Source organism: Trachypithecus francoisi, unplaced genomic scaffold (genome assembly GCF_009764315.1).
Source record: "Trachypithecus francoisi isolate TF-2019V2 unplaced genomic scaffold, Tfra_2.0 Lachesis_group18, whole genome shotgun sequence".
Taxonomy (NCBI): Eukaryota; Metazoa; Chordata; class Mammalia; order Primates; family Cercopithecidae; genus Trachypithecus; species Trachypithecus francoisi.
This window is the reverse complement of record NW_022681463.1, coordinates 68,702,588-68,763,535: the sequence shown is the minus strand read 5'-3', so window position 1 is coordinate 68,763,535 and position 60,948 is coordinate 68,702,588. Positions and strand designations below refer to the sequence as shown.

General features: G+C 40.5%; 1 protein-coding gene and 1 pseudogene across 17 annotated transcripts; both read right to left on the bottom strand.

Annotated features, from left to right (window-relative positions):
- Window positions 1–1,326: 1,326 nt before the first annotated feature.
- RCBTB2 (RCC1 and BTB domain containing protein 2) lies at window positions 1,327–46,474 on the bottom strand. Of its 16 annotated transcripts, none has more exons than XM_033176896.1 (15): window positions 46,246–46,474; window positions 37,673–37,771; window positions 35,345–35,440; window positions 34,935–34,999; window positions 28,305–28,460; window positions 27,924–28,074; window positions 25,484–25,650; window positions 24,775–24,933; window positions 24,529–24,636; window positions 23,379–23,521; window positions 15,206–15,396; window positions 14,227–14,353; window positions 12,108–12,247; window positions 8,767–8,897; window positions 1,327–2,603 (listed from the first exon to the last, which is right to left on the bottom strand). In XM_033176896.1, the coding sequence occupies exons 4-15, from the start codon at window positions 34,974–34,976 to the stop codon at window positions 2,463–2,465; spliced, it is 1,656 nt and encodes a 551-aa protein (XP_033032787.1). In that variant the 5' UTR covers window positions 34,977–34,999; window positions 35,345–35,440; window positions 37,673–37,771; window positions 46,246–46,474; the 3' UTR covers window positions 1,327–2,462. The 16 variants fall into 16 exon arrangements, 15 of the variants coding, with proteins under 15 accessions (XP_033032787.1, XP_033032796.1, XP_033032784.1 ...); XM_033176897.1 differs by lacking the exon at window positions 46,246–46,474 and adding an exon at window positions 45,878–45,970 and having other exon boundaries at window positions 2,163–2,603; XM_033176905.1 differs by lacking the exon at window positions 23,379–23,521.
- LOC117063256 lies at window positions 16,983–20,904 on the bottom strand (annotated as a pseudogene). Its single transcript, XR_004428838.1, has one exon. The product of XR_004428838.1 is annotated as an uncharacterized LOC117063256 (transcript).
- Window positions 46,475–60,948: the final 14,474 nt, after the last annotated feature.

Genomic DNA, 60,948 nt, shown 5'->3' with positions numbered 1-60,948 from the left:
AAAGACAAGCCACAAACTGGGAGAAAACATTTGCAAAAGACATATCTGATAAAGGACTGTTACCCAAAATATACAATGAATTCAAAACAATTTTTAAAAAGATTTAAAAATTGGCTACCGATCTGAACAGACGCCTCATCAAAGAAGATATGCAGATAGCAAATAAGCACATGAAAACATACTCCACATCATATGTTATCAGGGAAATGCAAATTAAAACAAGAATGAGAATACTCTGTTAGAATAGAACACTTACAACACCTAATGCTGGTGAGGATGTGGAACAACAAGAACTTTCATTCACTGCTCACGGACAGGAAAAATGGTACAGCCATTTTGACAGTTTCTAGAAAAAAAAAAACCCAAACAACAAAACATATTCTTAACATATAATCCAGTAATCATGCTCCTTGGTATTTACCCAAAGTAGCTGAAAACTTATGTCCACACAAAAACCTGTACACAGATGTTTACAGTAGCTTTATTCATAATTGCCAAAACTTGGAAGCAACCAAGATGTCCTTCAGGAGGTGAATGGATAAACTGTGGTACATCCAGGCAATGGAGTATTATTCAGCACTAAAAAGAAATGAGCTATCAAGCCACGAAAAGACTTGTAGAAACTTAATTGCATATTATTAAGTGAAAGAAGCCAATCCAAAAAGGCTATCTATATACTGTATGATTCCAATGATACAACATTCTGGAAAAGGCAAAACTATGGATAGAGTAAAAAGATCCATGGCTGCCAGGAGTTAGGGGCAAAGGAGGAAGGGATAAATAAGCAGAGCTTGGAGGATTTTTAGGGCAATGAAACTACTCTGTATGATATAATAATGATGGACACAAGTCATCATACATTTGTCCAAATCCACAGAATGTGTACCACCAACAATGGACCCTAATGTAAACTATGGACTGTGGGTGATAAGGATGTGTCCAAGCAGGTTCATGAGGTATAACAAATGTACCACTCTGGTGGGGGGTGTTGACAGCAGGGAAGGCTGTGCATGTGTAGGGACATGAGGCATAAGGGAAAACTGTGTTTTCTTCACAATTTTGCTGTGAACCTAAAACCGCTCTACAAAATAGTCTTCAAAAAAGTCACCTTGCCAATAAAGAGCAAAGGCAATAATAGGAATAATAATTAGGTTGTTTATAAGCTATTTGTGCTCCAGGGTGGTTTTTACTATGAGACTTTATCTGAGTAACTGCTTTATGAGAGTATAATATATCCAACTGATTTATGTACATCTAAGATACATGAGGTTGACATTTTATAATTTTGCTGCTGTTTGGGGATAAAAAAAAAACCCAACATATTTGTTCTGTTATCTGCAAATAAGCACTTTATTATCAAATAGTTCAGCATCAGAACAAGAATTCTAATTCCAAAAGGGTTTTCTGTACATTACATGATATTGTGAGATACACGTTAGAAGAATCTGAGACTATGTTCCATTCCAGTTTCTCTTTTGCAATTAATTTGTTTTGATCTAAAAAGTATAAATTTATCTCATTCTTGTTCATGCTGTCCATGAAATGTAAGTATCAGTTCCTTCTCAGCTTCTCAGTGAGTGCTTTACAGTTACACTAGTGCCAGGTTAAGAGACCTATTTTATACTGACATGAAAGTCAACTACAAGAAAAGCACATTGTCATTTTCATTTACAGAGGCAAATCCCACTTAACACAAAGAAAAGCAAAGGACCTTACATGATTATGTAAGGCAGATCAGCCCAGGAATTTCATTCAAAGATATTACTTCATACTCCATAATCCCATGTGAGAAATTAATGAACGACACCAAGTAAAAAGAAAATTAAAATTAGCCCTTGGGCCTCTGACAATTTAATTGCCAAGGCCTTTTGTGAATTCTAAACAATGTTTTAAATTAGCCACAATTTCTCAGAATGATATACCAGAATAATATGAACCTCAATAATTACAGGCTGTTTTAAGTTTATTTTGTGAACATTATTCCTTCCCCCAGTATTCCACAACTAAAGTTGTTCTCAGATTTATAATACATTGAGTGCCTACTATACGCAAGGCACTGTGCTGAGTGCTGAAAATGTGGTAAGGACAGCACTCCTTGTCAAGCTATCTATGTGGTATCAGCTAGCTGAATAATGGAACATTTGGGCCAGAATAGCATATACTGAGACCAGGGTACCAAAGGCGTCCAACTTAAGTGACTCAAAAGAGTAAATGGTAAATAAGATATTTCCATTTTTTTTTCTTTGACCTTAGTCACATCTGATCAGAACATTCAATGCTTTCTACATAAACTCTGGATTTAGGCAGACAAAGGCCACTCACCACCATCCTTCTTTTGAAAGATACAAGTACTCAGCCAAATGTAGCTCATCATACATACTATTAATTAAAGAGAAGTGATTCATCTCTGGCTTTTGCAGGGGAAATGGAAAGCCTCAAAAACTCCTTTCCTGCAGATGGGATCAATTTTTAAAGGCTCCAACTCTGCTTGCTTTGCTGATAAAGTTCTTCAGGAGATCATGATCCATTTCTGCAAAACCTGAAGTTTGTGTTACTACAGTCAGATGGTTTATGCAAAACCTGAAGCAGAATTCTTCTAAATCCTAGGAACAACAACAACAAAGATCATTTAATACATTTATATTTCCTAATTCAATGCAGCGTAGCATGAAAATTGCTAAAACACGTTAGGCAAGGAAAAAGAATTTGACAGCCAAGTGGAGGAAATGATGGTATGGGAATACCTAAAGAATAGTCATAAAAAGTGTAACAAATATGAATCATCTATGCTTGTAAAAATTTAAATAGCACAGAGTAACATTCAAGTTCCTCTGCACTAACCTAGGTAAAGAATCTCACTTTTTCTTTCCAGAGACAGGCAAGTGAGTGTGTGAATTCTTTGGTACCTTTGTCTAGTGACAGTATTTGTTACTGTTGATTTCACTTTCAATAATTGTTAAAAGCCCTATAGTCCTGTTTTATATTTATATCAGGGTCTTTAAGTATGTCTGTCTGTAAAGAGTTGGTGGAACAAAAAGGTAAGCCATAAAAAGCAGTAATGCCAGGAAATTGCTGCTCTGAAGTCATTAACAGGTCACTGCGTTTTGCCTTTATGAGACGACACAGGATGGGATGAATGGATTTGATCACACTACATTATGCCTTCAATAATCTCAACTGGGAAAATGCTTTAAAGAAATCATGACTTCTAAGGCTCTGGTAAAAGAGACCCAACAGATTGGTTTTTTCTGGCTTACTGTAATGCACTCTGGGCCAAAGGATAATGTTGTAATAATTTGCTTGATTAGAACTATAACTTGAAAATCAGAATCAGGCTGACCAGATGCTTTTTGGCCCTGGAGAAGTGAGGGCAGGCTGCTGAGACCTCCGATATGCCTCAAACCCTTGGCCTACTTGGCCCAGGACAAGATGCTGCTAGGTGGTGGTCAATTTTTAACTTTCCTCTCCAAGCTACTGTAGGTAATTTATAAAAAATAAAAAACAAAATTTTAAAAAGCCCCAAATACCTTCTAAGCAATTACATATGCACATTACACACGATAGCCTTTTCTTCTTCTTTTTTTTTTTTGAGACGGAGTCTCGCTCTGTCTCCCAGGCTGGAGTGCAGTGACCGGATCTTGGCTCACTGCAAGCTCCGCCTCCCGGGTTTACGCCATTCTCCTGCCTCAGCCTCCCGAGTAGCTGGGACTACAGGCGCCCGCCACCTCGCCCGGCTAGTTTTTTTGTATTTTTTAGTAGAGACGAGGTTTCACCGGGTTAGCCAGGATGGTCTCGATCTCCTGACCTCGTGATCCGCCCGTCCCGGCCTCCCAAAGTGCTGGGATTACAGGCTTGAGCCACCGCGCCCGGCCGCCTTTTCTTCTTTAGACATATAAATTATAGCAAATGCTGAAGATGGAAAAATAGTAAATCCTGAAGATGGAAAAAATAGAAAAAATGTAAACCGACGAGTACATTTTCTTTTAAGAAAAGAAAGAAACTATACTAGGAAAATGCTTATTTCACGCCTGAACATAACCAAGCAGGCTGTTGGTACCACACAAGCAATATGATGTGTCTCTGTTCCAGGTAAGCCCTCAGTGACAAACAGGGAAAATTCACGCACCCACTTGTCATCACAGCATACTATACATAAAAATGTGCTTCACTGACACATGCTGAATAGCCAAGGATCCATTAAAAATTATGTGCTGTTGCTTAAGTGTTTAGAAATGGCATTTTTGCCTACAGCACATCAAAGTGAAACCAGATAGAGATGCATCATCTCTTTGGCTGAACTCTACAGAGAGGAATGGAGAAATTCATACCTACACCACACACATTGGAGTGTGTCTGAGTTTGGGGGAGGCGCAGTTTGACGCCTCACAGATCTGGACAGCAGCGGGAAAATTGCTAATTAATGGGAGAATGAAAAAGCCCTAAAAAGTTATCACTTGGATCCATGCTCCTTTACTTTATTCTAGAGTGGGATTTTCCCCTAAATATTAAATTAAGGACAGGACTTGGAAAGAGTGCCTGTGATTCTAAGAATTCAATAAATTGGCATGGGGGGTACTGGTTTTGAGGGAATTCTGTTCATATAAAACAAGGCCCCCATTATTTTTCAGTTAAAGAATTGTAGTCTATTTTGAATGCTACCACTCCATGTGGCTTCATGTTCAAAGTGGGGCCCTCTGTTCTGTCCTGAAGTCCTACCACACTCTCCTAGTTTGCTCATTTTCCTATAGGACTTCCATACTTCTCCCCATAAGCCTGACATCTCCCCTCTCATCCTCATCCTCAGCTGACATGACTTCCTGTTTCACTGAGAACCAGAGTCACTTGAAAAGAACCTCCACAAGCTCTCCTCACCACGTCTCGTTGCCTATTACAGAGAGGCCTGTGGATGCAATCTTCTCTGGATCAACAGTCCAAGACCCTATAGAAAGCAGAGCCCTTGCTCTGTCACTAGATCCCACTGCTCCACCTACTCAGGGGCCCTGCTCTAGCAACTGTCCCCTGCATCACTGGCTTGTTCCCCTTCACTGAGTCATTTGCATCATTAGACAAGCTTCCGTTTCCTACATCTTAAAAAAGTAAAGATGTTTTACCTCAAATGCCCCCAAACCTCTTCCTTTTTATCTTTATCACAAAATTACCATGAAAACCTGCCTCTATTCCCCATCTTCGGTTCCTCTACATCTACAAACCGATCAGACTCCCCGCTTCACTGCGCTAAAACTGCTTGCCAAGGCCCCTGAGACGTTCCCATCGGCAAACCCACTGGTCAGTTCTCAGCTCTCCCCGCAGACCCGCCAGCAGCATCTGGTGTGGTTCGGACTTCTTCCTTCCTGTTTCGCTTTCTTTCCCAGCCTCAAGGAAATGGTCTGCTGGTTTCTCTCTTCCGTTACTGCTCACTCCTCTTCAGTCTCCTTTGCTGGTGTCTCCTTATCTCCTGTAAGCATGGAGTGCTCAGGACTTAATCCTCAAACCTGTCTCACGTCACTGCCTCATAGCTTTGACTTCAGTACATTTCTCTCTGACTTCCAGGCTTGCTTATCCAATTTGCTTATTAGACATTTCCATTTGGATGTCTAACAGACATCACATACTTCTCATATTCAAAACCAAATTCCTGATATTTCCCCCAAAATGTTGCTCCTATCTTCTCTAGCTCAATAAATGCCACTTTCATCCTTACAGCTGCTGAGGCCCAGAACCTCCTCAGTCATCTTTTTTCTTTCCTCACATCGAATCCATCTGTACATCCTGTTGGCTCTACTTTCAAAATGCATTCAAAATCTTAACCACTTTTTACCATCCCCACAGGTGATAACTTGGACCAATCCACCATCATCACTTACTGGATTATACAGCCTCCTAAGTACTCTCCTTCCCCTAAGCTCGCTCGCTCGCTCTCGCGCGCGCTCGCTCTCTCTCTCTCTCTCTCTCTCTCCCCTCCCCCAACACAGCAGCCAGGAGGATTACTTTCAAATGCCCATCAGATCATATCTGCTCCTCTCCAAACCCTCTGATAGCCACTCACCTTGGAACTCTGATTCCTGAAACCTGCCTATGGGCTCTGCGGGCCCTGCCTCCTCCCACACACGCCACTGTGCACCTCCAATGCACCATCTCCCTACCTCATCTGCTACTTCCCTCTCCACTGTGCTCCATCCACACTGGGCTTGCTTTTCCCCGAACACACCACCCACACCTCCTTCAGGTCTCTGATTGAGTCACCTGCTCAGTGATGTCTTGCCTCCCTGACCACTGTATTTAAAATTTCAACTTTCATCTCAGGATGGCATTCCCTAGGCTGTCTTCCCTGGCTTACTTCTTTCCATATCACTTGTCACCATCTGACATACTATATATATCCTAGTCATTTATGGATCACCCATCTCCCCTCACCAGAAATTCCCACAAGGGCAGAGATTTTGGTTTGTTTTGTTCATTTGCAGTACCCCAGTGCCTAGGGCAGTGCCGGGCATGTAACAGGCACTCAGTGAATATCTGTTGAATCTATGCATAAATACTCCTGATTTCAAAATACTGAGTACAATGGAGAATTGTAGTTAAACATGTGGTTTTAAAATTTGCCCAATCTTGGACTGTATTCCAGTTTTGCAGTTTACTAGTTTACTCAGATTACTTAATCTCCCCAAGCTTCAGTTTTCTCATTTATAAACTGGATCTAATATAATAATGCCTATGTGTTACAAGGTTGTTTTGAGGAGTAAATGAAATATGAACTGTGCTTAGAATAATCCCTGGCTCATATGAATTATATACTAAGTGACAGTCCATCATGAGGGATAATAATTTGCGGAAAGAGCCCATTTCTTGCTTATTTGAGCTAGGCAAATCAAATACGGCACTGTTCTTTATTTACAAAAGCTTGTATTTTACATTAAGTATATATACAGTCTATTTTACTTGTAGTCTATTATACTAATTTAGGGTACAACAATTAGCTGGACAGGCTGTAGTAAAACAGTGCATCTCTATAGGCAAAACTGAACATCCATGAAAGGAGTATTTAATAAGTACCTGCTATGTGTCAGACACCATCCTAGGCACTGGGGATATGGTTGTGAGCAAAACAAAGTCCCTGCCATGCCTCAAAGAGGTTACTTTCTAGAAAACAGAGAGCTGGAAGCCAGACAAATAATTCACATAAATAGAGACTATTAAAAAGTATTAAAAATGAAGCCTGATTCAGATGCAAACACCACAAGGCACCGTCTTGACATCTGAGATGGCCCTCCATCACCATGGTTCATCACCGTGACGCTAAAGAACAGACTAGGAAAAGTGCATGGATTTTGTTTGCCCATGAAACATTCTGTGCTGTAAGTCCCCAATATGTTATTGCCTTGATATAAAACATTCACTGTGCTTTTAAATGTCAATGTTTTGAGGTAGTATTCTTTTTTAAATGTTAAGTGAAAAAAAATTTAGGTTTCAAGTATTTACAAATACATAATGTGACATAAAACAAAAACTCAGAAGCTGCTATATGAAAGTGCTACTGTTCTCTAGTTGATGAGTCATTACCTTCCTCACGCTTTTTGTCTTTTACAAATTTTCTTTAATAAGCATAGTATTATTTACATAAACAGAAAAAAAGTTATAACCTTTCATCTACTAAAATGTCTCTGTTTTTTTGACCAAAGAAGAGGATATCCTTATACCAAAAGGAAATTGACTTGAAGATGTTATGGCCTGTTTCCTAAAGATTTGCTTCTAAGATTGGTTTTCTTTCCTTTCTTTATTATCATAACAATACATGGTCACTGTAAAAGTTCAAAAAAAATAAGCAAAGAGAAGAAAATAAAAATCATCCACAATTCCACCCTTCAATGATAACCACTAAGCATAGTTTTCAGTCTTTTTTTCTACGTAGATAATGAACTTTAGTTTTTTATTCAGCTAGTTATACCCTTTTAAAAAATAAAAATAGGATAATAGTTTTTCACTTAGTGATATATCTTGAATAGCTGCATAATTTCTTGATATTAACATTTTATAAACAAGCCTCCACTATTCACACTAACCTTTTTCTAATTTTTCAAAATTATAAACTGCCGCAGTAAACACCTTTGAAGCTAAGTCTTTGTCCAAATCCATGATTACTTCCTCAGGATAAATACTTATGAGTGAATTCCTTGAAGAATTGTGTCTTTAATTTAAGGCGCTTAACACATATTATACCAAATTGTTCTCCATATCAATTTGTACTCTCATCAGTAGTTTAGGAGAACACCATTATTCTGATCTTATACATTGTCTCCAAAACAATGTATTCCTGCTTTGACAGGTGAAAAGCCATACCTTGTTTTCATTTATGTTTTTTGTCTGTTTATAGAGCCATTTGTTCTTTGGTCCATTTCTTTCAACCAAACTGTTCCTATTCTCTTTTTGTTTTTCACTCTGGTAAACAGACTTCATTATATGTTGCAAATATTTTTCCCAGTGTCTCACTACTTTCTAATTTTCTCTATGGTATTTTTACGTGGATAAAAGTTTCTTATCTTTTTAAATCAGAGCTATAAATCCCTTCCTTTATGGCTTCTGCCTTTGATGTCCACCCCAACGTTATATAAATACTCACTTATATGTTGTCTAGTACTCTTGTTATTTCTTTTTTAAAAAAATATTCGATCTTTCCTCTACCCAGACTTTATTTTAGTTTAAGGTATGAGGCAGGCACCTCGGTTCCGTTTCTCCAGGAGGCCAGCTGCTGGAAGCAGGCTTCCTTACCTGGGCGTCATACTTCACTGCAGCCGAGAGCAGAGCGATGGCGTTCTCCTCGCAGATGCCTTGCTTGATAGTTTGTTGGCAGAGCTTTTTCAGACGATTTTCTCTATAAAATGTAGCCAAGTCTAGCAGTCCTGTTGGAAAGAAGTGTTTATTAGGGGGAGTGATTTCAAGCAGCCTGATTTACACTCACTCACTCAGCCACTCAGAGATGATTTTGACAGTATTTTGGATATAATCCTCAGTGAAGCGCTGCATAGACTGATGCTGACTGACACTTACACTTCAGTGTGGGGCTCTACCCAGGATGGCAGCCAAGCTGAGCAAATACGATACACAAATCATTAGCTGTTGAAAAACAGGAGCACAGGGAGAATAGCTTTAACAACTTTTTCCTAGGAAAAAAAGAAAAAGCATGTTGCACTTGAATGACCCCTTCCCCTGCAATCTCAATGTCAGCTTCTCCTGGGCCATTCCCAGGAGCACACACACATGCTGTAAGAGTGCCGGCCAAGAAAAGAAAGAAAACAAAAGAGAAGAAAAGAAGAGGGAGGGGAGGGGAGGGGATGTGAAGAGAGGGGAGGGGAGGGGAGGGAAGAGGAGGGGAGGGGAGGGGAGGGGAGGGGAGGGGAGACCCTTTCATGGATATGTGTCTGCCTCCTGTTACCCTATCCCACTGCTCCTCCCTACAGCAAAACTCCTAGACAGAGCTGTCTGTATCTGCTGTCTCCATTTTCCCACCTCCCATTCTGACCTCAAGCCATTACAAGCAGAATCCCATCCCCACCTCTACTGCAATCACACCTGCGGTTTCCTCTTACTTGACATTTACACAGCATTTGCTATGATAATGCTCTCCTTAGGGCACTTTGTCCCCGCTTGCATTTTTCTTCTCTTTAATTAGTTGCTCCTCAGTTCTCTAGGCTGAATCATTTTTCCTGACTTCCAAATGTTTGAGTGCCCCAGGGTTACATTTTCAGATATTTTTCTCACTTACTTCCCAGAACTCCAGCCCCAGGGTTTTAAATATCATCTATATATGCAGGTGAGTCCTGTTATATTACCTGTCACCTATTTTCAAGTAATTCAATGTAGACTGGGTGAGGTGATATATGTAAATTAATTTTATTCTACCCCAAGGAATGATAGGAAGTACTCTAATTGAAGCAGTCAATTAGCATCTGAAAGACCCTATTTGTTTTTCTGAATCTTCATTAGAGGATTTGTAATTAGCATAAAGAATGTCAGAATTAGTTTGTCGTTGGTGAAATGAGTGGTAGCCAGGATCAAAAGGTTAGCTGAATCCGGCTACTAGAATACTGTCATGGCCACCTCAAGCTAACTTTTCATGCAAGGTACTTAATAGAGTGTATGAAGTATAGAGAGCTGAGATTTCATCTATTTTACGATATTAATTGTTTTTGTGTCTATCTGCTAATAAATCTTGTACATGTGGTAGACTTTGGTTGGAAACTTGCTTTTTTAATTAAAGCAGAGGAAAGTTACAGAGGAAAGACGATAGCCCACTGGAGGACACTGAAATCTTGAGAGTTGTGAATGGCTTCATTGTTTTTGGCCCCAAGCTTCAGATTCGCACCTGCAAGCAGCACTGCCCTAGGAGAGGACTCTGCCCCAAGCCCCGGCTCTGCACCTCCTCCACGCACACCCTCAGCACAGGGTGGCCAAGGAGCCACATGCCCACTTCTAGACCACACTTTGAGTACCTAGGAACCTGGGACTGCCTGCATAATTGGCCCTGAGGCCACATGTGTGGGTATTTCCGCCCTTAGACCCCACCACCAATGTGCAGACCCCCTGGCCCAAAAGGGTAACCTGGGTTGGGGGTGGATAGAGCTTGGAATGCAAGCTAGGGTGCCCACACACCCTTCTGCCAGAGGAGGGGTCTGTGCTGCCTGTGCCACTGGGTTCTGGCACAGAACTCCAAGGGTCCAGCAACTCTAAATGCCAACTAAAACTGAAATCTGTCCTTTCAGTTCTTAATGAAATTACATTTTTCAAAGAGGGAGGATTGGACATATTTTATCTGAAGTTCATTAGCTTGACATATAACTTTAAATTTTTAGACATATGGAACATAGGTCTCCATTTAGAGTCTTGGCCAGAGCCCTGCAAATGTTAGGGGTGGGCCTATAAAAAATTGCCATTTGGGGCCAGGGGCAGTGGCTCACGCCTGTAATCCCAGCACTTTGGGAGGCCAAGGCGGGTGGATCACCTGAGGTCGGGAGTTCGAGATCAGCCTGGCCAACATGGAGAAACCCTTTCTCTACTAAAAATACAAAATTAGCCAGGCATGGTGGTGCATGCCTGTAATCCCAGCTACTCAGGAGGCTGAGGCAGGAGAATCACTTGAACCCGGGAGGCGGAGGTTGCAGTGAGCTGAGATTGTGCCATTGTACTCCTGCCAGGGCAACAAGAGTGAAACTCCGTCTCAAAAAAAAATTACCACTTGGGTATCTAACGGGAAGCTCAAACTCCTTTGACTTTCAAAGTCCAGAGCAAGCCTGTTGTTCTCCATCTTCCTCACCTTAGTGAATAGGACTTCCATTAAGGCAGCTACCCAGGCCAAGTACCTCAGTGCAGCCATCCTTCTCTCTCAACTCACACCTCTCATCCCATCTATCAACAAATCCCATCAGCAACCTCTTAAAAATATTATCTAGAATCTGATCTCTTTCAACACTTCCACTGCTATACAGCCCCAGCAAAGGAGACCATCATCTCTCACCTGAACCAATATAATAACTGATGTTTTAAACACAGATCACATCTCTCCTGTGGCAGAAGCTGCTAGCTGCCTCTCTCCCAACCCCTACCCCAACACACACACACACACCACACACACACACACACACACACACACACACACGCACATACACTCTCTCTCTCACATCCATTCTTCCTTTCTACTGAAACCACAGAATTTTTAGCTGAGCTACGGCCATCTGGAAATGCCCACTTTCCCAGCCTCCTAAGCCGCTCGGCACAGACTTGATTGACTCGGGCCCACAGTCTGAAATAAGTGGAATTCCCGGGCCCTGCTAATGGAGACACTGGGATCTGCTGCGTGGCCCTCGGTCTCTGTCCCTTCCTCCATGCTGCTGCCTGCAATGCTCCACAGTGGTGATGATTTGATCCTTCTCTCTCTTATCTGTCCAGTCAACCTTTGCATAAAGTAGTAACAAGGGAAATGTGTTTGGATTCAACACACACAAAAAGAAATACTTCTATAATGACCCTCACAGCAACTTTCTTTTAGGTTCTATAGAACCACCTTGTCAGTTCCTCAACATTTTGCCAAGTTTTCAGAAGTCTTTGGCAATTACCTACTGCCTCCTCAGGAGAAAGGCTGATGCTGTCTGTGTACAGGTATTCCAGGAAGGCCCGGTAAACAGGATATGAAAATTCACTCATTTCTACAGTATCATCCTCGTTATCTTCCAACGACGAACGAAAATGCTCACATCTGAAGGAAGAAAGCAGCATGTCAGGTCCTAGCTTCCCGGCCAGGACAGACGGCCTCTGTGAGGAGCACGTCCTTCTCTCGAAGGTGCACACTGGCACGTGCCTGCTGTGGCTCCTCACTTTCTTTGCTGGCCTGGGTTTTCAAACAATCATTTATTCGGCAAGGCCGTACATGCAAACCTGCTGCCAAGGGTGGCCCGGGAAGCAGCCCCAATGGCCGTGCTAATGGGGACAGAGCCGGACTCCCTGGCATCTCTCTCACACCACAACCACTGTCAGCATTTAGAGAAAGCAGTGGGTTTATTTTTATAAAATCTAAGTAATTCTGTTTCCTCACTCCATCATGGGTTGAATGATGTCCTCTAAAAATTCCTATGTTGAAGTCCTAATGGCCAATACCTCAAAATGCGACCTCACTGGGAGAGAGAGCCTTTAAAGAGGTAACCAAGTTGTAAGAAGGTCACCAGGGTGGCCCTAATCCAATGTGACTGGCATCCTTATAAAAAGGGGAAATCTGGGCTGGGTGCGGTGGCTCACGCCTGTAATACCAGCACTTTGGAAGGCCAGTGGGTAGATCACGAGGTCAGGAGTTTGAGACCAGCCTGACCAATATGGTGAAACCCCATCTCTACCAAAAATACAAACATTAGCCAGGCATGGTGGCGCGCGCCTGTAATCCCAGCTACTCAGGAGGCTGAGGCAGGAGAATCACTTGAACCTGGGAGGCAGAGGTTGCAGTGAGCCGAGATCACGCCATTGCACTCCAGCCTGGGCAACAGAGCAAGACTCTGCCATCTAACAAAAAAAAAAGGTGGGGGAAAATTTGGACACACATGCACAAAGGGAGAATGCCACATGCTGACTGGAGTTAAGCAGCGACATGCCAAGGAAGGCCAAAGAATGTCAGCAAATCCCCAGCAGGCAGGAAAGAGGCAGGAACAGATTCTCGCTCACAGCCTCAGAAGAAACCCATCTGGCTGACACTTTTGATCTGGAACTTCCAGCCTCCAGAACTTTATGTTGCTTAAACCATCCAGCCTATAGTACTTTGTTACAGCAAACTAATCCACCCCCCTTCCTTCATGCAGGTTGATGTGATGCAGAGAGAGTGAACAAACGCTGCATAGCTTGATCTTACTAAAGAGGAACTTGAGACTAAAATGCTGTGTTGAGTTTGTGAGTCACTGCGGTAGGATTTAAATATCTGTTACACAACAACGTAAAGAATTTCAAAATCATCATGTAAGAGAAAGAAGCCAGGCACAAACGCATGTATCCTGTATCATCCAATCTAAATACACTCCAGAAAATGCTAACTCATCTACGGCGACAGAAGGAGCCACGGTCACCCAGGGCTAGGACATGAGGGGTCTCTGAAGAGTGGTGGGAATGTTCTCTATCTGGATGTGGGGCCGCGGTTTCACAGGCGTGGACATGTGCCAGCACCCATCAAACTGCATACTTGAAAGGCACACAGCTCATTGCTCACAAACATTCACAAATGTGATTTTTAAAATCTCTGTGCTAGCCTCACTACAGACCTTTTTGGTCTGGAAAGGCCTCGATCTTCTCTTTTTTAAACCATCTAAAAGTACCCCACAAGTGATTAAAGAAAGTGATTATTATGAGCCGAGTTTGATTCCCAGGCAGAGAGGGTAACTGATGGACGTCCAAGTATCAATACGGTGTTCAGAGCACAGGACACATTTGCAGCGTGCACTGGCTGCTCCCTTATACCAAGGTGACCACCCCACTTTTTAGGCCTAAGGAGCGCCTATGGTCCTGATTCCCTGAACCACACACAACCTGTGTTATTTCTTGTTTCACGTATATTTCCCCCCATTCCAGTGTATGCTTGTAAGAGCAAAAACAGCCTTACATTTTTTCTTTATTACTGAGGTGCCTAATAGAGTTGGACACTCAGAATACAATTGTTGAATGAATTATTTTTCTCAATTCTGAAAATAAATGATTCCTTACCGAATCTTGAGAAGGACTTTATGTGCATAAATGTACTTTCCATCAACCAGAAACTTCAGGTCTGCGGTGTCCGGGTTGTCAAATTCCCTCTTCAGTGACTCAGCCACTGTGAGGTGGTCATCGGGTTCTAGGAGAATAATGCAAATGCTTCCAGAGTTAGCTACAGACATAATGAACATGCAGGCCAGGGTATGGCACTGCTCTACTGATGCTCATGAAAATACGAATTCCTCAAAATAACTGAGCAACTGAGCAATGGGGTTTCTCCCCTGAAGAGAGATATGCATCTCTGTAATCATTAAGGATAAGAATCTCACACACATCAACTTATAAATCTGGCAAAATAATAAGAAAAGGTCCCAAGCCACATCACTAATTTTGAATGAAATTTTAAACATTTGAGTAAATATGCTAGCTAAAAGTAAAAGACAGTTTCTCGGTAAAATTAAAAAGCAGTCAAATAAGGGCAGGGCATAATGGCTCACACCTGTGATCCCAACACTTTGGTGGCGGTGGAGACAGAAAGATGGCTTGAGGCTCACGGTTTAAGACCAGCCTGGGTGACACAGCGAGACCCCACCTCCACAGAAAGTTTCTTTAAATTAGCCAGGCGTGGTAGTGGGTACCTATAGTCCCAGCTACTCAACAGGCTAAGGCAAAAGGATTGCTTGAGTCCAGGCGCTCAAGGGTACAGTGAGCTACGATTGCACCACTGCTCTCCAGCCTGGGCAACAGAGCAAGACCCATCTTTCTCTCTTAAAGAAAAAAAAAAGCAGTCAAATAAAATTACTTTTAGTTTAGTACTAGTGTTGGTTTCTGATGCTTTGAAGAAAATAAAATTAGTTCCCTTTTGCAGAAGCCCATCAGAGAGAAATAAATTATGAGAGTGCACCTAACAAAATCCTCATTATCAAAGTAAAGCCCTGAGTTCTTTCCCAGATTTTCGGGCCATCCCCCAAATGGACAGTGACTAGCTCACCCACGGAGAGAAGGCGCCACGAGACGGCGGGAGTGGCAAAGCAGGCAAACACGTCGTCGGTGCAGGAGAAGTGGGTGAGGTGCGGGAGGATCACGGACTGACCCCGACACTGGCCCCACATGTACACGTGTCCACCCTGCGTCTTGGCTGCAGACGTGTGTGTGGAGTGACAGGCTGCAATCTCGATAATCCTAAATTCACAAATACACACCACATAAGCACAGTGACCAGGGTAGAAACAAGTTGTATCCTCCCCCACTCAGGTTTAACTGATGTGGGACATCATAAAATTACAAAAAAGGGTCAGGAAAAGAAAAAAAAAAAAAACTACCACATGACTCATACACCTCATCTCCTAAATTATCAGGCACCAAACCGTTATTCACATTTAAACCACATTTCAATGGCACTTATAACTCACGAAGATCTGTTTGTACCACTTCTAGCCAGTAGGCCTATAAAAATATGCACCATTCTATTTTGAAATTCAAGTATAACCCAAGAGAGTAGTGGTCCCCCCACCAAAAAAGGGTGGTTTAAATTTTTTCCCCTAGAACATTACTTACTGAAGAAAATTAATAAAGATTTGGGTCATCTGGACTGAGGGTCAATAAATATTTTAATGAAGACTTCACTGATTTCTAGCACGCTATTCCAACTCCTATTGCACAGAGTAAATTCAGTAGTTCTACCACACTGGACTGTATGACCTGGAACCCAGGAGAGCAGTTTTCTAGGATTACCATGTGATACGCCCTACTGCTCTAAGTTCATGATTGATGAGGAGGTAGTTCTTGGAACTTTTTTTTTTTTTTTTTTGAGACAGAGGAGTCTTGTCCTGTCACTCAGGCTAGAGTGCAGTGGCACAATCTTGGATCTTGGCTCACAGCAATCTCTGCCTCCCAGGCACAAGCGATTCTCCTACCTCAGCCTCCATAGTAACTGGGACTACAGGTGCAAGTCACCACATCTGACTAATTTTTGTAGAGACCAGGTTTTGCCATGTTGCCCAGGTTGGTCTTGAACTCCTGAGCTCAAGTGATCTGCCCACCTTGGCCTCCCAAAGTGCTGGGATTACAGGTGTGAGCCACTGTACCCGGCCTCGGAACACTTCTTAATGTAAAAACATTTTGTTGATCTGGAAGTAATTTCTTTTCTATCAGAATAAGCCACCATACAGATTAAAGGAAAAGGGTAAACTCTTTTAACCCAGGGGAAGTCCCCATCTTGATTTTGCTACAGCAGACAATGGTACCCGCATCCTCAGACTTAGGCTCAGAACTTCAGGGTCATCTTTGACTTCTCCCTCCATATTTACCATTTTCTTTAGAATATCCAGTTAAATAACAAAGATGCTTTGTAATGTCTCCCCTCAGCCACCACTGGGGGGTCAGGCACACCCTGCATCTGGCCCCTGTAACAGCCTCCCAGGTCTCCCTTGCCTTAGACTCTCCCTTCTGTCCCAACTCACACAGTGCTGGCAGAATAACCATCCTCCTGGAACACCGTTCTCATCAGAACTTTCACACGGGCAGCGGCTCCCCTCAGATAAAATCCTGACACAAGACATAACCCCATCCATGATTTGGCGTCACTTCTGAACAGCCATCTCTCAAGTCACTTTTGTGCACACACCCTGCTTCAACAAACGGGCTTTCTCATTGCTCTTCGATGTCTTCATCCATGGTTGTTCAGGAATGTTCTTTCTCTCTGCCTTACAAACCCTACCCATCTTGTAAGGTCCAGTTCAAACGCAAGTTTGAGGTCTCCTGCTCACCTGAGCTCCTGCAGCACTTCCTGTCCACACCACTCCGGCCTGGCCCTGTTACTCTTTACGCATCCATTTCACCTGTTCAGCAAGATGACCAGTTTCTGGCAGGCCTAATCACTGGCTTAATTCTCTCTAAGCACATAGCATGGTGTCTTACTGAAAATAATCTGCGGGTCACTTTACTGACTGAGGAAGACTCAACAACACAGAGCAAAGGAGAGTTGTGTACGGCCCCACTGACACGGACTAGCACCTGAAGGGTGAGGATGATCCCACGCTGCCTCCTTTAGGCAGCTGCCCCCAAACCAGGAGGGAGGTGGCATCACAGAACCTGGAGCTTGTGCCAGCTTGCCTCAGAGGCTGAGACATGCTGTTCTCAGGTGTGGCAATTTCATTGACTTATTAGAGGATCGTTCTTAGCCCTTGAAAACCACACACGAATACTAGAGGAAAAGAGGCTACAATGGCCCACAGTGGAGAGCTCAGGATTTGGAGTCAAACAAATCTAGGTTTGTTTTTTATTTCTTTCTTTCTTTTTTTTTAATTGCAGCTCCAGCTCAAAGGAAAACAAAAACTAGATTTGAATCTCCGCTTTACCACTAGGCTGCATGACTAGGGGAATGTCAGTTAGCACCTAGGAGCCTTGGTTTCATCACATTGGAGGGCTGGTGTAAGAATCAAATGATAAAATGTTAAGTGCCAACCAGGCACAATGTCTGGGTGCAAATGGATGCATGACAATGGAGGTTTCTTTACATTATGACAACTACTTGGCATTTTAAGTGACAAAGCATCCTTTAGGTAGAGACCATGTATTTCTAGTGATCAATTCAGATTAGTAAGACTTTCCCTAGAAGAATCTTTTTCCTGATATTTGCAGAGTTAGGCCAGTCCCCTGGCCTAATCCAGTGCTGTGCAAAAGAACCGTGACAGATGGGGAAAATGGTTAATAATATTGGCTTCTCAATCAGCACATTCTTTTCAACAAATAAAGAAAATGGGAGAAGGAAATAGAATAAACGTATTAAAAGAGAAGTACATCCACTGTTACCATCGATTTTATTAGCAAGCCTCTTAAGTGCAAGCAAATGTGAGGGTAGCGACCTGGTACGTCTTTGTGGCCTGGTGCTGTGGGCAGGACACAGGGCTCAGAGTCAGAGTGTAGTTCTAGGGCCATGTTACTTAAATTCTCATAATCAGCTTTACCATCTTTTTAAAGAAAAAAAAGATGAGGGGGAACAGGATACAGGCAGCAATTCTCTCACAGTTTGTGGTTTCGTGTACATGAAATAAGTTCCTTGGCAGAGCTGAGAACCGAAAAAGGCTTCCTTCCGTGACTGCAAGTGTTTACCAGCTGCAGCAGGAACTGTGGGCCTGTGATTTAGCTGAGAAACTCATAATTTAGCTGGAGAGAGAAGTCCAGAGCTGTGACTTTGCAAATAATTCCAAAATGACATCAGTGTGGTCCTGACCACAAGTCTCTGGTGAGTCAAGAAAAATACCTAGGGGCTCCTCAGGGAATATTTCAAGTAAAAGGGAGCTAACTGGGCCATGTATGCTTTGGACTGGCCAGAGCCGTGGAATAAGAGTCTTATGAGGTGGAGAGAAATGCAGGAGCAACGTGCAGGCAGAGCTGGAGATGGCAGGACGCCAGAGAGCAGCATCATACGAGGCCTGACAGGGACGGAGGCCAACGCCGGCATCGAAGGGCAACGAGGCTTGCCAGGAACAGTGGCGTCGGCTTCAATCCAGAGCCGAAGAGTTCTGATTTGATCTGATGTGATAGGCAAATGGGAAACAGCTTTGTAAACAGGGCCATGATGCAAGGAAATGGTATTCTCAGAAAGACGGACCTGGTCACAGTGGTGTGTAAGACAGGCTTCAAGGGAGAGAAAGAACGGTCTGGAAGGCTGGCTGGGGAGGCCAACCCAAGCTAGGTTGCCAAGGACTAATGAGGGTGGCCTGGATGTTAATGCAGAGGGAGGGAGAGGAGTTGAAGGTGGCCCAGAGGATGAGTCTAAGAAAACCCCCGCCTGGCAGTGCTGAGGGAGGCAGAAGCGGCGCTGGCCAGGTGGCAGGTGTGGGGGCCAATGTTCAGATAACTGAGCAATTAATAAAAGGAAAAAGGGCCTTCTGCGTTTGAACCACCTCAATTGTAAAGCCATCTGGTATTCTCTGGGAGCAGGGGAGGTTAGGACAGCCCAATAAATAACGTGGAGATAAGCATTCATGAACTGCTCTTCCTTTCTTCAGATTTCAGCACTGCTGCAGTGACTTACTAGGCAAAGACTTCTACATTTTTTTGGAATCATTTCTGTGTACTCTGGGGTAACGTTCTATGAAAAATGTCAGTGACTGGAGCGCAACAGCATCCTTCACTGATCTGCCCAACATCAGAAAAGCCAAATAATGCGGTTCCTATGTTCCCTTCTGAGATATTTGTTATTTGTTATTAGCGTCCATGAAAGGGCGCAGCCTCTGCCCCTAGAGCAGCTAGTGACCTGAAGTGGGACACTACTTTCTAGAGAAGGGCTGGGACAGACAGAGCCAAAGCGTGGGTCGCGGAAGGCCACATGATGCTGCCCAACCCCGGGCATGGCCTTGTGACGTATACCTGGTCCACCCGGCTCCACGTGGGAAGTCAGGGGTGTGGCGCGGATTTGGTTGGCTGCAGTAGCTGCTACAGGAATGAGAGTGGAGACAGTTTAGAGGGTACCTTCAGGTCTAGGCTTGTGATCCAAGCAACTGCTAAGGAACCCTGCCATTGCCTAAGTCATCATCAGTTTTTAAACTGGACTCATACCAAGCAGCAAATGCTGACGTTCCAATTTTCCAGTCAGACATGCAACAGACAATGACTAGCAACTGAGCTAACCTTTACTGTCAGGATGTCTGGCATATTTCACACTTTATTTTGTAGCCAATCTTAATGGGAAAAAAAAAAATCACTACATGTTGATAATAAACAGGTTTTGTGTCACCTCAAGGGAATGATCCACTACAACCACTGCGCTTATTGGATATGAAGTACTAGAAATGAAAAAGCAGAGAGTGAGAAAGAATAGAAACCAGAAAACCTCGAGGAGGGGTGAAAGGTCATCTGTGAGAGATAAGAATATTGGAGAAGAAACGGCAAAGATGACAGATCCACAGCAGGGATTCCCAATCCTGGTTTTGTAAGAGCCCAAGTATTATACCAACTACCTCAGAAGTCGAAGAATTCTCAGAAATTCAAGGAAAAGATAGCTTTACATCAGTTTAGTTTAAAATATGCTGTTAGGAAACGTTAAGAACAAAGATACAAACGTTGGTCAATCTGTGGCCAAGGTACTGAAACTTCAGAAAGATTGGGAATGACCGGATTAGGAGAAGACAATCATTTTAATCATTAAATGTATTTTTATGTAAACATAAATTGCTGACAAATATCAGTATTCTCCATCATAAATAAAATCTTTTTCTGGGAAAGATTTTAAAAGATTTCCTTGGATGGTTGTTCCAGCAAAGAAAACAATGTAGACGGATTCCTCCTTCCCACTTCTATGAACAGATAACTAAGCACTGACCCCCACCCCACCCCATACTCAATCCAGTTCCTAATTAGTCAGGCTTTCCTGTAATGGGCCCCAGAAGAGTCAGAAGTAAGGCTCCCGGGTTCCTGAGGGATAAGTTATGACATATACTTGACTTTCCATTCCTGGAAAGGGTGGAGAAGTGCAGAACAAGTCCCAGCACAGACCTATAAACCCCTCCCTTGCAATACGCCTGTGATTGAGTGCCTGGTTGAAATTGTGCAAGTTCAGAAATCACCACTTGAAATGCAAGTACAGAAAACTGAGAAAATCAGGAACATCTCGTTTAAAACATTCATCCATCATTTTTTTTTTTTTTTGAGACAGAGTCTCACTCTACTGCCCGGGCTAGAGTGCAGTGTCATGATCTCACTGCAACCTCCGCTTTCCACGGTCAAGGGATTCTCGTGCCTCAGACTCCCAAGCAGCTGGGATTACAGGTATGCACCACCACGCCCAATGAATTTTTGTATTTTTAGTACAGACAGGGTTTTACCATGTTGGCCAGGCTGGTCTCAAACTCCTGACCTCAGGTGATCCGCCCGCCTCGGCCTCCCAAAGTGCTAGGATTACAGGCGTGAGTGCCTAGCCCATCCATGATTTTTATAGCCAAATTATAATTTAAAAATAACTGCAGTTTAAGAAAGACAGAAATGCAATGGATAACTCCCAACATCCAGTTATGCAACTTGGCACTCACATAGCTTCCATTCCCATTACCTGCTTCTCTGCTGCTTTGTCTTTCTCCCACCTTGATGCCCCACAATCCATCTGCCCCAGTGAGAATGTAAGTCAGAGGCCTTGGGCGATCATTCTGGATCAGGGACCAACAGTGCAATGCAGCAAGTCACTGGTGGGCAATGATGGCAGACTCTGTGAGACCAGGGACAGACGTGCTAAAGTTTTGGGTAAGTGTGGGAGCACCATAAAAAGTAATGGGCCGGTGGCTCACACCTGTAATCCCAGCACTTTGGGAGGCCAAGGCAAGAGGATTGCTTGAGCCCAGGAGCTACCAGCCTGGGCAACGTGGCAAAACCCTGGCCCTACAAAAAAACACACAAAAAAATTAGCTAGGCATAGTGGCACACTCCTGTAGTCCCAGCTACTCCAGAGGCTGAGGTGGGAGGATCACCTGAGCTTGGGAAGTCAAGACTACATGAACCGTGATTGCACCACTGTACTCTAACCTGGACAACAGGGAGACTGTGACTCAAAAAATAAAAACAAAAAAAAAAACAGGCCATACAAATCCATCGTTTTTACTTCCATGCCATCTTTATTTGATCCTTTAACTCTGTCTTTTCAGTTTAAATATTAAGTGTCCCTCTCAACTGAGGTACTTTTGTGGTTATTCAAAGCCTCAGGACTGTCCCTTCTCTTCTGAGGAGCTCTAAGCTACCTTACAAGATGTGTGAATGAACAGTTACAGGCATCTGCCTGAACCACCTCCTGCCGCCATTATTGTCCCTCCTCCCTACTCTGAAGGGGCCAGGGGTCTTAAATTTTAAGGTTTTTGACGAAAAAAAGTTTTATTTAACCTATTAAAATAACCTATGTTAAATTGATTAAATAAAACTTTTAAAACACAGGTTAAAGAAAGCCAAGTTCACAATACTCAAATGAAAATTGAGGCAGCTGAAAAATGGCAATTTCGTTCTTCATTTTCACTGTTAAGTATTCCAACAGAAAATTAGAAAAGAACTGCATAACTGCATATAAGTACGAGCTAATCTGTTTGTCTATATATTTCTTTTAAAATCAAATGTAATAAAGATATATGCAGTAAAAATAGCAGCATTCATTTCTACGATGACTGCAACCCTGGTTTAAAAGAAAAGATAATGAAACGTTTTTGCTCTATACTACTGTTAAGAAATGAAAAGCGAAAAGGCAGCGATCTGACCATGTTTGAGAAATTCCAAAGCTTTCTTTTTTTTTTTTTTTTTTGAGACGGAGTCTCGCTCTGTCGCCCAGGCTGGAGTGCAGTGGCGCGATCTCGGCTCACTGCATGATCCGCCTCCGCAGGATCATGCCATTCTCCTGCCTCAGCCTCCTGAGTAGCTGGGACTACAGGCGCCCGCCACTGCGCCCGGCTAATTCTTTTTGTATTTTTAGTAGAGACGAGGTTTCACCGTGGTCTCGATCTCCTGACCTTGTGATCCGCCCGCCTCGGCCTCCCAAAGTGCTAGGATTACAGGCGTGAGCCACCACGCCCGGCCCAAAGGCTTTCAAAAATATCAGAATAACATGGAAACTAATTCTGGATGTGCTAATTACATAACACAACCTTGCAAACAAGTGCACAAAACTAAATCTTAATTTCCTAACCATTTTACTCTTCCTCATAGTGACAGCTTGGGAGTTAAAAGTGATGAAATAACCCTATCCTTTTCAACTGGCAAATTTTCTATGTAGCTCAGTGACCAGCTTTATACCCCATGCAAGGTACCTTTTCCTAAGCTAGGGAAGAGCCACCTCGAATGTTACCGACATCACCTCAAGAACGTAAAACAGGAAAAGGAGGAGGGCAAAAGGGTGATTTGTAAGGGAGAATAGTAACAGAGTAGCTGTTGCAAGTTTAGTCATTGCAGTTTGCTTAGAATAGCTGTTGGAGGTATAGAGGAAACATGGGTAAGTGAAAATAGCATATTTAACATACAATCAACCTCCCCAACAATTCCAAAGCCAATTTTTATAAAGGAATAAATACTCTTATTAAATAATATTATAACACTAGCAGTACATTCCCCACCATTCACTCTATGTCTAAGTCCTGTTTAACCACAATCACCAAAGACCAGTGTGGGGACTGTGAAAATGGCCATGTTACCTGTCCTTTTCCACAGTGATGGGAGTAGGATAGGACTGGTTGCTTTTATTGCCAGTGCCCAACTGCCCATAAGAATTGGCGCCCCAAGCATACACTTGGCCTTCATCTGTTAATACTAATGTGTGTGCGTAGCCACAGGCGACCTGGAAGGAAAAAAATCCACTCAGGACTGCAAACAGAAGTAATTATTTCACTGCTTCCGCAAAGTAGGTTAAGAAACAAAAATGACAAAAAGAAAGAGGCAGCCTACCCGTAGAGGCAAGCATTAAGGTAATCAACATCCTTCCAGAACATGTGGGCCAGAACTGCAGTAAGACTGCCATGAGTCCCCTGGCATGAGCACCTGCCCTAGTTCACTGGAGCTTTAATGCTCACAGAAATCAAGGGGTATGAGTGGAATGTCAGAAACGACACTTGTATTTTTTAAATAATTATTTTCTTTTTTGATTATAAAAGTAAACCAGGTTCAATTTGAAAAGTATAGAAAAATATAAATATAAAAGTTCTCTGAAGATCAGAGGCTTTTTTTCTATTTCTATATACACATAGAGATATGCACCTACAGCATTTTTTTTACTGACCATGTTGTATAAGCAGTTCTGTATCTTGCTTCATTTTATTAGACATCACACATAGCAGTTTCCCATATCATTAAAAATTCTTTGTATACATCATCTCCAGCATATACACGTGGCATAATTTATCTAATCATTAACTTATGATTTGATTAGTAAATTCTGTTACACCTATTGTTTTTTATTAAAGTTATATATACATACATATATATCTTCTGAACCAATTCTGTAAGAGAGTTACAGGAATTGTTGGTTCCTCAGGGAAATTCCCTAGGAGTAGAACTACAGGTCAAAAGATATAAAGGTTTTAAGGCTCTTGTACACCCTGCCAAAGCTTCCTCAGGAAGGCTTATAACAATTTATATTCCAAAAGGTATGTGACAGTGCCCTGGAACAGAAATTTTCTGAACAGCTGCAATTTAATTCAAGGAAAAAGAGATTTAACCTTTATTTTAATGAAGACATCCAAGCAGCTAAACTTTTCATCCTGCCAAGAAATCTATGTTTTTAATATATTGATATCTTTCCCAGTGAAGACTTAAAAATACACGCACACAAACTGACAGTGGACGTACCCGCTGGACACGGATGCCTTGCAAAGCTGCCACTCTGCAAGGGGTTGGCTGGTTGCCACTGCTGCCAAGTCCGAGCTGCCCGTTTCCATTGTAACCCCAGACATAGACCTGAGAGAAAATGACACCCTCAATCCTCTCAAGAGATAAACAGCCAGCAAGTTGTCTGTTCTGTGGGACATACCATACTAGAATGAGACTGATGTGGCAAACAGGGTTTTTAAGCAAGATGTAAGATAACTTCCTTACCTCCCCCGTGTCCACTACCGCCATGCAGCACATCTGCCCACATGCTATGGTCACAACTACTTTATTCTGCAGGCAGCCAGTGACTCTTCGAGGGATTGGCTGATTAACTGTTGATCCAGATCCTACCTGCCCAGAGTTATTATAACCCCAGGCAAATACCTGTTTAAAGGAAAGATCAGTAAATGAAACACATTAATTTATAAAGTGTCTCAACTGGACACTGACATGTACTTATGGCACCGAGTCTTCCCTCTCAAAGCGCTTCAGATCTATAAATCCTTACAACACAGGCAGAGAAGTGTTTACAAAATTCATTCTTACACAATGTACATGATTTTATAAAATTAGGTTATTGGTGTTATCTATATGAACAGTAATAATTACTATTAAATAACACATAACACAAAAGTATCTACTTTGCCCTAGCCATCTTTTTCAGCATTTGGGGATTTTTCTTATTGCAAATAACCTCTTTAGTACAGCAACAGAGAAGGAACAAACCTCCTTTTAAATTTTGCAATTATGGAAGACCTTACTACGTACAGGTAAATGTCACAACATCAATACCCTGACTGTGAATTGCTACCAAAAGTAAGGCTGAATTTGAGGGAGGTTATTTTAATCAAATGATTGTATTTCCAGGACTACTACAGAAGTCTACATAATCTTATTGAAAAAAATCAATGAGCTTTATGCTGACTATTCTCACCTCTCCATCAGATGTTAGCACCAAAGAATGGTAAGACCCACAGGCAACTTCAATGACTTGTTTGTTTGACAAATTAGTAGAGATTTGACAGGGCACTAAACCGTGATTAGTTGTCCCATTGCCCAGCTGGCTATAAGCATTATGACCCCAGGTAAAGACTTCTCCTTCTGAAAATAAAAAGAAAGACAACCAGCTTTTATGACATCTACTTCATTATACGAAAATATATGTAGCACAGCTTCCACAAATGAAATCTAAAAATTCAGGTGCAAAAAACTAATCAACTTCCCCATCCCACCAAAGTCATTCTACAAAAGAATCTATTTGGAAACTATAAACTGCATTCTACCTCAAAGCAACAAGGTGAAACTTAAATGCACACAGTTATAATAACTGGAAAATAAGTTTTTAATAAATAGCAGAGAAAAGGCTGCTGGGAGTAATAGCAAAAACATTAGAATGAAGTCAAAAGATTATAAGGCCACTTAACTCCCCTGGGTCTTAATATCCTTATCTTTAAAATAATCACCAAGTTGATTTTTAAAAATCTTTGTTATTATTTATTACATAGCATAATACACAGAAAAGTTCATAAAACATGTATGTACAGTCATGCACTACTACTTAAGTCAAGAAATATAACCTTATAATCACCTCCCGAAAGGCCCTCATGTATGCATCTTGCATGTAAATTTTTAGATTTTCCTGTTTTTGAAATTTAAATGGAATCATACAGTATGTACTCATTTCATCTGTATTTTCCAGCATGTTGTCTCTTTGTGCTATATTCTGAATAATGACTTCTGATCTATCTTCCAGTTTACTAATTTTACTAATTTGCTGTGTTCAAACTGCTACAAAATTTGTCCACTGAATTTTCATTTGATAATCATATTGCTCATTTGGATCTTTTCAAATCTTCTATAATCCCTGCAGATTATCTTCAAGCTCATTTTAATTTTTTCAAACAATAAATATAGCTGTCTTATAATTGGTGTCTGATAATTTTAATGCCTGATATTCAGTAATCAGTTCTTGCTGTCTGTTGTTTCTTCTGGTTCCCATTCATGGTACCTTGTTTCCTTGCATAGCAAGCCCCCTTACCTGCAGGAGATACATTCTAAGACTCTCGTACTGAACCTGTATATACTATGATTTTCCCTATACATACATACTTATAATAAAGTTTAATTTGTAAGTTAGGCATAGTAAGAGATTAACAACAATAACTAATAATGAAATAGAACAACTACAAAATGTACTGTTCACAATGTCACAGACAGAAGATTTGTTCTTACCATAAATCTTAACAACCTCAGCATGAAAAACTCTCCATTTTTCATTTAAAGCAAGAACTGTATGGTTTCTCCTTGGCATATCCAAATTGCAAGCATCACTACTCTTGCACTTTAGGGCTACTATTAAGTAAAATACGGGTGACTTGAACACAAGCACTATGAAACCAAGACAGTCAATCTAATAACTAAGACAGCTGCTGAGTAACTAACGGGTGGGAGTGTCTACAGCAGAGACGCGGGACAAAGGGATGTTTCATGTCCCAGGTGGGATGAAGCAAGATGGTGAAATATCACCCTACTCAGAATGGCACACAATTTAAAACTTATGAATTGTTTATTTTGGAAATTTTACATTTATATTTTCAGACCATAGTCAACTGCAGGTAACTGAAACCTGAGAAAGTAAAACCATGGATAAGGGGAGACTATTGTATATCTGGTTATCTCTTGACTATGTGCTATTGCCATTGAACAATTATTTTGGTTAATTCTCTCAGGCCTAGGATAAAGGTGCCTTCCCCTAGAAAGGATCTGCATTAACATCTATCATACCCTTAAGGCACTTGCCATTCAGTGACTTGAATAAATTCAAGGGTTGAGATTTCTTGTACCATTCAGTCTTGATGTGAATTAAACTACAAATCCATGGTACAACCTTTTGGGAAGAAATTTTATTTATTTTCTTTCTTCCTCCTTGCTTCACTCAGAGCAAGGAATTTTTCTACTCAATCCCTTATGAAGTGGCTAATCCCTACTACTAACGCCAACTACAGCCATCAGTCACCGTTTAGTGTTAAGAATCACAGAATGCTAAGAGTTGGCGGGGGGATGTTGGACACAAGGTTTAGTCTTTCAATACATAGATCAGGAATTCAAAGTTCAGACAGACTTGCCAAAGTCCACAGTGAGTTCGGCAGTGTTTACTGTGCTTATAGCATTGTCATTCATACATCTAAAATGCAATGATTACTAGATTCCATCTGCCACATTACCTTATGCTGGCATTCAGATACATTCATGTCTCATGGTATCCAAAACAGTCAATTTCACAGGAAGAACCAGCAACTCTCAACCAATTAAACAATGTTCTCAAGCGCAGCTGACAAATAAAGCTGAAATTCTACATGGGGTTCCTAGGTTACCTGTTGTTGCAAGGACAATATGTGGACCACTCCCATAGCTGAAGCTGGCTATTTTTTTGCCACTTAAAGAATCCAGTCTCCGAGGTTCAATGGTGCTCTGGACGTCACCTAACCCCAAACAGCCACAACAGTTTGTGCCAAGCACAAAAATCTATGGGAAAAACCACTGTTAGTTCAAGCAGTTCTATTTCTAACAAACCTATAAATTACATCCAAACAGGCATCATCTTCCTTAAGCGAACTGCTTCTTTATATAATAAATAAAATCTAATTTCCATGCTTTTTTTTTTAACCTTTTATTCCTTAGTTCCCCCAAGATCTTCAATATGGCAAATCCATTTCTAAAAATGTAAGTAGCTGAATTATTTTCTTCAAAATTACCTCATCATTTACTGTAGTGTATAAAACTTCATTGCCAGCACTGCCAAAGACACAGGCCTGACGAATTAACTGTAGTTCTTCCTCAGAACAAAGGGAAAAAATTGGCCACTTTCCCACATCTAACATCTTCAAAGATGACAGAGTAGCCTGTACTGGCTGAAAAGGAAAAAATATATGTTGAAACGACAAATTAAAAAGTAAATTTTCTCTGCCCCTTCAGTTCTGTAGAAGAGGGCAAACACTGGTTTTGGGAGGAATACACTGCATCTGTTTCTGAGAGGCCTCTCGCAGCTGCAGGGATTGCCTCTGCCAGCTGCTTCTGGGCGGCTCACAGCCACCAAGCACCAGAGGCCCAGGTGGAACCAGGTCTCCCCTACTCATTGTCCTCAAGGACACAGGAGTCATCCAAAGCTGGGCTTCTGGGAACTGAATGTTCAGCAGATACTTCAAATATTGGCTATGTCTTAAATGTAGCTGTGGAAACTAGGCTGGTTGTAAAAGCAAGAGAGAGAGAGAGAGAGCTGCCATGTCATCTGCTGCCTAAGTCAAGAACAATGCTTAGTAAAGAACAATGCTGACAGTGACACCAAGGAAATGGTCCGAAGTTTTAGTTCATGGGCAAGCTTTACCTGGCCTTCAGTTTGAGGAATTGGTGGGTTTCCTCATCCCTCAAGCAAGTTTGGGGGTTGGCAGGAAGAAACACCCAGAAAACACGTGTACTTGTTTGTTAAGGCAGCCGTAACAAAGTAGTGACAAGAGAAGTGGCTTAACCAACAGAAATTTACTGTGTTATGGTTCTGGAAACTGGAAGTCCAAACTCAAGCTATCAGCTAGCTAGCTCCTTTTGAGGGCTGTGAGGGAAGGCTCTCCTTCCAGGCTGCACTTCTCAGCTTGTGGGCGGCTGTCTTCTCCCTATGTTTGTTCCCATCATCTCCCTCCACGCCCTGCATATCTCTGCATCTAAATTTCCCCTTTTCATAAGGATACCAATTATATTGGATTAAGGTCCACCCTAATGACCTCATCTTAACTAACTACATCTGCATTGACCCCATTTCCAAATAAGTTGCACTGTGAGGTACTGGCTGTTAACACATAAATGTTGCAGGGTCACAATTAACCCCCTAATAGCATACATTAAGATCACGAGCACCTGCACTCCTAAAAGAGCATGTTATAAATTTGCTTGAAAGAGTTTTACCTATTTGCTACTCTGGAGGCATTTTTATTGATATACTTTTCAACTTGCCAACATTTTGAAGGTTATAATAAGATACATAAACAGCCAATATGCCTATCAAATGGCATGTCTGCTATTTCCCACAACATTAACAAACTTACACATGTTTTAAAGCAGCAAAGATTTTCTAAGGCCTCTCTTTACCATCAGTTATTAAATCAACCTTACCAGGAATGTGTTCCGGTGTACAACTGAGTGGACTATCCACTTACCTTCTACAGAACTGAACACCTACTTGTCCCTTCCACCTTAGGAGAGCACAAGTCAGCAACTCTGCTCTTCTCAAGTCCACACTACCAACTTAGCAAGCCTCCCCTGTCCTCATTACCATGAATTTCTCTGGGGCCACCTTCACAGACTCCTGAGTATACTTCAGGAGGACAGAGACCAAGTCTTTTACCACCATGTCATCCATCCCTTGAATGGAGCTAACAATGCAATACACACCTTTGTGTTGGTGAAATGAACAAGTAAATGTTTGAATGGCTGTGACTCATTTCTGGATTCACAGCCCTCCTTTCCATCCCATCCTCTGTAACTCCTTCACATGGAAGCCATTCCGAAAACTGGGCCCCAAATCCCTGCTCCTGGCTCCAGAGCTCTCCATTTCTACACCTGAGCCATATCATCAAACACAACTTTGTTACTAGTTCTCAAACTTTTTTTTTTTTTTTTTTTGAGGCGGAGTCTCGCTCTGTCGCCCGACTGGAGTGCATGGCCAGATCTCAGCTCACTGCAAGCTCCGCCTCCCGGGTTTACGCCATTCTCCTGCCTCACCTCCCGAGTACTGGGACTACAGGCGCCCGCCACCTCGCCCGGCTAGTTTTTGTATTTTTAGTAGAGACGGGGTTTCACCGTGTTAGCCAGGATGGTCTTGATCTCCTGACCTCGTGATCCGCCCATCTCGCCTCCCAAAGTGCTGGGATTACAGGCTTGAGCCACCGCGCCTGGCCTAAGTTCTCAAACTTTTAAGTTTCCTTCTGATCATGGCCAACGGTATTAACTTATGGCCAAAGTGAAGTCTGCAGTCAGTAAAGGGAAGCTAAGATGCATGGAGCAGCTGTCCCAATGGCCACTGGACCTAGAGCAAAAACAAGCAGAGCCACCAGCTTTTTTCTTGTAAATAAAGCTTTGTTTTCAGGTTTCTATCTTTTCTGAATAATCTTCGTGGCACTATTGAATGCTGTGGCTAAACAGAACTCAAAAGATAATTTTCCAAGAAACCCGAAGAAACCCCAGAGAGGAGCTGCAGTGGGTTGAATGGTTTCCCCTTGAAGTCCAGATCCACCTAGAACCTCAGAAGGTGACTTTGTTTGGAAATAGGGTCTTTGCAGATGTAATGAGTTAAGATGGAGTCATAGTGGATTAGAGTGGGCCCTACGTCCAATGACTAATGTCTTTATAAGAAGACGAGAGGGCACACAGTGACACACAGGGAAAAAGGCCAGGTGACAACAGAGACAGGGACTGCAGTGATACATCTGGAAGTCAAGGAGCAGCAAGGATGACTGGGGGCCACCACCAGAAGCTGAGAATTCCTCCTGAGAGATACTGAGGGAGCATCACCCTGATGATGCCTTGATTTCAGACTTCTAGCCTCCAGAACTGTGAGAAAAGACATTGTTGTTGTTCGAATTGTACTCATTTGTTACAGCAGCCCCGAGAAACTAACAGAGAAGCCAAGCAGCTTGTCCCTGCTATCAGCATCGCCCTGTGAGTTAACGGCAGAGCGTGTAGCAGGGCCAAGCTCTCCTGATGCCAAATCCAGTCACGTTCCCTCACAGGCCACTTGGATCACAAGACCTTGCCCTAGGAAAAACACCTGTTATCTTTTAGGCAACACCAACAGTTGGTTCTCCCATTCACTTTTGAAACAGTGCTTACTGTTTCTGCATTTACTTTAGTTACAGAGTACTTTGCAAAAAAAAAAAAAATATATATATATATATATATTATATATATATATATATTAGAGGTAGGAAAATCCACAGGCATTCCCTACAGGACAACCTTAATTTGGAATTTGGAATTCAAAAAAAAAACTCACATATGTAAGAGGTTACCGTTATATGCAAGTGTAAAACTATCTCCCCAATTTTATTATATATATATATTTTAGGAACACACAGTGTTCTATGGTGATGTGACATTAATCTAGGAATCCAAGAATCTTTATTTAAAATTTTTATTTCTTCTCTGTGACACCTGGTTTACTGAAAAAAAGAGCAACTTGCCCAAGGCCATGATAGAGCTAAGGAAGGAATTTTGTTACGTTAGTTTTTAGTTAAGTTTCTACTTTAAATTACCCCACCATCCAACATCATGAAGAAATCTCATTTTCTATGAGGTCTTCATTTTTAAGTTTTTTCCTATTTTAAGCCTGTAAATTTCCAAAAGAACAAGGTTTAGGAAGTGGAAGTGGAACAAGTATTTAACGTAGATGTATTAATAATCTAATAATGTTTATATCTTATTTCTCATCTTCACAACAATTGTAGGACATAGATATTATTATCCTCATGTTACCTATGGGGAAACTGGGGCACAGGGAGACTAAGTAATCTTCCAAGATCACTAGCTTCTCAGTGGACGAGCCAGATTAAAGCCCAGAGTTCTTTCCACATATCATCTGATTGCTGAGTAAAAAGTTGACATAAACTGTGATACTGCTGGTAGACCTAGTGTTTGCTTGCATTTGCAGGGCTTTGGCTATTCTCAGACTCCGTAAGGAACAGGCAATAATGCCTACTGTGGGCTGTCTTCCACGAACAGCACAGTTGGAAAGACACAATGACTATTTCATTTTTCCCTTGCAAGCAGAGTTTTGTATTTCATCCTGCTCTGCTATTAAATCAAGTGGTTTTCTGGATGTCTAGAATCAGGCTGTAAGTCCCAGCCAGCTCTTACACACCTGTCTACAAATGGTTAGTTCTAGGCTTTCTTCCTGGCCCACCTGTATAAAAACCTATGGTACCCAGCCCGTAACTCTACTGGCTACTGGGATTCTAATACGTGTTTTCTTTAATGAAACCTCCAGTCTGTAAGTTTTATGAAATGATGCTACAAGTCAGGAGAATGTGGGATCTGATAGTATCATTGACTAAGATACAAAAATAAGACATGATCATTCCCTTCAAGGAGGTCACAATTTAATAGAAAACAAATAATTACAATATAACCTGAGTACAACAGAGATGTGAATACATTGCTTTTAATGTCTGGCAGAAGGCTGGCTGTTGGAAGTTAGTCATCAAAGACTCGATTTTTAAGTTTGTTAGGGCAACTATTACATAGGGAACTGATGACTAAATTCATAAAATGCACATATTTGCATTTTTTGAAGTACATATTTAATACAGGCTGAGCATCCCTAATTCAAAAATCTGAATCCAAAACCCAAAACTTTTTCGGCACCAATTTTGATGCTCAAAGGTCCTGCTCAAAGGAAATGTTCATTGGAGCATTTCAGATTTCAGGTTTTCAGATTAAAGATACTCAACTGGTAAATACAAAGCAAATATTCCAAAATTTAAAAAAAAATCTGAAATCCAAACGCTTCTGGTCCCAAGCATTTCGGATAAGGGATACTCTACCTGTGTCAGTCTCAAGGAATTACAGCATCTTTGTTCAGAGAAGCAACATACATTCTTCTGTCCAGCACACTCATGAGACAATGTAGGATGCACACAAGAGTCCCCCATAGGAGCCTCAGTCTATCTGCAGTCATTCTGCATGACAGCAGCTGTCTCTGCAGAATGACCCAATCAACTCCATGCCCCACTGTCAAGTAAGAAACTGGCTGAGCAAGAGCCAAGTGTGGTCAATAGAAAAATCTGTATGGGGAAAAAAGCACTACTAAGGAATGAGAGCATGGCAATATGGTGTCCCTAGAATTCAGTCCTGGTCTGGCACAGGTAACCCTCCCTACTGCAAATAACACTGCCGCAGGTGATAATTAACCCAGGCCGGCTTTCTTTTACTACTTTTCTCACACCTAGTCCAACTCCCCTTCCTTCAAGATCTGGCGTCTGTTTGGGAAATGTCAAGTCCTGAAATTTTAATATTAGCTCAAGGAAAACATAATTAAGGAAATACATCTGCCACAAAATTAGAGGCCAAATTGCACCTTCTTTTTCCTTTGAGTGAGTGATACCTGTATAACTATGCTTCTCTAGCAATATGAAGAATCGAGTGTATAACCATACTTCACTTAATTACAGACAACTACCAAGTTGTTGCAATTCAATTTAAAATACAGTATATTTAAAGAAAATCAAAATTACATGCTAGGCATACCTAGCAAAAAAGAGTTAAGAAAAAATGCCAACACTTCACCTTTTGAGTACTTCCTAGCATTAGAACAATTTGTATATATTCATTATATTCATTATATCTTATAAATATATTCACTATATAGTATTCATTATATTGTAAATATTTTCATTCATTATAACACTTCGTATATATATTTGTATATGTTCAATCACTATGTAGTTATAATACTGTAATTTCATTGCTGATTCTGTGAATCTATTCTTTATTTTATGAAACCTGTTCCTAGGAAAAATTAAGAATTTTTCTGCTAACATTTTGTGAGACTCTCGAGTTCTATACATTACTTTTGTAAGCTACTTTTAGACTTTCCTACAAGAGTTCACAAAGGAACACTTAAGTCTGCACATGGTAATGCTACAGTTTAGTTTCAAAAGCTTTGCCATCTTTGTACACGATGATGGCTTTGCATAATTCTTTACAGTTTCATTGAATTTTGACCTGATTTTATTAAATAAGTATGGGAAACTGACAAAAGTTAATAGTGACAGTTAATATTAAGTTGTTAATAGCAATAAGCAGATATTTTGTAAATTTAACAAAATAACACAAGATAGAAATCAATATGCATGCAGGAAGATGTGAGGCTTTTAACATCAACTGGACACTAAGTGGACTTAAGCTGGTTAACTGTCATGTTCAGATGTGATGGAGAAAGAAATTAAAGAATGTCTATGATGAATTGAGAACATATCATCTAAGATCAGACAGTTTATAATTTTAAAAATCTCTGGGAATGGGATAAACACTGGTCAACTCACAGCCTCTTGCAGGCCAGCACTGTCTGAAGGTAGGGGATGGCCTTCCTGCCTCATCCATCACTGTCACCATCTCTGGGAGCCCTTTCTCTGCACCTCAGGCATATTGGTTCCCTGCTGGCCCCTTCAGCATTCTCCATACCCACAACAATTATCTGCTGGCATCTCAGTGATGACACTGTGAGCTCCTCAAAGATAGATAGTATCTCATTGATCTTCCTATCGGTGACCAACAGATGCTTCATGACGTATGTTTCATGCGACAGAACACACATGCTCCAAGGGCATGATTTTTCTAACCTTGCCACTGTCTCCAGAGAAAACAGGAAGTTCTTCTTCCATACGGACTCAGTCCTGGGCAGTCCCTGAGGAAAAAGTATGTGGTAAAATCAGGATCCCTTATGTTCGATGGAACTAGGCAGGTTAAAATTACTTTACTGCCAATTAGCAGAGAAAATAAGCTAAGCTCAAATGTTGTGAAAGGAAGATAAAGGAATTAAGCTTTAGGCATGGGAATTACCAGCTACAAAACTCCAAAAATGTTTGAACTGTTCTGGAACTACTGGATGGCCTCTTATGGGAATCTTCCTGCTGAGGTCTGAAAAAGTAGTCTCAAAATATACATGGGTCCTTAAGACTACAAAGGAAATGAGTAGAAACTTTTCATTTTAGAGTTGACTTCCTATGATAAGGAAAAATAAATTTTAGACCTTGGTCAACTTTTCTCTGGTATTGGAAAGTTCCAAATCACTGGGAAGAGCAGACATCAATTCTCAGTTCCACAGAAGAATATGTGATTTGCTAAGCTGGAAAAAAAAAAAAGGAGAAATGAATGAAAATGATGAAAAAAATGAATGAATGAATGTGGCTTTGTTATTCTGGACTTAATGAAAAATCTGAAACAACAGCCAACCAATATGTAGCAATGCATTGAATGCTCTTGCCTTAATAACCATGCTAACATCACCTACTTTCTACCAGGTAGAAGTAACAGCAGGAGCAGCTCTAGCAGAAGCTATGCAATATGTCTGGACTGTGGTTCAATAATTACAAGGTTAACTATTTCATCACTAAAAATAAATAAAAATAAAATAATCTCTGTCTTCCAAAAAGCAATTTAATAAGGCTGTATTTAATGATGTTGCTTTTTCTAATTCATGAGGTGGGGTCCATTTTCTTAAAAACAATCTTTTATTTCAGGTACTAACATCAGAACATTTTATCTGATATTTTCTACAGTAGAGTGAGAGCCCCATAATAGACAGATTAAAAACAATAATCAAAATATGGCCAAGTCTAAACAGTGTTCCTTATCAATGTTTTCTATGCCCTTGAAGATATTAGTAATTTTTTTCCTCAGCTATAAAAAGATCTCGCAGAATATGAGGAATCATAATTTATTCAGAATTATTATAACTTAAAATTATGAAAATTAATAGCAAATTATTATTTACAACGTTTGGAAACAAGTAAAAAAGATATGCTTGCTTTTAAGAAGATCATTTAGAAGTTTCTCACTTAAAAATGTATAAACCAATCTGATTGATGATATGGAAAGATATTTTGCCATTTTAATTAATACTACATATTATCTATGGCATCTTAGCAGATCTGTTAAAATCCTCATTTTCTCTAAGACCCAGCATGACTGCCACTGAGATTTACATCAGTATGGATCCTGATTACCCAAATGGGCTGGCACCTCTTCTCTGTATTTCCACAGCAGTTTTTTGTTTTGTTTTTAACTACATTGATGGCACTTTTCAAATTCTGCCTCATATGACAGTTATTCTTGTATGATGTATCTTCTCTATTAATTGGTAAGCTCTTCAAAAGGGCAGACGATGATTCCTTCATTGCCACAGCCCATGGATTAGAGTAAAACACAACGTATTTATAGAAAGCATCCTTAGAACCCAGCTTTGTGTATATTAGAACTGGCCTGTACCAAAGATCCCTCTCTTTCTCCTTCATCCTACCAGGAAACACCTTTTCCATATTTGCCCCAAGTTTCCTGGAATAAGGAGAGGAGAAGAAAGAGGGAGAGAAGAGAAAAAACGAAAAGGGACCAAGTAGAGATGTGACTGCCCCTCACTGTACTACTCTAGGCCCCTTTCGTTCCTAGCAGAAGGGAAATCTTGCTAATGTGCAAAATCATGAAAAAGTGATCCTGGGCTTTTGAATAGGACAAAACCTCTTTTCAGTGTCTTTCATCAATTTCAAGTATAATGAAACTCTTTAAAATTAGAATGGTGGGAACATAAGCCATTCTGTTTATCTGACATCAGGTTAAGACATAATTGCATGTATGTCATGGAAATTACCACATTCAAAGAAATGACATGCAGGATTCAATTTGGATGAAATATAAGACTAACATAATTTCATATTAGTCAATCAGAAAGTCCTTCAAGATTTAAAAATAAATCAAGATTAATTACTATTGTATACTACTACTAAAAAGTCTTTTGAATTTTTTAGCATTGTAGGAGATGGTTGGCTTTTTTTTTTTACATTATTTCAATGTGATGCATACATAATAGAGAAAACTAGCACCCCCAATTTGCATGTATAGTTTGTGCAATACATGTGGAGATTACCTTACCCTGTTATCCATGTGATTTCATCAGGCTACTAACAATAGGTTGATATACATACTTAAAATAACAATTCACAATATTCATACAGTAAGCCATATCCATGATGTGATAAAATGTATTCTAAATGACAACAGCAATAATAACAGTAAAAATAAAGTTATTCTGTGCCAGGCACTAAGTGCCTCACCTTATCTCATTTAATCTTTATAATATCCAAATGAAACAGGTTAATCATTGCCTCCATTTTATTCACACATTTCAGTAACGTGACCAACAGTGTCAGAGCCAGTATTAGAACCGGGACTATTCCAAAGCCCTTGTTTTGGGACCCTCCACTGTATTTCAGGGCTAGATACTTTAAGATTTTCTTGCGTACATTCTCAATAGTTTTATTTTATACTGACTGGCTGGGAGCATTCCCTCCAAACACTTTTGTACCTGATTGTTTTAAATTTCTGGAACCCAGTATTCAGTCATCTTTAATCCTGCTCCTTTTTGATCCTTGTAAAGTTGTCTTCTAGAGCAAAGTTAATGTGACTGGATATATAAATACATAAATAAATTCTATTAGAGAAAAACAGAAGGAAAAGAATACACTATCTTGCACATTTAACAATCCATTCTTTATCTGCGAAAAATACAGTTTAAAAATTGTATCGGTGCTATCTACTATTAAAAAGTCAGCAGCAGAGATGCTCTATTATAAAAATGTTAAAGTTATAAAATGTAACTTTTGAATATCATACTTTATAAGCTTCAGGAGAGGGTTTAAACAATCTGGACACTGAAACATATGAAAAAATGTACACTAAGGCAAATTTAATCTATAGTATTTCCATACAGAAAATAAGAGAGAATCCATGTGGAAATGTAAAAAAAAAGCAAAACTTTCGAACTTTTAGAAGTATAGAAATATCTTCATGACCTCAGAGCAGTTAAAGATTTCATAAATATGACAAGAAAGCATAAACCACACAGAAAAGAGCAGTAAATATGAACAAAGGCAAAAATATGCCACAGAATGGGGGTCGGTATTTGTAACATACATAATGGACAGCTTGGAAAGGATTCATATACAAAATATATAAAGAATGCCTGTAAATCAATTAAGAATAAAACAAATGACACAATTCAAAAGTGAACAAAGGATCCATGCAATTCACAGAAGAATAAATTAATAAACATATTAAAAGATACTCAAGTTCACCACCTTATTTATCATAGAAATGCAACCACAATGAGATAGATCTCTTTTATCAGATCAGCAAAAGTTCAAGGGGGACAATTCCCCAGTGCTGGTGAGGATGTAGATGAGAAGGCACACTCATATACACTGCTAGAAGGAATGTAAATTGGTACAATCACTCTACAGAACAGTTCAACAATATTTAGACCACAGCAGTCTTTCCATCTTTTTTTGACATGTATACATAACTGAAACAAAAATTTCACAAAATAATTCGTACTCCTCCTACATGAGATGCTTGATATCTTTTCTATTTTTTCTACTTTATGCTATTTTATTCTACCCTACTCTATCGTATTTTATCCTGTTCAATTTCATTTTAAAAGAAAATGCTGATCTCAGCCCACTAATTTCCAGATCACTAGCAAGTCCTGCAATTTTAGCAACACTGCCCTAGATAAACTCTAGAGCATACACACAAATATTCCCAACAGCAAAAAGCAAGAAAGTGCAAAGGAATTGATCAACAGAACCAATGAACTGTGGCATACGCATACTATGCAGCTATTAAAACAAATTATCTAGAATCAAAACAGGTATATCTACAAAACAGTGTTCACCAAAATCACTATGTCACAAAATGATACATATGGTATACTATTTGATACAATTTTAAAACATGCAGAAGACAATACCATTTTAACATGTTATGGATACCAACATATGCCTGGCTAGACTTTGATGGGAAATTTTTCATGGGGAAGTTTTGGTGGAGGAAATACCAAAGATAAAAGGTCCCACGTAACTGTCAATAAACTGGTGTGCTACAGCTTTTCCATCTGACAAGATGGCTTTCAAGACTTTGAGCTTAAATTAATCATCTCAGGATGCAGAGATTAAGGTTACCCCATGTTAAAGAAAATAAACTCTTAAAATGAGAATTCCATCATTCTAATTTTGCCTTTACCAAGGAAACGGAAATTCAATAAACGTTTGGTAATGAAAACTCATAATTTCTTTAGCCATCTATAAAATAAAATTGAATCAATACCCTAGGAAGGCCAGGCATGGTGGCTCACACCTGTAATCCCAGCACTTTGAGAATCGCTTGAGGTCCCCAAAAGTTTCAGACTAGCCTGGGCAACATAGGAAGACCCCGTCTCTACAGAAAACTTAAAAATTAGCTACATGTGGTAGTACACACCTGTAGTCCCAGCTACGCCGGAGGCTAAGATAGGTGGATGGCTTGAGCCCGGATGTCAAGGCTTCAGTGAACCATGATTGCACCACTACACTCGGCCCGGGTGCCAAAGATCTTATCTCAAAAAATAAAAAATAAATAAATAAAAAATTTTTAAATGAGCTATGATCACACCACTGCACATCAGCCTAAGCAACAGAGCAAGACTCCGTCCCTAAAAAAATAAAAATAGGCCGGGCACGGTGGCTCATGTGTAATCCCAACACTTTGGGAAGCAGAGGCGGGAGGATTAATTGAGGTCAGGAATTTGAGGCCAGCCTGGCCAACATGGTGAAACCCCATCTCTACTAAAAATACAAAAATTAGCCAGGAGTAAGGGTGTGTGCCTGTAATCCAAGCTACTTGGGAGACTGAGGCAGGAGAGTCACTTGAACCCAGAAGGCAGAGGTTACCGTGATCCAAGATCACACCACTGCACCCCAGCCTGGGTGACAGAGTGAGACTCCATCTCAAAAAATAATAATAATAAATAGATTTTTTAAATAGGAGGATTAAATAACATTCCAATGAGTAGTATTTATACTATTGTACCTGTAAGAAAAATCCAAAATAGGAAAAATAATGTTTAATATCAGTGTATTAAAACGGCAAAAATGTGCTTTCTACTTATGGTCTAAATCTCCTTACAAACGTCCCCTTTTCTGCATAGGAGGGCAATGTTTCTTGTAGAACCAGGGCAAAAGCTGGCAACAGTATTGGGAAGATTTTCTTCACAGTGACAGTGTTACAGCATAAGATCATCTCATATGATCTTATTATGGGATGACAGTAAGATTATCTTACTATATGTTACTTTATTAGATTTTCCCTTATATGTTTGTTTTGGGATATATGACTTGGCTCATATATATATGATATATAGTTATTTATATTAAAAGGTGCTTTGTTCTTTGCAAAACAGTCTCTTATGTATTTCCTCATTTTATTCAAATGTAACCTAAAACTGTTTTTACAGAATCTTATTGTACTAATATCTGCCTTTCAATATAAATAGAAAATAGAATGATAAGTACCCTCTCCAAGCAGAAGCTCCCACCACTGATCTCTTCTTTAAAGGTTCCAAATGGGACACTCAGGGGCCAGTATTTCAAGTCTGTACAAAAGTAACGTTTCAAAGCCAAATATATATCAAGTAAGGTAATCTGCCACATGGTATTTCCTATTTCAGCTGTTTTCCTAATTGTATGGCTCAATAATTTATTTTTAAAGTATCCCTGTTTGGGGCAGATAACTCCTTATTTCCATATATTCTATGCTGAGAGTTTTCTCTATACTCTTAAAAACTATGCAGTTGAAGACTACTGAACAAGGGGACGCTCTTTTGATAATGTGATAAACACATTCATTCTTAATCTTCACATAAAGTCAAATAATTCATTTCCCTGTGTAAAACATAAAACAGGTACATATTATTTTTGGTAAAGTAATCAGTATTAATCAGTGTATCTGCTACAAAATGTGTTATATTACTTGGTAATACCTCTGACCTAAAAAATGAGTTAAGCTGCTTATGGGACATAGGTTCATTTGCCTAATTCATTTCAACAAATATTAATTCAGTGCCTGCAGTAGGCACTCAATTGAAAGCAAATACATGAGAGAAAACAGAATAACGTAGAGCAAAACAATATCCAGCTCTTAGGGGCTTGTGTCCACATTACCCCAACCCAATGGTAGGTTTTAAGTGCTGATATTTTGCAGTTAATCAGGGGCTTCTAAATGCTAATAATTCTTCTTTAGAAGTGATTCCAGAAGAAGGGGTGAAGAAGAAATAGTAATTCCTGCAGAGACGTCTCAGTGTTACATATTTTAAAATTCAACTTAATGAGATCAACTCTAAAGCTATGCTTGAGAAACACGTTAATATTTTTTAGTGTATGTGCTGCCGAAGCGAGCACGAGAAACACATTAATATTTTTTAGAATTCTCTCAATATAGAACTCTATGCTTAAAATTATCCCATCTGGGTGGGCAACACATTTGATGATGCTTTTATAATCAAAAGAAACAGGAAATTAAATAATATCTGTCTTTTAGGGTACCAGCATGCAGTTTACAGCATCAGTGTGTTAATGAGCTGCAGACCACATAAATTTCAATAGGATAATGATGGTTCCCAAATATATGCTTAGGTGAGTCATTAGATAGTATCTTTAATAGCTTTTTAAGGGTCATCTTCAAGTTATAAATAATATAAATACATATACAATAATAAAACATGATCCCAATTTTCACTTGCAAAAAAGGATAATGTTAGCTGTAATGTTAGCTCCACTTAAATGAGATGTCTAAAATCAATGACAAATAACAGTAAAATACCTACATGGCTAATTAAAATGGAACAATTATAAACAGTATGGACAAAACTTAAACACTAAAAGCATAACTAAAACTAGCACACGACCTCAGAGGAAATGATATTGCCATATGTTCAAGAAAAACAGAAAACTGTTGTGTAGAATACAGAAACACTGTTGCTATTTTAATTATTTGTTTTTTTAAAAAGTTTTCCAAATTTCAACAAGAGTGATGAGTCAGATCTTCAGTACAAAGCAAAGCAGTATTTAATTGAAAAGATTACTGAGATTGACAACTTCAGTCTTTTCAACCACACACAGCAAAAGCGTCATTTTCAAATATGAAAAATAATCAACACAAATGATAAAAATATTTTTGTTATATTAACTAATGTGAGTTGAGACTTGAGATCTCATTTGTAAATCCATTTTAAATCTAAGTCCTTATAGATTTAATCCAATTTTTCAAAAAAAATCTTAACACGCCTGTTACAGAGATCCTAATTGTTAAAGATCTTTGACCCACAGCATACCTATTCCTTCAACATGGCAGGCCCTCTTGGCCTTGGCTCATTTCCACTTGAGATTGGTTTTGTTCAGTATTATATACATGCATACATGCAGCATAATACAGGATATATTTATAATGCACTCAAAATTTGTTTTATTCACATACTATCTCCTACCGGTACTTGTTAGCTCAAAACATCTTCCATAGGGAAATATACATAAGAGATATTAGCTCAGGCCAACTAGCAAGGCTGAAGACATAAAAGAAACGCACTCTAATGTCAGATTAACGCTGAAAAATTATTATGGTTTAAGTTTCCTGGAAACCTTCACATTGTTAGAATGTGATCACCATGTGAACTGGACACATGTTCCTTCCAGACAATGAAAGCTCGAAGTATCATCTCAGCCTTCCATTGATGAACGTGATCAATATCCCTTACTAGGAGGCAAGCTATCCACTCCTTTGAAGTAAAATCTTCATGTGGACCTCTCTTTTAGTCTTTAACAAGAGTCCTTAATGTCACTCTGTAACCCCAATAATTCCTGGTCTCCAATCTCTCTTTTCCTGGACAATTTTAACCTGTAGCAATATTTATTTATATATTAGATGGGGTCTTACTCTATTGCCCAAGCTGGAGTGCAGTGGTGTGATCATGGCTCACTGCAGCCTCAACCTTCCCGGCTCAAGTGATCTTCTCACTACAGCCTCCCAAGTAGCTGAAACTACAGGTGTGTGCCACCACACCTGGCTAATTTTTTGTTTGTTCGTTTGTTTTTCTGTAGAGACAAAGTTCTGCCATGTTGTCCAGGCTGGTCTCTAACTCCTAGGCTCAAGAAGATTTGACTGCCTCAGTCTCTCAAAGTGCTGGGATTACAGGTGAGCCACCACGCCCAGCCTGATTTGTAGTAATTTAAATCCAAGCAAACCTCAACAGTAGCAGTATCTTGGGGCATTTAAATTTCACTTTAATCAACTGATAAAACCACACTTGAATATGATAACTTTGTAGGGCATAAGCAAATTTCATGGAATCCTTACATTTATGGTCCTAGATTAATAATATTTTGGTGTTTGAACACCAAATATTTGTAATCTATGTAAGTAAAGGACATGAGGGGAAACACACTTTACTTTCTAAAATTATTCCTCTCCATCACTCTCTTTCTCTAAGCCTTCTTTAATTATGGATTGAAATTTAGTTAGGTTTATCCGGTTCATTCCGATACCTCTAAGAGAGGTCATTTAATACCTTACAGCATAATATCACACTGGGTGATTTAAGCTCCTCTCCTACACAGTTTCAAAAACAGAAAAGCAATGAACATTCTTAAAAAAGATCTTCACTAGTCATCCACAGTCAGAGGGACATTTGGAAGCAATCACAAAAAACGGTGGAGACAACAGACAGTTTTTCTCAGCACAATGTACATAGTTGTCTGGCTAGTCTCTTCCTTGTAAAAGTCCAGTGTCTTCATTTGATGTGCTAAGTTAAACTGTAAACTCCTGAATAATTTCAACTCTTATTTGGGAAAAAAACGTTTTTTTACCTATATACTATAAAAAATGGTGACATTTATCACAAGGGTCATGCTGTGGGTTCCCATAAAAGACATTGTAGAGCGTGATAAAGAACGTTTTCTCCCAGAACATTTATCTCCAAAACCCAGCTCTCCATGTTAAACATCACCTTTGGTTTATCCTTCAGACTCACCATATCCATGATGTTTAAAATTGCAACCCATACCTGCACTCCCAATTCCCTTTCTCTGTTCTCCTTTTTCATTTTTTTCATAGCGTTTGTAATTTTCTAACCTAATAAGCAAATATGGTTTTTATCATTCTTTGCTAGAATGGAAGCTCCAGAGGGAAGGGATCTTTGTCTCTTTTGTTCATTGATACATCCCAAGAACCAAGGACAGGACCTGACAGAAAATAAATTTTTGTTGAATAAATGAATGAATCTATGTTGAGTTCAGTACAAAAATATCTCTGGAGTAAGTTAGTTTCCAATTTTATTTCCACAATTAACAAATACCTTCTGAGCTTCAATTATGGTGGAGCTAGATTGATCATACCCTTACAAATACATAATATCAGATGGTGATTAAGTGCTACAAAGCCAAACTAGCAGTACAAGAGTTTGGAGAGTCAGCCATTTTAGGTGAGGTAGTCACCTCTCTGAAATGATGGCAATTGTTTCAAGACTTAAATGAAGTTCTGTGCCATGCAGATTTGGGAGGAGCGGGAAAGTGAGCATTGAACATACTGGAAATATCAAATGCAGAAGCCCTGGGGTGAGGGTCTGCTTGGCGAGCCCAGCAAGAACAATAAGGCCTGAGTGGTGGAAGTGGGGCATGCAAGAACCTTTCACTCTTGTTGCTTTTACCTGCTGCTTAATAACATGCATGTACCGTCTAGCAGGAAATAGATTACATTTCACCCAGAGTACTCATTCTCTGAGCCTAAATGGCTCTTCCAGCCCCCAAATCTGTATCAGCACATCATATAAGATTACAAGGCACACAGTAATGACATTGTTAGAAACTCTTCACAGTAGCCCCAGCAGTCACGAAACTGACTTAACTAAGACCCCCCCCCCCCCCCCGTCTAGTAAGGTATAAAGCCCAGCAGGAACACAATACTAGGAAGGTGCAAAGCCAGGAGGCTGAATAAAAGTTAAACAGTGACTGTCACTTTCGAGTCTGGGGGAAAGAGCAATGATCCAGGGCACTGTGAACTCAACCACTTTTATTCAGCTCTAACAAGGTAAGTCGCCAAGCGCGGTACAAAGTAGCTCCACGAAATGCATTTTGTTGTAGTCCTGGCCTCGAACTGTTGCAACATTTTATGTAATTTTTGCAAAGAACAAAAGCAAAAAGTTCTTCTAAATTCGCCTTCCAACTCAGTTCTTTCTCCGCCAAGACGGAGCGCTTGGGAAGTTTTCAATGTCTGAAAACCTCTATTTCCAGGGCTGAGCAGAGCAGTCATGTTGCGGCTTAAGACGCTCGGCGATTTCTTCCCCTCCCTCCACAGTTTCAAAACAGCTTCGCCTAACAAAGTCAAACTTTCCGCGCTATTCCTGGACATCAGGACCAAACGTCGAAAGCATATACTGCCACTGAGTTAGCGAGCCAGTCTGGGGCCCGGGACCTGGGGTACTAGATTTATGGGACTGGAGCCTAGGGGTCGAGGCGACAGAAATGAAAACATCAGCAATCTATGCAGTGTTGCGAGTTGGTTAGGAAGGCGAAACTCCAGGCAGGACGCTCCCCTGGGACCCGTGACGGCCCCGTCCCCCGCCCCAGCCGCACCGGACGCAGGAGCTTAAGTTGAGAGGCCTCTCGGCAGGTGATCATCCTGGAATGGCGCCAAACGGGACCCCTACCAGAGGACTCGCGCATGCGCAGCGCAGCCTGGGCCGGCAGCTTGGGCAGGATGTAGTCCCAGAGCAGCGCGCCGGCCCTACGCCAGAGGAATTGCGCATGCGCGGGGCAATCTCTGCCCGCGGCCTGGGCTGGGGTGTAGCTCCAGAACCTAGCCCCTAGCTCCCGCCAGCAGGTTTACGCATGCGCGGCGACGCCTAGGCCTGTGGCACTGTCGTGGCTCTAGTCCCCTGGGCCCCTCAGCGTTCTCTGGCGGGGAGGTCGGGCCGCACGGCGGGGAGGGATGGCCTGTCCCGGGGGTACCTGACAGCATCCCGCGTCACGGCCGCGATCCCCCTCGGCCTTCCACACCACTCCTCCACCCTCTTACCTCCGCGCAGGCCGGAGCCTCGTCCGCTCCGCCTCCTGGGTAGCGGTTACTGCACGGTCAGGGGCCCTGCGCCGCGACGACTTGGCGCCTCCCCCTGAAACGGCCCGGCCTCGGCGGGCTGCGCTCGGGTGCCCGGCCGACAGGGAAAGGAAGGGGGCGCAGATGAGGGGAGGGGGCTGGCGACGGCGCCTCGCCCCTCCTCTCCTCCCTAGGCTGCCCACCGCCGCCCCTCCCCTTTCTCGCAGACGCCCCCTCCCCTCGTAGTTGACCCCCGGGAGTGGACACCGCATCTCCAGCCCCGCTTTTTCAGGGAATTCCTCCGTGAGTCACCCCCACCTTCTCAAGGGTTATGTTCTCGCAAATCTTGGGAATTTGTGGATACCCGACCTAGAAGAATGAGGCGTGTATGATGCTGAGAGCAACCTTTTCCACAGCCCCTCTCCTCCAGCCTGCCCCAGCTTTTCTTCTGGGGGGTGCCCCTCCATCTGGGAGCTCCGACGTTTTCACCCCATTGCTTTGGGGCGGAAGTCCTGTAACCCCCTATAGTACAAATGCTGAAATAATGAGGGATGTGTGCTGGGGGGTTCGGTGGGGGTGACCTCAGTTACTTTGGGGCGAAGGGCTTCAGTAACAGCCACCTTCTCCCCTAATTATTATAATATTTTGCAGTAATTTATTATATTACACTGCACTTCTGTTGGCCTTTGTAGATTTAAGTAAAATGCAACACAACTTTGCAAGGTGCAATAATTTCTTCCACTGCACTACACTTACATTGACGTGAGTGGGTTTTGATAAAATGCTCAACAGTTAAATGTTATTAGTTATTCCTATGAAGTAAGCTGCTTGCTTTTATACTGGCTGTTTCATGAGGACACTGGTTCCTCTCCAGTGTAGAGCCAAAAGTAGTAAAGCCAGATAGAAAAACTGAGATTCCAAACCACAGTGAACGTGTCAGTCTGTTTCGTCTGGCTTTTGTCATTTCTTCGGAAAAACGTCATTCTAAAATGTGTAACTGCCTTTCTGCTACAGACGGCAGACATTTAACTCCACTCTCTGAGCATAGCCCCCTGAGCCTCATAAGGAGGCGCGCAAGATGGTGTACAGGTATTTCTCCTAGAGCTCTAAATAGAGGAAAAAATAAGTATCCATTCACAGGAAGTTGCAGAGATAATGCAGAGAGGCATCATGTGCCTGCCCCAAGTTTCCCATTGGTTACATCTTATCAATGAAAGAAATTGATGAGTTAAACAGGTTTGCTCTCAGAAAAAGCTCACTTCAGTGATGATAGCTGGCTTTTTTTTTTTTTTTTTTAAGCACCTATTGTGTGCCAGGAGCTTTATCTTATTTGGAGCTCACAATAATCTTGTAAAGCAAGGATTATCCTTACTTTACAGATAAAGCGACTCAGGCCCCAAGAGATTAAGTTTCTTTCATCAGCAGCCATGGCAAGATCTGTTTGCCTTGCACACTTGGTCTTTTCCACATTATGGACAGCTGAAATTCATGCAGGCCTTACACTGTGCTTCAGGTGAAGCCTGACAATTAGCTAACAATAAAAACATGTCTTAGTGTTTGGAAAACTGTGATATTATCTCAGAAGTTAAAACTTTTAAATATACCTATATAAGAATGTGTTTCACTAAAGATTTCAATTTTATGTGGGTCCAACAGTTTTTTCCAGGGCGGTCAAAGTTTAAAGTAAGAGGTAAAAATGTCTCAATCACATATAAGTTTCCTTCAACATTTTTGGATAATTTGGTCTACTAAACTTCACTGTATTGCTGAATTCAGTAGACTAAAAAATTGGACTCAGAGAGAGTACAGGTTAGTATTTCAGGAGTTAAAGTTCCCATCACCACATCTCCCAAGTTTACCTACATTTGGACCTGTGCACTCTGTGTTCCCTTCCGTTACTGGAAATGAGCTGTGCATGCTCTTATTTAAGTTCAACTCTTCCACCTTTGTATTAGATCCTGTCTTCCTTACAGCCTCAACTTTTTCACTCGGGTAGTTATCAGCTCTCAATCCTACATTATTACTTTTTATCGCTATGCTGGATCATTCCCATAAGCATATTCATATTGTGCAACATTTGCCTATCTTTTAAAAAGTTCCTTGATTACATGTCTCTTCCAATGTATTCTCTGGTCTCTTCCAAAATGTCTTAAAAGAGTCATTTATGCTCACTGTATCCTCATCCCCTCCTCCTATTTTTCTTTTTCTTTCTTTTTTTTTTTGGAGATAGAATCTTGCTCTGTTACCCAGGCTGGAGTGCAGTGGCTCAGTCTCAGCTCACTGCAACCTCTGCCTCCCCGGGTTCAAGTGATTCTCGTGCCTAAGCCTCCGAAGTAGTTGGGACAACAAGTGTGTGCCACCATGCCTAGCTAATTTGTGTATTCTTAATAGAGATGATGTTTCACCATGCTGGCCAGGACGGTCTTGAGCTCCTGACCTCAGGTGATCTGTCCGCCTCAGCCCCCCAAAGTGCTGAGATTGTAGATGTGAGCTACCATGCCTGGCCCTCCTATTCATTCTTAAATCTATTTCAGCCAGGCTTTTGCCCCTACACCTCCGTTGAAACTCCTCTTGGCAAAGTCACCAATGACCTCAGAATTGCTAAATCAGTGGTTACTTTTCCGTCATCTCACTTGAACTATCAGCAGCATTAGAAACAGTTGCTTACAGCCGCCATCTTGAAGCATTCACCTTCTTCCCTTGACCTTCAGGTGGCCCCTGTTTCTTGGTTCGTCCACCTCACTAGCAGCTTCATTGGCTCATCCTCCACTTCTCCAGCCATTGCCATGCCTAGAGTTTGGTTCTTGGACTTGTCTATCTTCTCATTCCCTTAGCAATTTTATTTCAAGACATGTTTTTTTGTATTCCGCCTGGGGCCATTCCTCCTCCACCCAACCCTCCATGTCCTGCCACTTCTTATGTCCTAATAAGTTCATGACACTACTTTTGTGAAACTAGGAGCCCTTGTCCTTTTCCAACCTACAGTGGGGACCCAGCTGCAATAAAAGTCTTCCCTTTCTATCCTTTTTAACCCCCCAGTTACTTCTGCTTTGGGGTATCTTTAAGCCTTCTTTAGTTATCCAAAATCAGAGGAATTCATCTTGCTTTTTTCTTTTCAGGTATACAGGCACCAAGGCCCTAATCACAAGAAAAGTTGGATGGGGCCATCTTTTGACTTTTTCTTGGAAATTCAGAAAGTCTAGTTATGTTTCAGGGAAGAGGAAAATGTTCTTTCTTTCCTCTTTGAGTCTCCAGAACAAAAATTTAGCACCAGTAAATGTCTACATCAGTCTGCTTGTTACAGATTGAATGCATGAGTGAATGACTGTAAGCAGCCTGCACTTTGGTGCCCTATGTGCCATTGATTAGGTGAATGACCTTGGGTAGCACCTTAGTTTTCTAGAACTTAAATTCCTTGAGACTTCATTAAATTGGTGCACTGCCCAGCTCTTGTTTTGTAGAGGTATCAGTCACACTGCACCTTTACTGATGCATGCTATTACCATGCTGTATAACATTGTGCATCTCAGCATGGTATTAGAATTGGTGTTAGAATACAAATGTGATAAAGATGATAATAGGCACACATACACTTACTGTGGCAATACTGAAAGAATGACAAAATACCAAGAGGTGATCAAAGAAGGCTTTCCAAAACAGATAACTTTAGCATTAAGTTTTTAGTGTGGGCTGGGTGCAGTAACTCATGCCTGTAATCCCAACACTTTGGGAGGCAGAGATGGGTGGATCACTTGAGGTCAGGAGTTCTTGATCAGCCTGGCCAACATGGTGAAACCCCATCTCTGCTAAAAATACAAAAATTAGCTAGGCATGGTGGTGGGTGCCTGTAATCCCAGCCACTCAGGAGGCTGAGTCAGTGTGTATATAAGTTAGCTAAGAGAACAAAGGTCAGGGATGGAAGTGTTAGGGAAGGGAAGTATTCTAAGTAGAATAAGAAATGTGATGTGTTTGAGAATTATAAATTGCTCAGTAAGGCTGAAACAAAGGCTATATGGAGGGAATAGTGCAATGGTAGGGGATTAACCATTCATTCATGAATGGACACTAGGGATGATTCTGTATCTCGACAATTGTGAATAATGCTGTAGTGAACATGGGAGCGCAGATATCTCTTCAACGTACAGAATTCATTTTCGCTGGACATATACTCGGTAGTGAGACTGCTAAAAATAGTCCAATTTTTAATTTTTTGAGGACTTCTGCACTGGTTTTCGTAATGGCTGTACTAATTTACATTCCTATCAACAAAGGTTCCCTTTTCTCCACATCATTGCCAACACTTGTTATTTTTCATCTTTTTTATAATAGCCACCTTTACAGGTGTGGGATGGTATCTCGTCGTGGTTTTAATTTGCATTTCCCTGATTATTAAGGATGCCGAACTTTTTTTCATCTACTTGGCCATTTGTATCTCTTCTTTGAGAAACGTTTATTCAGATGCTCTGCCCATTTTTAAATTGGGTTGTTTTCTTGCTATTGAATTGTTTGAATTCCTTATATATTTTGGATATTAATGCCCTAACAAGTGTATGGTTTGCAAATATTTTCTCCAACATGCTAGCTTTTGTCTTCACTCTGTTGATTGTTTTCTTTGCTGTACAGAAGATTTATAGTTTGATGTAATTCTGTTTGTCTATTTTTGCTTTAGTTGCCTGTGCTTTGGGGTCATCATCAAAAAAATCATTGCCCAGAACAATGTCATGGAGTTTTCCCCTATGTTATAGTAGTTTTATAGTTTCAGTCCTTAAGTTTTAAGTCTTTAATTCATTTTTAGTTGATTTTTGTATTTGGTGTGAGAAAAAGGTTTCATTTCATTCTTCTGCATATGGATATCCAATTTTCCCTACGCCATTTTTTTGGAAGAGACTGTTCTTTCCCCATTATGTTCACAGCCTTGTCAATGATCAATCAACCTTAAAAAAAAAAAAAGACAATTCTGTCATTTGTGACAACATGGATGAACATGGAGTTCAGTAAGTAAAATATCACATGATCTCATTCACATATGGAATCTTAAAACGTTGAACTCATAGAAGTTGACAGCACAATGGTGGTTATTAGGCACGGGCTGGGGAGGATCGGGGAGATACTGGTCAAAGAATAAAAAATTTCAGTTAGGAAGAATAAGTTCAACTTACCTATAGTATAATAGGGTGATTGTAGTTAATAACAATGTTTTGTATATTTACAAATTGCCAAGAAAGTAGATGTTAAATGTGCTCAGCAGACACGCACAATGATAAGTATATGAGGTAATGCATATATTACTTAGCTTGATTCAGCCATTCCATAATGTATCCATATATCAAAAGATCATGTTATACACAATAAATATATAGAATTTTATTAATTAAAAAATAAATATTTAAAAATTAATAGTTTAAAATAGCTTTTTTTTTTTTTTGGAGAGAGTCTCCTTCTGTTGCCCAGGCTTGAGTGTAGTTTCATGATCTCAGCTCACTGCAACATCTGCCTTTCAGGTTCCAGTGCTTCTCCTGCCTCAGCCTCCCAAGTAGCTGGGACTACAGGCGCACCACCATACCCAGCTAATGTTTGTATTATTAGTGGAGACCAGGTTTCACCATGTTGGGGCCTTGGGAGTCACGCCCTCCAAACCATAGTCTCATCAGACTGGTTTTACTTAGTGCTATATAACATGACCTACTTTCTAACCTGATTCTGGCATAACATCACATGATAGATAAGGAAGGAAATCAAAATATTTTAACCCCAAATATATTTTCTTTGCCATATCTTGAAGTAGTCCTGCAAATGGAAAATTGATATTCTAAAGAGAATCCCCTTCCTTCTCTCTCCTTTTTCTTGTTTCAGGAGAGAATTACCTCTGATAAGAAACTTTTATAATCTATTCTCTCTGATGCCTGCTACCTGGAGACTTCATCTGCATAATGCGAACCTTAGTCTCTACAACCCCTCATCTTAACCCAGACATCCCCTTCTATTGATTCTATTTGCATAATAGAAACCCTGGTCTCCACAACCCCTTATCTTAACCCAGACATTCCTGTCTATTGATTCTAGGGCTTTAGACAACAATTTAACTCTTTCAACCTATTGCCAATTAGAAAAACTTTGAATCTACCTATAACATGGAAGCCGCTCCTATCAGTTGTCCCATCTTTCTGGATGAAACCAATATACCCCTTACATGTATTGATTGATGTTTTATTTCTCCCTAAAATGCATAAAACCTAGCTGTATCCTGTATCCTGACCACCTTGGGCACATATTCTCACAATTTTCTGAGGGCTGCGTCATGAGCCGTCTGTCACTCATATTTGGATCAGAATAAATCCCTTCAAATATTTTACAGAGTTTGACTCTTTTTGTCAACATTACAGTTATCGACAACTTAAGTCATTTTTGCCCCATCCTACAGGTGAGATAGTGAAGACTTAGATTAGGTAACTTGCCTAAGGTCACATAAGTAGTAAGAGGTGGAACTAGGACTCAAATCCATCTTTGATTCCCATCTGGAGCTTTTCCACTGGACCATGTGGCCTCTTTCCAAATTAGAGGTAAAGATAAATGGGCCAAATAATAGAAGGCCTTGTCAATGTAACAGCAAGATGTATCATAGGATCTAACAAAGGATTTTAAGCAGGACAACATGATGGCTCACCGTCATGCCAGTGGGGAGAAGGGTGATCTGGGAGCCACGGAAACCACTTGAAGACACTATTTCATCAACCCTGGCAAGAAACCAGCTCTCCTTGAACTCAATGTGACAGTGGCATGGGCTTAAAGAGAGAGGAGAACATGGATTTGAGAAAATTTTAGGAGTTGAAATTAGCAAGACTAGATATAAAGAGTAGAAAAGGGCCAGGTGTGGTGGCTCACACTTGTAATCCAAGCACTTTGTGGGGCTGAGACAGGAGGATGATTTGAGGCCAGGAGTTCAAGACCAGCCTGGGCAACACAGTAAGATCCTGTCTCTACACACACACACACAGAGAGAGAGAGAGAGAGAGAGGGAGAGAAAAGAACTTAGTGGGATGTGGTCTCATGTCTGTAGTCTCGGCTACTAGAGAGGCTGAGGTGGGAGGATCATTTGAGCCCAGGAGTTCAAGGCCACAGAGCCTTGATTGTGCCACCGTATTCCAGCCAGAGTGACAGAGTTTTCGAGACCCCACAACTCAAAAAAAAAAAAAAAAAAAAAAAAAAAAAAAAAAAAAGGAGTAGATGTGCAACATTTGCAGGGAATAAAAAAAGAATAAAAATAATGTGAACTTAGTAAATCACTTAATATTCTGGGGGCCTCAAAAATCTTTACCTTTAAAAATGGAGGATTAGACTTAGTGTTTCCTTAACATTTTAAGATTTTTGCAAAGCCAACTAATACCAAAGCGTGATAAAGATTGTACATTTTTTGCATATTGAGTAGGAAAAATATACTAAATAAAATGTAACAAATAGAAACTAGCAATAAATTTAAAAATATATTGTACGATTACCAAGATTGGGTTCCTTTCAGTGATGTAAATACGATTCAGTGTTAAGAAATTGATTAATATATTCCTCCATAATAATAGGTCAAAGGAATATAAATGTTTTAATTGATGATGAGAAAAATGTTTGATTAATAGTCTGTAGTCATTTTTGATCAAAGAAATCTTTAGTAAGTGACTACATATGCTGAAAGCTAGGTTCGTGCTTAATGGTTATAAATCAAAAATAAAATTCTAAGCCCCTCAACCATCTGAATGGACCCCTACTCTTGGCCAAGTGCACTCCAAGTTAACCTGAAAACCTATTTCAGGCCATGATGGGAAGGAGTCAGACATGCCTCCTTACACCCTCCTCCCTTTTGGAATTCAGGAAAAGCTAGCCAGAATTAACATTAACACATACCTTAAGTCTGATAAGAAACATTTATAATTGTTAAATCAAGTTTAGCTTAAAGCTGCCTTCTTACATATTTTAAGTTTGGCCTAAAGGTTTTTCTGTACATCATGAATTATAACAAGTAGAGGTATATATGGAATACTATGCAGCCATAAAAAAGGATGAGCTCATGTCCTTTGCAGGGACATGGATGAAACTGGAAACCATCATTCTCAGCAAAGTAACACAAGAAAAGAAAACCAAACACCTCATGTTCTCATAAGTGGAAGTTGAACAATGAGAACACATAGACACAGGGAGGGGAACATCACACACTGGGGCCTGTGAGGGGGTGGGGGACTGGGGGAGGGCTAGCATTAGGAGAACTACCTAATGTAAATGGCAAATTGACAGGTGCAGCAAACCAGCATGGCATATATATACCTACATAACAAACCTGCACATTGTGCACATGTACCCCAAAACTTAAAGTATAATAAAAAAAATTAAAAAAAGAAAAAAAAAACAAGTAGAGGTGTAAACAAACTGTAGCCTACAATTGTGCCAATCACTGAGTTTTCCAAAATCTGATTTCCTTGAATGTCCCCTTCGTATTTCCCTCAAATTGGTGTGATTGGATCTAGAGTCTTAGTTAGATTCGGGTTCTATTTTTTTGGCAAGATGAATTTCTAGATGGTATTGTGTCCTTCCACTAGGAGGCATATAATGTTAGGTTGTTTCTTTCTGTGATATTGGTAGTTGTTAGTGCTCAATACCTAGATCCATTAACTCAGCAGATATTGGAAATGGTCCTAACCCTATCATTTCATCTTCATTTATTAGCTGACATGCTTTTATAAAGGGAAACCTCCTTCCTCAGTGATTTGATTTCCTAATGACATAGGAAAAGCATGATAAGCATTTGATTCTGTCTCTTAATTTGTCAGTTTTTATAATAATTTTATAATAATGGGTTGGACATTAGCAGTCTGCAATGGCCACTAATTGAGTTTGTTTGTTGGTTTGGTTGTGAATTCATGAATTTAAGCTTGTTTTGTTGCCCACAGGACTCTGCTTTCTGTGACAATCACAGAGGAGCAAGTCTGGCTTGTCTGAGACAGTCATATCAATTCGTTCTCACTTGACAGTGTCTGGGGTGGTCATGTGACTGGTCCTAGCCATAGACATTTTGATAGGGATGGGGACAGAGAAATTCTAGGCAAAGAAGGACAGGTCCCTAGAGAAACCCCATCTCAAGCTGAAAAGCCTGAGACTGCAGCCCAAAGTCAGAACTTACACCACTGTTTCCCTGCTCGAATGTTGCCTTTTCCAAAGCATCTATGGCCCCACCCTGCCCCCCATCCTGTGCCTATAAAAACCCTAGGCTCAGCTGGCAGAGAGAGGAGAAGCAGCTGAATGTCAGAGACTATGACTGGACGTCAGAGAGAAGTGGCCTGACTTCAGAAGGACAGCTTGATAGTGTAACTTTGGAGAAGAATCTGACTGAAGACTGCCAGACTTCAGGGGAAGATTACCTTCCTGTCTTGTCCCCTTTTCAGCTCCCTCTCTTGGTGATGATCACTTTCATTGGCAATAAAATCCATGCATTTACTATCCTTCAATTAATTCATGAGACCTAATTTCTCCTGGATGCTGGACAAGAGCTCGGGAGCCATGAGTGAGGATACAAAAAAGCTGTCACACTTGCCCTTTGCCCTCACTGGCAGAAGGCAGCTGCCTCATGTGAAAAGGCAGAGGGCCCACTGAACTGTTAACACTCAAGTTGTCTGTGTACAGGAGGCAAAGCTAAAAGGGCACTGTAGCACTGCCTCTGGGGTTTCAGGAGTTGCAGGCATCCCCGCCCCCAACCCAGATGCTGCCGCAGGGCCTGCACAGAGTTCACTCCCGCCAGCACCAAAAAGCACTCGCCCTGGCTCCTGCAGCTACTTAACGTATGTGCTCCCTCCCGTGAGGAGTGGAGTGCAGCAAATCCAAGTGAGCGGAGTTCACTCCTGCTGGCACAGAAGCAGCCGGCTAGTTCCAGCACCCGTGCACTCCAGTTTCTGCCCCAGTTGCTCACATGCTGCTTCCCTCAAGGGGTTGAGAGCTTGTGGACTGAGTAAACAAGACAGCCCCTTTGCGAGTCCCACGAAGGGATCAGGTAAATATCATGCTTCAATTTCATACAAGGAAGTCCACTAGGAAGCTTCTGAAAACACACGCTCACCTACCTACCCAGCTGCCCCCTCCTTCTCTTCCTGCTTTTTTTATGTTGTCACATGAGGACTTGTTTGGAGAGGTGCTGCTGAAGCTTCGAACATCCCAATGGATACATGTGACACAAATGCACAATTGTGAACACTAATACCGCAGATCCAGACTTTTTGACAGGGAAAGCTGTCCAGGATGTGTTGCTGATAGAAATACAAGTCATAAAAACTATATATGTAAAATTGAAAACAAGTGTGTCTTTTCAAACTGAGACCTGCTTGGAAATACTTAAATACTGAGTGGTCATTTCTGAGAGTTGAAATATTGACTAATTTATTTCTCTCTTGCATTTTTATAATTGTTTAAGGTTTAAATTTTTACATGAATAATAATCTTTTTTAAAAAGTATGATTCCTATTTATCTCATGTTACTTATAATGGTTTTTTTTCCCAAATATATAAGATCTCATAACTGGCATTACATGATTTTCTCCATGGCATGATCATCAACAGGAAATGTTTTAATTCTAGAATAACATTTACTGATAAACATTTTTGGAAACATTTAAGCATTTCCTGATCTGAAAATTTTTGTGATTTTTTTCTTTGTGTAGTTTATTGTTATACTTAATAATGCTTTCTAGTCCAATGGAACACAGTCATCTTGTCAGAAAAAACGCTTTCAGAAAAATATGAGTTTTATAGAGAGACATTTTCTACTCACTAGAAAAATGAAATTAGTACATTTTTCACTTAGTGGTAAAAATGATAAGCAGTCTCCCTTTAGCCTACCTTTAAGAAATTTCAATTTCTTGGATGCATTTAATTCTCCTAAGACACTGCATATTCTTAAAACCAAAAGGATATTTTTAAAAATTTCTAGGCTTCCAGAATAAAATTGAAAAAAGATCTTCTTTCTTTTGTTAATGACCCTTCAAATGGCTGGTCTTGCACAGGGAGTCAAGGCCAGGCTATCACAGTAGACAAAGGAAATAGTCTCAGTGCTGCATGCCCTGCATTATGAAAGTTGTTGTGACAAATTCAGCGTAAGCTATAAACTTGCTCTCTGGATCTTATAAAGTCAAGTCAGAAATGCCAGAAAGAAACGTGCGGAGCCAAGGCTGGAGATGAATCTAGAAAGGCAGTTCCTCAAGGGCGTTGATAAATATTAAACAGAGAGCAGATAGGCTCTGGAGGATGTCATGAGGGGGACAAGTTGGATGTAGGGAAACAAACAGACATGGTTGAAGGAATCCAGAGGAATTTGAGTGGTGGTTTTGAGATGGAGAGGAGAGGAGAAAGCAGGATCTAGGCAAATACTTACATTGTATAGTCTCTTTGGTCATTTCTCTCTTGTTTTCTCTTAGCATCATTGGAGTCTTCAGAAGGGTTAAACCGAAAACAAGTCCATCCTTGGGTCAGAGCTCTAAAGGAGGAAAAGCTGGCTCCTGGCAGCCAGCATGGAACTTGTAAAACTAAGCCAAGACATCTGCAGATTGTATTTTGGTTGGACAGATCCACCTCTTCACTTGATGACTGACAGTAGGAATCACCTCCCAATACATGCAGATAAAGATGTGATCCTGACCCCAGTACAAAAACATCAATCCCAGGTCCATATTGGAGCCTTGATATCCTCTCTCTGTTCTCCTTTTAGGGTCTTCAGTGGGGTGGTGTTCCTCACACCCTCACCTTGGAGTGTTCTTGTAACTTCTGGAATGGGCCTCATCATTTGCAGCCTTCCTACAAAACTGGCTCTTCACCCAAATTTTACTTTAGGGAACAGATTATTCTGAAATCTGCCTCCTGGATTCAAGTGGTTCTCCTGCCTCAGCCTCCTGAGTAGCTGGGACTACAGGTGTGCACCACCATACCCACCTAATTTTTGTATTTTTAGTAGAGATGAGGGTTCACCATGTTGGCCAGGCTGGTCTCGAACTCCTGACCTCAGGTGATCTGCCTGTTTTGGCCTACCAAAGTGTTGGGATTACAGGTGTGAGCTACTGCACCTGGCCTCTATTATAAACATTTCTAATATTAAAAAGAGTTACCTGCCCCTTAAAGTTTTGATAAAACTTGTTTGTAGACTCTTCTGGGCATAGTGCTTTCTTGGTATGTCTATTTTTTAAACCTTTGAATTAATTTTTCCAAAAGTTATGTTCTCAGCAATTGTCTGTTTGGATTTGTTAGTTGTTCTTTGGTTTCATCATTGTCTATCCTGTATCAGTTCAATATTTTAAAATATTACTCTTGGATATTGACCTATTTAAGTTTGTTATTTCTTCTTGAGTCAATTTACATAATTCACATTAAAACAAAAATGCCCTTTTTTATCATGAAGTTGTTCATGGTATTTAGTTAAATTTTAATGATCTTTATGTTAAACTCTTTTATTTTTCATAGTGTTTATTTGTGCCTTCTTTTCTTGATCAATCTTGTCAGAGAATTATTTAGACTTTCTTAAACTTTATATAATTCTAATTTTGAGGTGTTTACTCTGTTCTTTTTTTCTAACTTTTAATTGAACATTTAACTCATCTATTTTCTATCTCAAAAATGTAGACATTTTTCCTCTTGTATCACTATCTGTAATTCATAAGTTTTAAAATACAATACTCATAGAATGTCATTCAGCTTTAAACACATCTCAAATTTAATTATAATTGTTTCTTTCAGGCTACTTTGAAATTGCAGTTTCTAATTTTATTGCCTTATGACCAGTTTATTATGTATGCTATTGATAATTTGTATTTTAAGACTTCCTTTGTGGCCTAGAAGAGTGCTCAGTTTTAATAAATTCTCTATAGGTGCTCAGAACTTTAATTGTTAGTAACAGTTCCTCATGTATTCTTATATTAAACTTGTTAATATCATTGTATTCAACTTTTCTATATATTGGCTTATTTTTTCTGTCTTCTGTCTTCTCTTTCACACATTATAATGATATTTTGATAATTTCTCCTATTTTTTTGCTTTATATACACATAAGACTATATTGTTCATTGCATATGGGTTCAAGATTGTTTCTGAGGCTGGGCGCGGTGGCTCAAGCCTGTAATCCCAGCACTTTGGGAGGCTGAGATGGGCGGATCACGAGGTCAGGAGATCGAGACCATCCTGGCTAACACGGTCAAACCCCGTCTCTACTAAAAAATACAAAAAACTAGCCAGGCGAGGTGGCGGGCGCCTGTAGTCCCAGCTACTCCAGAGGCTGAGGCAGGAGAATGGCGTAAACCCGGGAGGCAGAGCTTGCAGTGAGCTGAGATCTGGCCACTGTGCTCCAGCCTGGGCGACAGAGTGAGACTCTGTCTCAAAAAAAAAAAAAAAGATTGTTTCTGATCAATTTTTTTTTTCTGTCACTAAGTCCTAATCCTCTAAAGCATCTATTATCTGATATTACTTTAACTATATCATCTTCATTTTTTAAGTATTTGCCTAACATATTTTTCTTTTTATTCTATTTTTTTCAATCTTTGTGGATCATTATAATTTCAGTGTTTTCTTACACAAGCATAGACTAGATTTAAACATTTTCTCAGTGGATCTCTGACTTTTAAAAAGCTAGTTTAGGCCGGGCTCGGTGACTTGCGCCTGTAATCCCAGCACATTGGGAGAACAAGACTGGTGGATCACGAGGTCAGGAGATGGAGACCATCGTGGCTATCACGGTGAAACCCCGTCTCTACTAAAAATACAAAAGAAAATTAGCTGGGCGTGGTGGCAGGCGCCTGTAATCCCAGCTACCTGGGAGGCTGAGGCAGGAGAATGGCATGAATCCGGGAGGCGGAGGTTGCAATGAGCCGAGATTGCGCCATTGCACTCCAGCCTGGGCAACAGAGTGAGACTCTGTTTCAAAAAAAAAAAGAAAGAAAAAAAGCTGGTTTAACCCATTTACATTTATTGTAAGTTCTGACATGTTTGGTTTTATGTCTGCTATCTTTTACTGTGTTTTGCATTTACTATGCTTTGTTTTTACTTTTCCCTATTACCATCAGTTTTCTCTAGTGTATTCGATTTATTGAGTTTTCTTGGGCTCTCAACACTTTATTTTAATTATTTTACTAGTTACCTTAAATTTTTAGCATGCATAACTGATATAAAAAACTCTAAAGTTAATTGTAATATTCTGTTACATTGAAATGTGTCTCTCAGTATTCAGGTGCTTGTGTAGTCTGCTCCTCTTGAATCTGGGTTTGTCTTTAACCAATAGTATGTGGCAGAAGTGACATCAGATCTGAATATAACATTTTAAAAGGCCTAATGGCTTCTGCTTTTGCACTCTTAGGTGCCATGGGCTAACTTGCTGGAGAGCCACATAGAGAGACTGTATGGAAAAACCACACGGAGAGGGAGAAGCCTTTAGACCCCATGGAAGAGAACTGAGGAATTGAGCTGACAATGAGAATTGAGGTCCCAGTATATGGTCCCAGTTGTGTGTTCTAGTCAGCTTCCAGCTGTTTGAACCATCTCTATACTAGTAAACAAGTGATTAATTAATGCAAGTAAATTAAAGCAAGTAATAAAGTAATTAATACAAGTGTTAAGGGAGTGAAAAGAAACCATTTACCCACAGAATTGTGAGCCAATAAAGTGGTTTTTGTTTTAAGC

Coding starts and splice junctions, on each gene's coding strand:
- RCBTB2 (XM_033176892.1), bottom strand. CDS start 45,976: ATGCGCAATTCCTCTGGCGTAGGGCCGGCGCGCTGCTCTGGGACTACA. Junction 25,651..27,923: donor TATTGTCCTTGCAACAACAG/GTAACCTAGGAA, acceptor TTTTATTTTCAG/AAGGAGAAGTCTTTACCTGG. Junction 12,248..14,226: donor AAAGTCCTTCTCAAGATTCG/GTAAGGAATCAT, acceptor TTCTTCCTTCAG/ATGTGAGCATTTTCGTTCGT.